Genomic DNA, 72,089 nt, shown 5'->3' on the forward strand with positions numbered 1-72,089 from the left:
GGATTAATATTAGCAGGAAAATGAAATAGCCAACCTAACATGAACCATAGAGACCAAATACAATATATACATGATGATTTAATTAATTTAAGGAATGGAACTTATTATTGCTTTTATTACTATTAGAGTTGAATAATTTAAAGGGATCATCTAGATTCTTATTTAAATTCTTATTATTTAGAACATGATCATTATTGAGTCATCAAACTAGAAGATCAGGTCACAGAAAGTGTATTTTGATAGTTTATTTATTTATTTATTTTGGTTACAAATAGAAATAAAAAACTAAGATATTTTTAAATTTTGGGTTTAGGGGTAGGCATATATAAGCTAGCTATTATGTTAAATTAAAGGGTTTAGTGTGGCATATTGTAGACATCATATTTAGTCCGAGGCCTAAATCAATTGGGTCTAGATCTGATTTAAATCCAATTGTCCAATTTTTTTATATTTTTTATGTTTATACTTTTTTACTATTATAATTTTATATTTTTACTTTTATTGTATTTATCTGTATATATATTTATCTTTTATCCTATTTAGTTAGTTATTTATATTTTTACTTTTCTTTATATGCTTTAATTTTTTTATTATGATTTATCTTTAATTTCAATTTTATTTATCTAGAAACATTTTTTTTTATCTAATTAGTTTTTTTAAAAGAAAAAGGATAGCTTTTAGAATAAAAATGTGATTGGTTGGTCGAAATTTGAGTGGGAAAGGAAGATTGGTTATGAAATTAGGTGATAAGATTTTATTTGAGTTTTAATTCTACAAGTTAAGTGTTGATTTTCTTTTGATAATACAAAATTTTCAAAAAACAAAAAAATTCTGAATAATTAAGAATTCTACCAATCTCTTCCTTTAAATAGACTTATACTAAACAAAGAAAACATAAAGCAATCGAAGGAAAAAAATAGAGAAAAAGTGAGAGCAAGAGTTTGACAATAAATAATGTATTTTGATTCTAATGGAATTTTGTTTTAGGAGTGGTTTCGGTTAATTCGATGATGATAATGTGTGAAACAGCTTCAAAGTATTGAATTCGCAAAAGAGGAAATTTTTGCAAATTTTTTGGAATTTTTTTGAAAAATTCTTAGATTTTGGTTGAATTTTTTGATTAAATTCAAGTTTTTTGACGAAATTTCAACTAAAAATCCAAAATTTGTTGAGAAAATCTAGTTTCATAAGAATATTCATGCGAAACCCCAAAAACTAGTGAATATTCTAGTGATGTTTAAGATCGGTTGAAACTTAGAAAAAAAGAAAAAGGACAGAGCATTCTGGTAGAAAGAGAAAATAAAAAGAGAAAGAGCAAAAGAATTATGAGAAAAGAGAAAACATTCAACCTTTTATAATATCCTAAAAGGGTACCATTTTGAGCATAAGTAAATTCCAAGATTTACGTGTTACCCCAAAGGCAGATCTGATCCGCATTGTTCAACTTGACTCGCAAACTGTTCCAGTAGCCAGCGCCCAAGTAAAGTTGAGTCATGATCCAAGCTGCTTTAGCCAATTTCTATTTCTGTAACTGAGCTGTATCATAGGTCGAGCTGAACCAATTCCTTTTTTGATATTTTTATTTTATATTTTTTATTTAAATTCTATTTATTTTGATTAATTTTTTTCAAATGTTTTAAAATAAATTCATAATTCCTACCAAATTATTGAAGGATTTTCATGGGTTTTAGATATTTTAATTATGAATTCTACCAAATTGTTGGAGAATTTTATAATAAAATTTTATAAAAAAAATAAATTTTAATCCTACCAAACAATTAGAGGATTTAAATCTCTGAATCAAGTATTACCAAACTATTGAAGGACTTAATGAATTTTCTTGAAAAAATATATTTTTTAATCCTACCAAACTATTAAAGGATTTAAATCTCAAGTTAAATCTTACAAACTATTGAAAGATTTAATGAGTTTTTTTTACAATTTCATGGATAAATTTTTGAATAAAAAATTCCCCCCAAACTATTGGAGATATGCATTGAAAAAAAATCCTACCAAATCGTTGAAAAATTTTATTGATCGTTTTTTAAAAATAATTAACTCAAAGAAAATATGTTAATGAATCCGATGATGGAGCCTTTTCAGAGTGGAACACTAGTCTCCATTAATAATCTTAAGGTGAGAAAATTATCTTAAATTGCTACCAACCTATTGGAGAATTTTAAAGTTAATTTTCAATAATTAAATTCTTTGGTAAGTTGAAAACATGTTTTAAGGTTTGGATAGCACGAAATCAAACTGATATCATCATTTGGATGGGCATTGTGAGGTGTTATAACCTTCACGCATAACTATACTTCTGGACCTAGTTCTAGTTTTATAGAATAGAATCTACCTTTTAAATATACCCGAGTCAACTTTAAGACTTCTTTTTAAAATGCGATAGATTCAATTAAGTGATCAATCGCACCTAAATAAAAAGAAATAAAAGATTAGTGATGACTTCTAAAATCAAGTCTAGTGATAGGTTCACGGATCTATATCTTATGATAGTTTGATAACTCTGCTTGGGACAACTGAAAGTCAAGCTAGTAAATGATTTTGTATTATTTAAGCCTAACTTAATAAAGTTATAAATTATTGTTTTGTATCTTATGTTTATTTTTAATCATGCCATATATTGTCAACCACTTACATGTGCATAACATGAGCTTTATACCCAAGCTTCGTCTTTTAAGAGAGAGTAAGGTACCCATGCTTTTGTGAGATTTCATGTTTTCGCATAGGCTAACAAAATACTCCTACTCAAATTGAACATTTTTCCATTTATAGCCTATGATGGGTGAGGTTTTGGGTGCCTTTTTAGTTTGTGATAGACAATGATGTGAGGAACAATTTGAGAATTTTTATATTTAACCCAAGCTACATATAGTCAGCCATATAAGTCTAACCTATAGGTAGAGCCATGTTTCCTTTGCCCTTTTAGAAATGACTCAAAGTTTAAGAATATTATTTGAATTCTATTTTTTTTTTTGTGCAACATGCTTATATTTTATTTCTTATATTGAGCTAACGAACTAATTTCTTCGCTTACTTTTCTTTTTTACATATTCATTAAACATGCATACAGACTATGTAACATCCTTTCCTAAAGATATTTTCAACAAAATCTTTCATGAAACCTATTGAATGTCTAGTTTGTGCCTTATCCATGTTTCTCAAGTGTAAGTCACCCGATGATTTGAAGATAGAATTAGAAAAAAGGTAACAAAAGGAAAGAAATTTTTTACCACTTGGCTATGTCTCTACCATGCCTAAAGAAGTCTATTTGCTCCTCAAACAAAATAATTTGGGAGACTTGTCCAACATATGAAAGAACATGAGTCTTTTAAGACATGTTAGAAGTTTGGCCATATTGCACATCTCTTGTCAGTGAAGGTTAAGAATTCACTCATTAAAGCAGTAGTGCAGTTTTAAGACCTTTTCTATTATTAATTTATCTTCAATGAAGTTGATATTATGCCAACTATAGAGGAGTATTCGATTATGGTAGGTATGCATCTCTAACATCCAGACTGAGTTTATATGAAAAAATAAAAGCCAGGATATTGCAAGAAATTGGTTGATATTTTGGGAGTCGACAAGGAGGTCATAGATTCATATGCTCAAGAAAAAAGAGTACATAAATGTATTCCTTGGAAATTTCTCTGTGATTTTATTGCCAAACATATGGACGATGATCAAAGGCTGAATGTGTTTGCCCTAGCAATATATGGTATGGTGATTTTTTCTAAAGTCTTGGGCCATATTAAGATAGAGGTGATAGGTTTGTTTGAGTAGATTAATAGAGGATGCAATCTTTCATTGGTAATTTTGGCAAAAACCATAAAGTTGTTGAACTATTATTGATAAAATGATAAAAGGCATTTTCTGGGCTACACACCATTATTGTACTTGTGAATGAAGAGCCATTTCGAATGCAAGAAGAGTATTTTTTTTCTAACTTTATTTTTGTAATCAAAATCTAGTTATGGAATTCTGTGAAAGCAAATGACTAGAGATAAAGTCCAAGAAAGAATGTGAGTATTTGTTGTAAAAGCTCACAAGTAGTCAAATGATATGGTTAATCCCATCGATGAGTCGAGAACCCATGCTGTTTCAATATAGAGATGAAACTAGGGTTTCATTTTTAGAATTGTGGGGGATCAACAAGCTATGCACCGTTTTTGGTGTAAAAGCAATATGAAACTAAACAGTTTATCCTCATGACATATAAACTTAATCAAGATGAATGAAGAAAGAAGCAAATAAGCCAAAAATGAAAAATGAAGTAAAAAAGCAAAGAAACAAAAAGCCAAGATGGATAAGGTCATCAAAGAATGTGACATAGCCATTAATGACTTGATAAAGCTACATAAAAAATAAGAAAAGATAACTATAGAGGTAAAAAAGTAAGAGGGTAGGGCCCAAATTATTACTAGAGAATGTGACACTACCCTTAATGAACTTATGGATTTGCATCAAAAGCGTAAGAGATTGTGTCCAAGTGAAGGCTAAAGAGATAAACATCATCAATTTGGCTTATAAGAATGAGAGATTGAAGAAAGAATATTTTTAGATGGAAGGTGAATACGTTGAAGTCCAAGAAGAGAATGAGGCACTCATAAAGTATATTTAAGTTTTGAAGCAAAAATTGATAAGCAAGGGGATCATATTGCTACACTCATAAGGAAACATATGGAGTATCATACTAAGTGCCCATTTGGATTCAAGGAGCGGGTGCAATTGAATTCACCGCACCATTAGTTGAATCCAAATGCTAACTCCAATAAGATCCATTTAGCATAAATTTTTCATTGAATTTTTTTTCAATTGCAGCTAAAGTAATTTTTTAATCACTGTTATAGTATTTTTATTACTATTTTTAATCTCACTGCAGTCAATCTCAATGTCCATCCAAATGAAACCTAAGTTTGGTTTCGTAAAAGATAAAACTTGGAAAGATAAAGGTACATAGAACATCTTATGACCTAAATAAGCAAGACAATGGTCAAGGCAGGAGAAATGGTTGAAGAAGCTGAAGCTTTAAGAATATTGATCACTTCAGCAAGAAAGCATGGATAGCATTTGTTAAACCTCATTAAGGAGGCCAAGGACCAATATATAGAAGTCAAATGTTTTTACAAATTAAGAATAATAGATTCTATGTAAATAGACTTATGTGGAATAAATAAAAATTCATTTTTGTTGGAAATTCTTTAAAAGGTAAATATCATCTCTCATGCATTGCATCCATTCATAGTTAGTTTTTATCATGTTTGTACATGAATAAGTCCACTAACTCTAAAATTATGGTATATAAGGTTCAATGATAGCTCGATCGTTCAAGAAACCCGCACAACCAACTTGCCATCAATACAACACACGAGCCCAGGCAAGACAAATGGAGCAAGAAAATGCAAACCATTTTGAAAAGATACAAAAAGCCTAAGAAAAGCTTAAATAGGAGTTAAGTAAAATTTTGAAAGCTCTAAACAAGTTGAACAAAGGGAAAGTAGTAGAAGAAGATGTCAGCCCTAAAAACCATCCATCATAGTATGTTGTTAACCTTTTATATCATTTCGGTTATGGCCCATATTAGGCTTAGTCCACATTTTTTATAAGGTATACCACCTGGGAATGCCATCTGCATCAAACCAAGGGCACTTTTAGAGCTATGTTAACCCTATTAACATAGAAAAGGTAGTTGGGTCAATCCAAGTCCCTAACTTAAACGATCCAAAAGAAAAGGAAAAGTTAAAGCTAAAAGTAGTCAAGTATATGAAAGACTCAAAATCTGATCAAAAGATGAACATGTTAGAGGAGAGGTTATGAGCTGTGGAAGGAATTGATTACTATAGCTTCATGGATGCTATTGAGCTTTGCTTAGTCTTAGATATTGTTATTGCTTCAAAGTTTAAAGTTTCAAAGTTTGAGAAGTATGATAGTATTAAAGGTTCAATCACACATGTCGTTATATACTGTTAAAAGATGACAACCTACGTTAGTAATGGAAGTTACTTATTTGTGTGTTTTAAGAAAGCCTTACTAGTTTGGCTGTAAGGTGGTATATCCAGTTGGATCGAACTTATATCCATTCATGAAAAGAGCTAGCATGTGCTTTCATTAATTAATATTGTCACATCATAAACCTGACTGTTGATCACCATTCTTTGCAGAGTATAAAGAAGTGATAAAACCATTCAAGAAATACACTCAAAGGTGAAGAGATATAGCTCCCCAAGTCTAACCACTTTTAACTGAGAAAGAAACTACGGTGCTATTTGTAAGTATCTTGAAATCATCCTATTATGAAAAGATGATAGGAAATGCAAGAAAAAATTTCACTGACATAGTGATCTTAGGTTAAGTTATAAAAAATACCATAAAAAATGGCAAGCTCAAAAGAGGAAAGACTTCTATCATAAAGAGATTGCCTAAGAAAAAAGAGAGTGAAACTCAAGTTGTAAGTTTCAAGGGGTAATAATTTAAAAGTTGTCCCCCTTATCCACCATTAGTCTACCCCACATACTACCCAATTGTTAATAATGCCTCATCCACCTTATACTAGCCCATTTTTCAACTAGTTTACCCACTTGCTTACCAACCAACATTTATACTACCAACTAACATGTATAGCTTTAACATCTTAATTGCTATAAGACCTTTATCTCACATAACTAACCCAACAAATGGTCTATAAAGGCCACAAAATAACTAAAAGAATCCTACCTTTGACACCATCCCAATAACATATACTGTGTTATTCCAAGAACTCATAAAAAATCATTTACTTCTCTCATCCACATGGAGCTTCTCAAGCCCTTTTTCTCAAGTGGTATGATTCTATTACCCATTATGATTATCATCTTAAAAATACTAGTCATTTCACCTAGAATTGCACTGCTTTAAAACATAAAGTGCAAGGACTACTTAAAATTAGGCTAATTAATTTTGACACAAGTGAAAGAATAGCATCAAATGTCAATGGCAACCTAATAACCTGTTGTCCAACCATACTGTGAATGTTTTAAATAAGGATAAAAAATGATGTGTGAAGAAAAAAGTGAAAAAAATCAAGATTCTTTTCAACCAGTTGTTTGATGCTTTATATGAGGCTAATATGATACATTTGGTGGACCCACATACTTACCATGAAAGATGTAGGCCAAATTGAGGATGCAAATACCATAGTGGGGCTTTTAGCCACTCTATTAAAACATGTGAACAATTCTATCGAAAGGTGCAGAAGCTCATAGACTCATATCAAGTTGAGTTTTATGATGAGGGAAAAACTTTGAGGAGTGTTAAGATGTCCACCACTGACATTTTGTCAAAGATAACATTAAAACTTGTGATGATCTATTGCAACGAAAAGCCAAAATCAATTATGGATAAGCTTATTCCTAAGCTAGTAACTTTTAAGGTCTTGCCCCCTTTTCGTAAAAAAAAAAAAAGTTATGCCATGAAGATATTGCTATAATGTTACAATTTATAGGCAAAAAGAGACCATGTCCAAGATAGATGATGTTAATATAACTAGTGTGGGTGGCATAACTTGAAATAAAAGATGTTACACTTTAAAAATGCCAAAAAAAGTAACAAAAGAGAAAGTAAAAGTTATGGAAGAACAAAATGAACCTGCAGTAATTTCGAAATAGGAGTGCCAAAAATCGATAAAAGAGAAAGAAGTGTATGATTTTTTTAGGTTGGTAAAATATAGTGAGTACTCTGTGGTGGAATAGCTAAATAAAATGCTAGCTTGAACTTGTTGCTGTCGCTATAGTTAAAATTTAAACCCTATCGTAATGCCTTATTAAATGTGTTAAAATTAGGCTTATATGGCACACAGCATATCCATAAAATACATGAACCATCTGGCTAAAAATTTGATGGTGCCATGCTACATAGCTTTTTAGCGATAATGAGATTCTTCCAAAAGAAAAAAAAAGCACTAAGGCACTATACAACACTGTCAAATGTAGGAGCCATACCATAGCCAAAGTCCTTAGCGACAGTGACTCTATAATTAATGTCACGCTAATATCAATCATGGCAATGTTGCTTATTAATCTATCCTACATGAAGAGTAGTTGTATGATTATACGAGCTTTTGATTTGACCAAACATAAAGTTTTGAGAGATATTGAGATTTCTTTCAAATTGGGCCTTGTATTTTCAATGTGAAGTTTCAAGTGATGGATATCTTTCCATTTTATAACTATTTGTTAGGAAGGCCATAGACCTATATGGAAAACGTTGTTCTTTTTTTCTTACATTAAAAAGTTAAGTTTAATGTAGAAGGTTAACTTTTGTTCATGTCTGAAGAAGAAGATCTGTTGTGACCCGGTCTATGAATGCCCCGTATCTAAAAACTATCGACAAGCTATTAGAATGCTCTTATAGGTCCTTTAAGCTCATCAATATCGCCTACGTAGCTGAAGGATTTGGATTATACCATTTAGATTTTACTAAGATCGTGGTCAATTAGATCATAAAAAAAGGTTGGTATCCTGGCATTAAGCTAGGAAAAAATCTTCAAGGAATAAAAAAGCCTTTGACAATAGTGGATAACAATAAGAGGTTGGGCTTGGGATATGAAGTAAAGGGATGGGAAATGAATAGAATCCAAGCAAACAAAAGGGAAAGAAGAATGGCAAGCCTTAGAGGCTATGAACCAGAAACCATGCCAATGGTTATTCCATACCTGCATGTCACTTTAGACCTAGAGGGTACATGTATCTAGGTTCAGATGAAGACTTTGAAAAGAAGCTTAAGTTGAGCATTGAATAAGCTTTTATAGAACTATCCATCTAAGCAATAGGAAAAGAAAATAAAATAGACTAAGAACAAGAACTGTTAGTTCGCCCATATCCTCTAGGCTGTAAGTTGAATAATTGAAGGGTCATTGAGATGCCTGCTATCCTTGAGACTAACTTAATATAATTGTAACCCAATTGTTTATGTCCAAAAGCATTGGGATGATATTTTATTTATAAGAAATTTATTTTTTATTATTTTAATAAAAGATTAGAAAGATGCATTTTCATTCATTTCTTCTATTACTTTCAATTTTTATTTTTTTCAAGCTAATACATCTCGTCAATATTTCTCATTTCATTCAATTTCAAGTCCTTAAATGAATATATAGATAATTATGATAATAATCAATGATTTAATTTTGAAAATTTAATTAAAGCCAATGAACTTGACAAAGAAGATGACTCTAAAAAATACACTTTATCACCTTTAGACCTAATAAGATTAATTGAACAAAAGAATAAACTTATTGAGCTTAATTAAGAAATCACTGAATTTGTAAATATAAGGGATGACAAGAGAAAAAAAGTGGTTAAGATTGGCACATCACTTCCATTGGCTAATAGACAAAGGTTAGAAAATCTATTTCAAAAATTTATGGATGTGTTTGCTTAGTTCTATCAGGATATGCCTAAGTTTAGCATGGAGATACTAAAATATAGGCTATCTTTAAAATTGAAATGTAGACCAGTCTAACAAAAATTGAGACAAATAAAGTCTGAAATGCTACTAAAGATTAAAAAAAAGGTAATAAAGCAGTTTGACAAGGGTTTCTTATAAGTAGCCAATATAGTACTTGCATTTAAGAAAGATGAGAAAGTCCAAATGTGTGTTGATTACCTTGACCTGAATAGAGCTAGCCTAAAGGACAACTTCTCCATGGGTTACATCAATATTTTGATGGATAATACGATCAGGCATTCTATGTTTTCCTTTATGGATAGGTTTTTAGGATACAACTAGATAAAGATGGCCTAAGATTATATGAAGAAAACTACTTTTGTAATCATGTGGGGCACTTTTTGTTACAAAGTTAGACCTTTTGGATTGAAAAATGCTAAGACTACTAATCAAAAGGCTATGGTGACACTCTTTCATGACATAATATATAAAGAGATCGAAATGTACATGGATAAAATGATTATAAAATTTTGTGAAGGAGAATATTATGTCTCCAACCTTAGAAAATTGTTTAAAAGGTTGAGAAAATTCCAACTCAAGCTAAATCCATCCAAATATACATTAAGGGCTAAGTCTAGAAAGTTGCTAGGCTTCATGGTTAGTGAAAAAGAGATTAAAGTTGATCCAGACAAAATATGTGCTATTCAAAACTTGTCTACCCCAAGCATGCTGAAAGAAGTTTGAGGTTTTTGGGGTAGATTGAACTACATCTCCCACTTAATTTTTTTAGCATACCTCTAAATGTGATTCTATCTTTAAGTTTTTTCATAAGAACAACCCTAGTGAGTGGAATGAGAAGTGCTAAGAGGCTTTTGATAAGGTTAAACAATACTTGTAAAATCTTATAGTATTGGAACTACCTATTTTAGGAAGATCATTAATATTATATCTAACAGCATGTGAAAAGTTAATAGGATGTGTGCAAGGGTAGTAAGACAAGTCTGATAGAAAAGAGCAAACTATCTATTTTATGAGCAAGAAATTCAAAGAATACGAGTCTAAATATTTCTCATTAGAGAAAATGTGTCGTGCTTTAGCTTGGATAGCCAAAAGACTCAAACAATATATGTTCTACCATACTACTTGGCTTATAGCAAAATTGGATCAAATCAAGTTTATCTTTGAAAAGCATTTGTTAATTGGAAAGATTGTAAGATGATTGGTGATGCTATTAGAATACAACATTGTATATGCGACCCAAAAAGTAATTAAAAAAAATGTAATAGTCAAATTCTTCATAGATCGTGCTACTGAAAGTTATGAACCGATGAAGCTTAATTTCTTCAATGAGGATTTAATGGTTGTTTCTCAATTGAAAGAAAAAATGATAGCGAGATGTCCTAGAGAATGTACTTCGATAGAGCTGTCAATGCCTTAAGATATGAAATTGGGGCAATTTTGATATCTTCTAAAGAACATTATTATCCCATTACGGCAAGGTTAAACTTCAATTGTACTAAAAATATGGCTAAATGTGAGGCTTGTGTCATGGGTTTAGAAGTTACTATAGACAAAAAGATTAAAGAATTGAAGGTATTTAATAATTCAGCTCTAGTCATTTATTTATTAAAAGGAAAATAAAAGACAAAAGATTCGAAGCTTATCCCATATCATAAATATATCTCAGAGATGATCAAGTAGTTTGAAGCCATTCAATTTAAGCATTGGTCCACCTAAAGAGAATCAAATTACTAATACTTTGGTTGTTTTGACTGTAATAATTCAAATCGATGACAACACCGAGATTCAACTCATTAAAGTAGATGTCAAGGATATGTCTGTACATTACTCCAATGTTGAATAAGAAAATGATGGGAAACCATTGTATTGTGATATCTTACAATAAATTAAGAATCAATAATACTCAAACCAAGTAACAAAGAATGATAAGAAAGTTATTAGGAGATTGGCTAGGGTTTCTTCTTAGATGATGATGTTTTCTATAAAAAAGGGCAAGATCAGGTGCTATTAAGATGTGTGAATGCAATTGAGGCAAGGAAAATTCTTGAGGAGGGCATAATGGGACATGTAGGGCATATGTGAATGGACATATGATGGCAAGGTAAATTATGATAGCTTAATACTACCAGCTGACAATGGAAGGTGATTGCATCGATTACGCTAAAAAATGTCACAAGTGCTAAATCTATATTGATAAAATCTATGCTTTGCCTACTACTTTACATGTCTTGGTGTCAACACGGCCATTCTTTATGTGAGGCATGAGTGTTATTGGTTCAATCACCCCTAAAGCTTTTAATAGGCATAGATTTATTTTTGTGATGATAAATTACTTCACGAAATAGGTAGAGGTAGCTTCATATAGAAATGTGACATGATTTGTAGTCTATAAGTTTATAAAAAGGGATAATCTACAAGTATGAACTTCTAAAGAGAATTATCTCAAATAATGTTAAAAACCTTAATGGTAAAATGATGAAAGAAGTATGTGCCTAATTTAAGATCAAGTACCATAACTCAACATCATATTGTTCAAAGATGAATAGGGCAATTAAAGCTACAATTAAGAATGTTAAGAGTATTCTAAAAAAGATGATTGAAACCTATAGGGACTGGCATGAGAAGTTATCTTTTGCTTTGTATGCTTATCGAACATCAGATACGCACTTCTATTAGGGTAGCCCCATTTTTTTTTTGTTTATGATATGGAAGTTATATGCTAGTGAAAGTAAAAATCTCATCTTTGAGGGTCCTAAGGGAAGTTGAAATAAAAGAAGTCGAGTGGATCCAAGAGCATTATAGGCAATTGAATTTTATCGAAAAAAAGGCTTATGACATTATGCCATGGTCAATTATATCAGAGAAGGATGATGAGAGCTCACCACAAAAGGGTCAGACCTTATCAGTTTTGAGAAAGAGAGTTAGTTTTGAAAAGAATTCTCTCAAGTCAGCACAATAATGAAAAAAGTGAACATCGAATTAGAAAAGTCCATATATTGTAAAAAAAGATTTCTCTAGTGGAGCACTAATCTTTATAGAAATGGATAGAGATGATTTACTTGATCTTATAAATTTTAATACTGTGAAAAAATACTTAGCCCAAAAAAAAGAAAAAAGTGGACTCAAATCGAAAACCCAAAAAAAGGTTTATCTAAGTTGAAAACTTGAAAAGATAGCTTAGATGGGGAGAGTAAAACATAATTTAGGAATTCGCCAACATGAAGGCTATCTTGTTTTGATAAGCTCAAAGGTATCAAGTGCATCATGTGATTGAGTTTTTTTAGAAAGAATTCAAGATATAGTGTCATGATTATCTAATTATTCATTTTAGGCTTTGTTGTCCCAAATATTCATCTTTGTAATTTTCCCCTTTACATTATCTAGTTGCCATAATTATTCTATCATTCCTTATTAAATAAGAGATATTTCATTTCACTCCTTATTCTTTTCTTTCTAGTGCTTATATTTCATTGTCAATCTAATATTTTCCTTTTAAATACCTTGCAATGAATAGATTAAATGTGTGATTGCATCTTGAAATTGAAATAATGATTGATAAATGAGCAATGGCATAAAAGATTCTTACATTATCTTAGGAAAGTTGAAAGTGACAAAGGCAAAGATGAAACATTCAAGGCTTGGTAAGGATACTGACTTTGGAAATGAAAAAAAGGTTCATTTTACAGAAAAATATAGATACCAACATTGAATGGGAAAGATGATCAAAGACCACTTTGATTTTGTTCTTGTTGCCCAGGACTTGAAAAGCTTGAAATCCAAAAAACAAAAGTCTTGAGAACCTATGTACCATAATTGGAAATGCATTAATTGACATTTGCATTACATGTATTGTATGCAAAAACATCTAGTGCATGCATCTAAAAAATAAAGAATTGCAAGGTTTATCATGGAGAATGTGAGCTTAAAGTTTTTCAGGGAAAGATTTCAAATTGTCTATTTAAAGGAAATCTTTGAGGTAAGATTCTAATCTTTGAAAGAGAATGACATTTTAAGAAAATCAATCATGAGTAAGAAAGATTTTTCCAAAATTTAAAGTTATGGAGCCTTTATTCTAAATGAGCATTTTTTAATGTTAAGGATGATTTCTAAAACCTTCAGTATAATCTCATGGTTTCTTCGGACGTGATCTATAAGACTTCTAAGCATGATAATCAAAACCTTTGAGTATCATCCTTACATTTAAAGTTGTGTGCCTTTGTCTTGAAAAAGCCTTTGATTTTTTTTTTTTTAAAGTTGTGTGCCTTTATATTGAAAAAGTCCTAAATTTTTTTAAAAAGTTGTCTTCATATTAAAGAAGCCATTGATTTTTGTTAGTGGTGCACTTCTTTTTTTAGAGAACTTTTTACAAACAAAAAAAAAATAAATAAAAAAACAAGAAATGTTGAATAATTTGGGTTCGAACATAATAGATGTTTATATCTTTGCGTAATTCCTATTTCATAGAAACTTTACAAAGAGAGACAACTATAAACATCATATTTAGTTCAGGGACCAAACTAATAGGACCTAAACTTGATCTAAGCTCAATTGTCCAATTTTCTATATTTTTTATGTTTATTATTTTTAATTATCATTTTATGTTTTTACTTTTATTGTATTTATCTGTATATAAATATATATTTAACTTTTATTCTATTTATTTACTTATTTACTTATTTTTATTCTTTTCTATATCTGTTTTAATTTTTTATTATGGTTTATCTTTAATTTCAATTTTATTTATCTTTAAACACTTACCTTTTTCTATTTGATTAGTTTTCTTTTTAAAAAAATGATGAATTTTAAAATAAAAAAGGGATTGATTTGCGAAAATCCAAATAGGAAAGGGGGCGTTGATGAAATTAGGTGATAATGTTTGATTTGAGTTATAATTCTGCAAGATAAGTGTTGATCTTTTGATAATACAAAATTTTGAAAAAATAAATCCTGAATAATCAAGAATTCTGCCAATCTTTTCCTATAAATAGACTTATTCTCAACACAAAAAACAAAGAGCAATTGGAGAAAAAAACATAGAAAAAGTGAGAGTAGGAGTTTGGCAACAAATCATGTGTTCTGGTTTTGGTGGAATTTTATTTTATGAGTGGTTTCGATTTAATTTGAGAAAGATAGTGTGTGAAACAACTTGAAATGATTGGATTTTGCAAAAGAGGAATTTTTTGCAAAATTTTTGGAAAATTCTAAGATTTTCGTTGAATTTTTTTTTTATCAAATTCAAGCTTTTCGATCAAGTTCTAACAAAAATCTAGATTTTGGTGAGAAAATCCAATTCTTGAAGAACATTTAGGCTAAAACCTTTGAAAACCCCAGAAACTGGTGAATATTCCCGCAACATTGAAAATTTTGGTAGCCAAAACCTGGAAAAGAGAAGAGAAGGTAAAGCATTATGGTATATAGAGAAAATAGAAAAAGTAAAAGCAAGAGAATTCTAAGGAAAGAGAAAACATTTAAACTTTTTATGCTATCCGAAAATTGTGCCATTTTGAGCATAAGTAAATCTTACGATTTGTGTGTTGTCCCAAAGGCAAATCTGACCCGCACTACTTAACTCGACATGTAACCTGTTCCAACAGCAAATGCCTAAGCCGAGCCGAGCCATGATCTAAGCCACTCTAGTCGGTTTTATTTCTGTAGTCAAATCGCATCCCAAGCCAAGCCGAGTTGATTTCCTTTTTGATATTTTATTTTATTATTTATTTATTTATTTAAATTATATTTATTTTGATTGATGTTTCTAAAAATAGAATTTTTTTTTAATTTTTTGAAAAATAAATTCATGATTCTTACTAAATTAATGGAGAATTTTCATGGGATTTAAATTTTTTAATTATGAATTTTATCAAACTATTAGAGAATTTCATAATAAAATTTAAAAAAATAATAAAATTTTAATTCTAACGAACTATTGGAGGATTTAAATATCTTAATTATGTCTTACCAAACTATTGGAGGACTTAATGAATTTTCTTGCAAAATATTTTTTTTCAATCTTACTAAACTATTGAAAGATTTAAATCTTGAATTAAATTTTGTCAAATTATTGGAAGATTTAATAACTTTTTCTAAATTTTCATGGATAAATTTTTGAATAAAAATTTTACCAAATTATTAGAGGGTATACATCGAAATAAAATCTTACCAAATTATTGAAATATTTTATTGATTTTTTTTAAAAAATAATTAACTCAAAGAAAATATGTTATTGAATCTGACGATAAAGTCTTTTCAAAGTGGGACATTAATCTCTATAAATACTCTTGAAGTGAAAAATTATTTTAAATTGTTACTAAATTATTTGAGTAATTTTAAGAATAATTTTTAATAATTAAATTATGTATTAAGTTGATAATATGTTTTAAAGTTTAGATAATATAAAATTAAACTGGTATTATCTTTTTATAAGCGTTATAATAATGTTATAACTTTTCTTTATGCATAACGGTACTCTCAGATTTAATTATTATTTTATAAACTAAAATATTCATTTTATAAATATCCGAGTCAAATTTGAAACTTTTTTTAAAAATGAAATATATTCAGTTATGTAACAAATCAAACTTAAAAAAAAAAAAAATGGTTGGTAACTCATAAAATTAGATTTAGCAATAAGTATACGAATTTATACATTATGACACATATCATTAAGGTTTTATTTTTTTTGTAAAATTCTTGTTCTTGTCCATGTAAATACAAAATCTTAATGATGCTAAACAAAAAAATAAAAATTCAAAGAAGGAAATTTAACTAACCGTCCTAATGTAATCTGGTCCTCCAATATAAATTAACTATAATAGTATCAAGTAATTCAAAATTAATTCGGGAAGAGATCTTGTTGGGACAGCGATAATCTGGGTGAAGTGAGCTGCAGCTGTTGCTACATGGGAAAAACGTTAGGCAAATTTCATTTCAAGGATCAACAAACCAATCCAAAAATACCAATTACAAACTTCTTTATTGTATTGTATATATGTGGTTGTGGGAAGCCGAGTTTACTCTTAATTTAATTTTAAAGTTTTAACCGTTAAAATTCCGCAAACGTTGGTTACCCGACTTCCAAAATAGTACACCGAACAGCCCCTCCCATTTTGGGCCTGTTTTGTTCATTGTCAACAGATCACACCCCCAACGTCATCTTCAAGTTCAAGGCTTCCGTTTTCTTTTCCAATAACATCGTTTTCGTCTTCAACGTGTGTATCCACATCAGGTTTCTTTTGCTATCATTTTCATTTCATTGCTGCTACAATTTTCTGCTTTCGGCCAGTGCCATCTTAACAAAGCCACCTGTGCTAGTATAATTAATGCATGCATCTGAATTCTGAAGGTCTGCCAGTTGAAGAAAAACAAGGTTTTCTTCAATAATATGAACGTCCATGAAACCACCAGTTAGAGGCGTGTCATGACACAACCCCACTCCATGTTGCAAAATAACCTTTACATATCTGATAATCATTTAGAGGACAATTACATCTCATGTTTATGATCGTGTCAGTTGTACATACTATATTCTATATATATATATATATATATATATATATATATGCGGCGAAGGTTGCAGAAACAGATACTTGGATTGCTTTGATGATATGTATATGTAATTAATGTGCTAAATTTCTGTAGTGGTGGCTTATTGCTTAGATCTGAATTTTTTAAAATTTTCTCATTTTTCTTTGGCATTTTGAATGAATATTTTAGCTTAGGAGTAGTGTGTATATACGTTATTGTGTTTTTTGCATATGATAAGCTGTAGCCTAGCAAATTGACAAAGATCATGGCAATCGAACTGCTCTCGTGCAGGTACACTTTTTAGGAAAATTATTAGCGAAGAGAAAATGGCGAATTTCCGCCGCGCAAACAGCGAACGCCTTCCAAAGCCCTATGGTTCACCAAGGGCAGAGGTAGGAGAGATTGATACCAGAGCACCGTTTCAATCTGTCAAAGCTGCTGTTAGTTTATTTGGGGAAGTAGCTGTTTCTAAGGAGAGGCGCACTCCCAGAAAATCAAGGCTTTCTGCAGAGGTAGGTACCCTTGTCTAACGTCCACTGATTATATATAATCATCTGATAGAGTAAATAACTAATTTAATCCTAATACTTGCATCGGCTCCAGCTATTGCAATTTTGATTTTAAAGCTTTTGATATATAATATACCGATATATATATTGCCTCTTCTGATAAATATAGTACTTGCCATTGATAAAAATGGCCAGTTAATACCTATATATAGGCTATAGCAAGCCGAAGATATCTAGTACATGCATATATGCAATTGTAATCTCCTCATTTTCCTTATGTTTGTTTTCCAGAATGTGATAGACAGGGAGACACAGCTTCTCCTGGCAGAGAAAGAATTTAATTATATTAAGCAAAAGCTTGAGAATGCCGAAACAACAAAGGCTAAAGCAGATGCCGATCTTGAAAGCGCAAAGAGAACATTGCAGGATTTGGCCAGTAAACTTAGAACAGTAACTGAGTCCAAACAATCCGCAACTGAAGCTACAGAAGCAGTGAAGGAACAAGCTAGGCAACTTGAACTCCAAAAATCAAAAAACCATCAAGAAAGCAATGCAAGGAAAATGGAAATGGACTACGCGAGAGAGCTATATATCTCTGTTGCTACTGAACTTGATGCCGCAAAGCAAGAGCTCAATAAAGTGAGGCAAGATTTTGATGCAGCCTTGGAAACTAAAATGGCTGCATTCCAACAAGCAGCAGAAGCACAGCTTTCAGCTAAAGTGCACGCTGAAAGGGTTAGTGAGCTTTCAAAAGAAATCTCAGCTATGAAGGAAGCAATTAAGCAAGTAAAGTTTGCCTCCCAACAAGTCTACCAAGAACTGGAAAACATTGCGGCAGAGAAAGATGCCCTACAAAAATCTTACAAGAGTGCTAAGGAAGAAGCCGAAAACAAATTGATATCCTCGAGGAAAGCATATGATCCTGAGCTGACGAAATATCTGGAGGAGAAGCTCATGGAAACAACAGCGGAAGTTGAAGCCTTGCAAGAAGAGATGAAAAAAGTCCATGCTTTGGAAATGGATTCTGTGAGAGTTGTAACTGCAGAGCTTAATGAAGCTACAACAAAACTGCAACTCGCAGCGGATGAAGAATGCTCACTTCGGACATTAGTGAGCTCCATTAGGCTGGAACTGGAAGAGGTGAAGAGGAAACAACAAACTCAAATGAAGGACGAAGAAGCAGAAAGGCAATCTATCGCTGAAAAAAATGAATTAAATGCCCATAATGAGCAAAATTTCAGACTCCAGCAACTTTCATCAGAAATTGAGAATGCCAGAAGTGAAGCGGAGGAGATGAAGAAAAGTAGGGAAGAGCTGAAGATAGAAGCGGAAGCCGCCGAAGCAGCGGTAAAGGAGGTAAAGCAAAAGCTAGAACTTGCTTTGGAACAGGCCGAAGAAGCAAAAGCAGCAGAGAAAAAGGCTCTTGAGGAAATGCAGGCTTTGTCTGAAAAAAAGGACATTGATAATCTGGAATCTAGTCGCAAGATAAAAATCTCCACGGAGGAATTTGAATCATTGAAAAGGAAAGTAGATGAATTTGGAAATATGTCAGAGGAGAAAATAGCTGCTGCAATGGCTGAGCTGGAAGCAATAAATGCAAGAAAAAAAGAGATAGATCAAAAGTTGGAAGCAAGCTTGCAAGCAATTGAAGAAATCAAGGCAGCAACAGAATTGGCTGAGAAGTCAGCGACGATGGCAGATGCGGCACAGAGCGTGATCGAGGGTGAACTTAGAAGACGGCGTCAACAAGAACAGATGCCTGCATCTTAAGCTGCGTCCTGGACCCTGTAACAACCGAAAAGATACCAATCAAGATTGTACAAACATTCAAGGAGGGATGAAATTATTCCTTTGAATGGAAGAAAGCAAGGCCTAACTGAGTTAACATTTGCCCATTTTTGTTTCTCATATTATATATGACAATAAGATCGATGAAGTTACATATTGGATCTTGAAAAGCATTTTTAGTAAACTAGCAACTCTCAAAATTTAGCTCGTGATCTCGTTTCATTGAACTCATGGAGACTTGTTGCCTTGATACGGCAACCATAAAGGACTACTTGCATTGCGTTAGACAATAGCTATCAATTAAAGCAATAATTCGAGGAAGGCTGAAATAGAATTCTCGTTTTTCTGTTCAAGTCATTAACTAAAAAAGGTGAAAACTCATTAATGCAATATAGCATTCCTACTCCACGTCAGCTTAGGCGAACTTCAAGCTAATTATCCATTCCAGCCAACATGTGAAATTAATCACACACTGTATTAACTTTTTTCTCAGACTCAACTAAAGATAATGTGAGCTGTGTTACTCTTTTCTTTATATCCTATAGCAGGAATGGTAGTCAAACCGTATACCCCCTCTAACAAAGCCAACACATGCTGAGTCGGAATTAAGAGTCAAGTTGTAGAAATGCATAGAGCACTACAGCATCACTCATCATCGATTTTGATGCCATTAAAAGACCGAGATAGCCCATTCCTATTCTCAATCTTGTGCAACTCAGACTCTAGAGTTTTAGCAATCTCTGTTCCTCCAGCGGCTGGATCAGGTAGATCCACATGAAAAGATCCCTGTTTGATAGGTTGAGCAGGTTCAGTAATCAAGGACTGCTGCTTTATGTAGTTGTAGAGCTGTTGATGAAAAGGATGATCCAGCGAAAAGCAGTTTTCATTTTCTGAATGGCGAGATGACCCAGACCCTTCTTTTCTACAGAAGTGTGGCAGTGATGCGAAATCCATTATCTATAAATAAAATATACAACCAACATAATTAGTATTCTTGAAGCAAAAAAATGTGGCTCTGAAATGATGTCTAACCTGATGATTTGCTATTTATTTGAAAGGATAAGAGCATATCTAAGTGAATTAGTTACATATGTTTGGACTTCTGAAGCACTTGTTACTCATGGACTGACAATGAAACAAAGATTAACTGACTTGTGAAGTAGTCAAAGAGAAGGAAAGAACAAAAAGTGGAATACATGGCTCTTCTGTATGTATGCTCTGTATTCTAGCCACAATGATGACAATAGAATACGACAATTAGAATATTGGCAACCCCTTTACTACAAACAAAAAGAATGGAACAGAGAAGAACTGCAGAAATTGTAATCCCTACTTGAACTTTCAGCTCTGTGGAAGAAAAGTGTAGTGATAATAATATAAGGCTCGGGCAGTTAACGGAAAAGGTAAAAAAATAAAATCTTCAAGCGCCAGTACTGCCTCAACCAACTTCAATAAGGTAGAGAGAGCGGGGAGACAGTCAGGAATGATGATATTTTGAGTATCTAAACATTTGAAGAGAACGATTTTAGAGAACCCATATTTTTCAATATTTGAAGGAATTATGAGAAAACACCATACCTTCAACAGCTCATCTCGCCCACAACCTGGTAACACTTGAATTTTTTTCCTTGTTCTCTCTTGCAAGAGGGGCTTGACAACCTACTAAAAATTCAAAGGTTATATCAATCCATGTCAAAACCATTTACCGGGTAAAAGATACAAATTCAAACGCTTACCTTCCAGCAAGCAGAGAAAATATATGGAGCATTTACAATGTAATACGTATTTGTCTTCTCTGGGTAGTTCAAGTCATCAATTGTCGAGATGATTGTCAACAACTGTGTTAACACAATACATTTAGTGACCATACCAATCCATGAGGTTACAATCCAATCAACCATTTAAAATTTTGGAATGTGCAAATAGCCAATTTAACATTGAGTTTTTCTTCTTTTCCCTTTGTTAAACCTTTTCAGCAGCTTATTCTCAAGATTTAATTATTAAAATCTTTCAAGATTTTTTATGAACATTTTCCTTTCACTTTTATTTATCTACATCAGAATTATCAGTGTTAGAGATTCAACATAAGATAATTACAAATGCATATAGGCTGCAAATCCTGCTATTCAAGTCCAATTGAACAAAATATAGCAGCTAAAGTTGAGGTAATACCTTTATTTGGCTCAGTGCTGAAAGCTTCAGGCCAGTCATATCTAACACTTTTATACAGGTAGTTACAGGTCGCCCATGCTTCTTAGATGCAGAAGGCTATAGCAGCATATAAAAGTCAAACAAATAACCAGAAAAGCCTAGAAATAGGAAACTTCCAAACTCTATTACTCACCAGAATTACACGATCTCGATATTCATTGATTTGAATATGTGACTGCACATAGTAGTGAACCTATAATTAAAATAAAAGAAGCAAATAAATACCAAAGATTAGTTGTCGTATGATCAACAATAGAATACATGTAACGCACATTACCATAAAACTTACAGATGCTTTGTCAAATGTGCTAAGTCCCACACCATTAGCAAAGACAGGAAGCCCCTGGAAATGGAAAAAGTAACAATTAAATAACATACCTGAGAGGATAGGCTATTCGTATCATAAATTCATTATAATCAAGTGTCTTTGTGTCCTGAATGAAGCACAACCTAGTATGATTGAAAATGTAAGCACTAAACTAGATTAAATTAGAAAAGTACAAGCACCTCTCTTGAGAAGCCAGACATTCCTATGAGCTGTGAATCACGCACTGCTCTGTAAAGTTCGGTAGGAACTATGGGTTTCTGAAGAATAGATTTACATCCAATAAAAACAGAACTACTTAGTAACTCTCATTGACTCAGTTTTATACATTAGAATTAATCACCAAACAACTTAATATAAGACCAAAGCATGCAATAGCAGAAACCACAAGATAGGGTTGATATTTTTACATGTGTGTGTGCACGTGCACATGCATGTGTATGTGTGTTTGTGTGTGTGTGTGTGTGAGAGAGAGAGAGAGAGAGAGGGAAAATAGGCGTGGTGAATTGCTGCTTACAGCGATGACAATAGAGTTATTATTTAGCAACAAATAAATATGTCATAAATCTTGCAGTCAATAACATGAACTAATGAAATCAATTTTAATGTAAACATCGTTTAAACAATCTAGCCATACATGATGATCATGAAAAACTATAATCTACCTTGAGACATATCGAAGGGACATATCATTAAATAAAAAAACTGTCTGAATTCTCCAATTTGTGCTGCTTGTTTAAACGGTAAAAAGCATAGACAAGCATCAACAAAATAGTCTACTTAGAAAAGCCATCAGTTGCAACCTAGATGCAACAACTGAGATACATAAACTTACTGCTAATATATCGTCAATGTCACTCTGCACCCTCCACTGCAAGCACTCCAACAACTGAAACATGATACCGTTATCGATTTGGTCATACAAAAATGACATCATGATCAAAATACTTCCTAAACAAAAACAACAGTTTTCTTTTTCCTGCTTTTCAAACTCAAGAAGGAACGTGGGACAGATGTCTTTTGGGTTTATCTAACTCAATTAACTAACCATTTTATGGGCTTTGACAACATTCCACTCTCTTGCTTTTAGAAAGCGCACCAATGTTTCAGCTGGATAACCTTGATGAACATTCTGCATGTCGGGAAACAATTACTACAAATCCAGATCATCCAGTGAAGCTGAAATGAAACATCCTGTTTTCCTAGAGCATTCAGACAGCTGTAATTGCATCTTTTGTAATTGCATTCATTCTTTAATCTGCCTAACTTCCTACTTTTGAGGAAGGGCTACTTATAGGATACTTGATTCAGTATCATTTGATGAGACAGTGGAATTCAGAAAAAAAGGATTGTAGATAATCAGAACCCCCAATAAGTTGTAAAACACAAGGTGGAAAGATGAAGCATCTGCTAAAAAAGTTAAGATCGGAGTGCCAATAATTAAAAAGAAAGAAAAATAAAGAAGAAAGACATGGGTAGCAAAGCTCACATTTGAAGTAAAAATAAAAATGTAAAATGCAAGAAAGCAAAGGATATAGAGCAGGGATATGGCAATTAGATTAAGCAAAAGAGCAGATCGGGTGTGGAGAATTGTAAATACTAGTAATGGTGATGAGAAAACAAAGACAGAATTGAAGCGTTTACCTGAAAAAGAAAATAATTTAGTGATAAAAGAAGACATTTGACTGGCGTTGAATAAGATTGGAGACGAGAGATGAGAGAAAAGGTATAGAAAGGGGGTGAAATCCGTACCTGAAATGTTTTGTTGAGGGGCTCATCGACTGCCATAACATCACATAAAAGTAACAAATAATCAGAAATTATGGGATGGGTTGAGTTTCCAGTTTCCAAGAAAAGAAATTAAAAAAGAAAATAAAAAAAAAAAAAACAAAGAGAAAAGACCTGGATCCATCAATGCCTGCAACTGAACGATCGCTTCCTGAGAAACGATCCCCATTTCAGAATTGCTCACTCCACCGACACGAATACGATGAGTTTTGTGTTTGCTATTATATTTGAACTCCTTTTTTTTTTTCCTTTCTTTCTTCTTTTGCTAAATTATGACCGTCCTATGTGCTAAATTCTATTCTGGGTTACTAGTAGCAGTACCAGTTAAAAAAACAAAAGCAGAAAATGGAAAGAGTTTCCTGCCCCTGGCCTAGCCTGGCCTTCTTCAGAAATACTATGGAATGGTAAATGAATCATAAATAAAGGTAAGGATTAGGAAGAAATACTGAAGGACAGATAATAGATGCAAGCAGGTTTAAAATTTAAAAAAAAAAAATAGTAGTAGAGAAGAAGAGTCAAGGTCAATAAAGAAAGGCGGACCTACCATACCACACCACCGAAGTCCAAACCACCGCCAGCCTACACCCTTTACTCTTTCTTACGACTAACACCTACAGGCCATTACTATAATTGTATGCAAAATTATCTCCATACAAATCCAAATCCAAAAGGAAAAGAAGATTGGAATGGTTTTACTTTTACATCACCCAACAAAAATAGAAAAAGAAAAAAAATGGAATGCCCTGTCAATCCCCACTTATATTTACTTTTTAAGTAGAGAAAGAGTATTGTTCTGATTCTTTCTGCTCATCCGCCACTGTCTCATTTGCGAGGGATCAGACCATTAGAATATCCAAACAATCTTAAGAAATTCTTAATACTTCAAGAGGATATGGAATTATGGATATCCTTCCTTCCTTCCTTCCTTCCATTGTCCCACCCTTCTCTCTATTCTCTTTTGTTAATTACTTTGGAGCCAATTTAAAAACAAAAATCACCACTACAATTGCAATGCTATATGGTACATAGATAATGGTACTAATTTCAAAACTCCACTCCATTGCTAGACAGAACTGGTAACGAGTAAGTTGTATGTCTTCACTCTGCCCATCCCTTTCCAAGTGTGATTTTTTTTTTACACCCTAACCTTTTTTTTTTTTGAATAATTTTAAATACATTTTTTATTTTTTAAAATTATTTTTAAATAAAATTATTTAATTATTTTTTTATACCCCTTTAATTTTAAATTTTTTAATTTAACATATTAAAACATTTTTAAAAGTTTTTAAATTTACAAATCTAAAACTTTTAAAAACTTATGAATTTACGTATCCTAAAATCTTTTAAAAAATTACATTTAAATTTGAAAAATAAAACCTAATTGAAAAAATATATCTTATAAAAAGTTTTAAACTTTTAAAAAATTCAAAAACTTTTAAAAGCTTATAAATATACAAATTAGAAACTTTTAACAATTTTCAATTTTATAAATTCAAAAGCTTAAAAAATAAAAGAGATATTAAAAAAATAATTAAATAATTTCATTCAAAATTAATTTAAAAAACAATGTGAAATGTAAATAAAATTTCTCTTCTCGGTACATCTAATTTTTTTTTATTACAAACATACGCTCAAAAAGTTAAATAATTAACAATTAACAAATTACCCTATCCTTCTATAAAAAATTTCTACCTCGATTTCTTCTATTTTTCTCTACTTTTCTTTCCTTCCATGCACCCAGAGACCAAAATTTTTTACCTTATTTTAGCTTTTGCCTCACTAGTTTCTTAGAAAATGCAATAAAGAGAATTTTGACTTATCTTTTTTTAAACTCTAGTTTTTCCTTCCTAATTTTGGTCCCTTTTGATTACTTGTTTGTGAAGTTTGTTTGTTGAGGTGGAATTAATAGTTTCATGCTTGTGATGATTTATCTCCAAATTTTGCTCATTGCTAGATGGAAATTTGTGATGAGTTAGCCCAAAAAAGACTCATGAAGTCATTGAGTCATCACTCTTATCATCATTCTGGCTATTGCCATTCATCTTTTGCTCTCTCTCTCTCTCTCTCTCTCTCTCTCTTTTATTCTTAGAATTAACGAGATTTTTAAAGTATCATTCTTGATTTCTTGTTTTAGAGCTAAATTTCTCATACTTACCTTGTATAGTTAAATGGGTTTTCTTCATTATAAACATTTCTTATCTTTTAAAATCTGGGATTTTCTTTGTACTTTCTTGAAAAAAAAGAAAACTTGTTTATAGGGTCATAAACTAAAACTCAAAATCTTCTATTAATAAAATCTAAATAAATGAAAAGACAATCGAAGTTATTGATCAACAAAGTCAACTGCTATTTTGAAGATCTGGGCATTTGAATTAGGGAAGGATTCTAAGCTTAGCTTTGACAATTTGAACTTTATGGAGGTAAATAGTGGAGCATGAGCCGTGTTCTTATGGGGTGCTATCACCACTCAAAGAGAAAATGGGTTTGAGAGGTTTTTAGGAGAAGTATGAAATGTTGTCAGGGACAATGCGTAATAAATTATTTTTATAATTTGAATTTAAGATCTAAATAGAAAATAGGAGCATAGAGAAATTAATGAGTAAAAAATTACTTTTATATTTTAAATTTGGGATCTAAATAGAAAGTAAGCGTAGAGAATAATTAATGGGTTTAAAAAAATTACTTTTATATTTTAAATTTGGCATACTCATCCACGTCAGTCCTGTTTTTTTCCTTCAACATTGCTTTTTTTACTTTTTGACACGTATTATAATTTGCATAAACATCTAACTCTTTTTTACATAACTTCATCAAATCCATAACTTTCATAATAGGTTGCTCTATAATTCTATTCTTAAACCTCTTTTAGACGATAAACAATTGATATTGCTTTTAAAACATCTATATTCAAGATGGTAAGTCTTTACCATATAATAATTCTCTTTAGAATCAAAACTAGCAAAAAATGTCTATGAACAACCTTCCAAACAACCTAACCTAGTTCTTTTTTATTCATTTTTTAAAATTTTCAATTGTATTCCTTTTGCAAAAGCATATTTCTTAACAACATATTTGAGCTGTTTATTATACACAAATTTCATACCTAGTTTTCATAATATAATTATACTATTAGGATCATACCTAGATCCACTTGATGTCTTCCTTAAAGATGGGTTAGAATCATCATCATATTGCTCACTGTTTGCACACTCTCCAGTATCTGAAGAATCTATATAAATCAATTTTTTGCCTCTCATCTTTTCTTCTATGTTACTTTCTATGTTTTCATCCATAACCTCACATTCATCAACCCTTTCAACACTAGCCACACTACCTTTTTTAGTCCTAAACCCATTTCCTCGCTCACCTTATATATCTCCTACATTAGTTACCTCAACTATAATTTCAAAACTACCCACATGTCTTACTCTACCCATGGTTTTTTTGAGATCTCTTAATTTTTGCTTAATGGCCTGTATCTCTTCATTATCATCAGTATTGTAGTGAAAATTATAAAAGTAAACATCTCTATCATTTCCATTTTTATCTTCACACTTCTTATTAAATGATGAACTACCAACCTCATCCTTATTAAATGTTGTATCCTAGACCAGAAACTCAATTTCCTCATTAATATGTTCTTTACCAACCATAATTTTGCTACTCAAGTTTGTAACACCCTTTTCATTACCCTCACCACCTAAACTGCCATCACCCTTTTATATTCTTCTCACCTCCTGTAGTATTCTCAGCCTCTACATTACCATCTAAACCCCTTATATTACTACCCTCACCCCTTTTAGTCTCCTCATTCTCTACATTAACCTTATCTAGTAAAAAAAGATTCAAAGTGAGGCTCATCAACACTGTGCTTAACATATATTTCTATAGTCCCCTATATAATAAATGATCCATCAACTGTATAACAATCCTATCATCATGTATCAATACTAACCCATCCATATTAAACTTAGTATTAAAAAGCCTATAGTAAACATAAGTTAAGTGCACATAACCTAATGATTTCACTTGCTTTATTATTTTTCAATAGGATATCCTTTCAGGATCGACCTCAAATCTAATTATATTTTTATTAATATAATCAAAATCAGGTTTAATGTCAAATTGACCACCATGCAAATATCTTAACACATAAATAACCTCAAGTTCATCATCCATTCTGCATTTTATAATAAAATAATGCATAAGTAGACAAACAATGAATATCTCAATACAAAAACTATGTAAAACAAAAAACTTTCTCATGCATAAACAAAAAACACTAAATAATGCATAAGCAGACAAACATTGAATATATTAAGTAGACACAAGAACATTTTATCATGTTTTAGGACCCATTTTAAAAAAGTATATCCCAAACCCCAATTAGACATACAAACAACCTTTTAAGGTTTGTTCATTGTTTAACCCCAATAAGATAAGCACAAATAGGACCATTGTATTGTCGTTTTTAACTTTTATAAAGTAACTTTAACTATATTAAGACTTTTCTATTAAAAGGAATCTCAAATCAAATATGGGTTAGAAAAGAATGTACCTCACAACCTTTCAAGATTTGGCTTAGTCAACTCATCACCTGAGTTGAGACAAAAAAACCAAAATTTTCAAAGATAGATAGCATTCCAGATTTGGCTTTAGGGTTTCAACAATTACACTTTCAATTTTTGAGATTTGAAAACAAAGGCTAGAGTTTAAATTTTGTTTTAGGGTTTAAATGTTTAAAGTCAATTTGGCTTAATTGATTTTAGGAAATTTTATATTCGGGAAGGGATTATGGATTTCAATAGGGTAACAAATTAGGGTTGTTTTTTAAATTGAAATATTAGGGATTTGAAAATGTGTTTCTTCAGTTTTTACAATTTCTTTGTTTTTTTTCATTTCCAAATAGTATAGATAAACCCCTAAAACCAATCATAAAATGCCATGTGTGCTTTCATCGTTGGGAAAAATCTAGCTAACAGCCACTATTTCCCCATAATGTGCCATATATTTATGAAATGCCACCTGTAATTCCACTTAACAGCTTAAACAATTTCTATCCAATTTAGAGCTTAATTGATCGAAAATAAAAATATAAAGGTTTTATTGATTGCAATAAAAAATTAGAAGCTTAATTGATTATTCAGATTTTGTTTATGGGCTACCATTTTTCATTCTCTTTTAGTTTTTACCTAAGAGGACTTTTAAATAGTAAATACTAAGTACATCACTAAAACTTTTCTTTACACCTTGATATTTTCTTTCAAAAATATCCATATATAAAATATTAATTTTATCTTTTAATAAATTATAATTTTATTTCTTTTTATAAACTTTAAAGTTTTCAAAAATAGATTTTCGAGAGTCTTTTAAAACTTTCAAAAATGGATTTCCAAGAGTCTTCATTTTTCAAAAGTTTTTAAAACTTTTGAATATCCATTTAAAGGTTTAAAGGTTTCTCAAAAATGACCTTTAAAGGTTTCTCAAAAATCTATTTTTGAGAAACTCAAATTCAAAGAAATATTATTTTAAACTCTAGACTATTTTCACATCAATTTAAATCAAATTAATCGGCAATCATGTCGAAATCTTATTTACAATCAATGAAATACTCAAACAACCTGTGATTTAGGAGTTAATTTGATGGTTTTAAAGTTGAATTTGGATTGAAAGTGAGAGAATGAAATAGAGAGTTAAAAGTTATGAAAAGAAATTTAATTTTATTAGATGGAGTGTATTTAGAAGAAACAAAAGTTTTTATTTTGAAAGTAAGGGATATTTAGTAATAAGGTGTAAAGAGAAATTTTGTGGGTGTAAATAAAATTTCCCTTACATAAAGCTAACAATACTCATTTATTAATTAACTAGTTTTTTTTACTCATGCCATGTATGAAAAATTTTTATTATATTTTTCATAATTTAAAATTTTAATTTATACTAATTATTTATATTATATATAAATATTAAAAAATAATCATAATCATCTAGAATTTGTAATTTAATATTACAAAAGCTATCAATATATAAATTATTATGTAAGAATCCAAATAAGTATTACAAAAGCTTTAAATTATGAAAGTAAAATTACATACAAATTTCAATGAGAAAATCAATTTCTTGTTCACAATTATATACACTCTTAAAAATATAAATTATTTTAGTATGAAAACTAAAATTTACACATGTAATATCATAAAGACTTTTCATGTTTGATTTTGAAACTTTATCATGCCAAACTTTTGTCATGAAAATTTGATTGTTCTCTTTCATAAAGAAGAAAATATTGATTGTAAGAAGAAATCATAAATATAATTTGATAATTATTTAAGTTTAAAAAATTTTAAATTTTTTAAATTGTAGTTTATCGAAGTTTAATTTTGAATTAAGATAAAAGAAGTTAGTATAATTTTAAATTTAGATATATGTGCAATTTTAAATTGAGATAAAAATATCTTTCTTTTTTATTTTAAATCATAAAAAATAAACATAAAAATATTGGTAAATAACAGTGATTTAACTACAAATTTTATTTATTTAAATTTATGTGAATATTGATTGTAGATACCCTATTTTGTTTTGTATTATTCTCGAATCTCGAGTTAGTTTGACTTGGGCTTTGGACCCAACTGATTTGGATTTGGATTTAGCATTTGAGTTTTAAGGCTAGATTATATTTTGGATCAGACTAGGCCATTTGTAATTGTTTTGCTTCTATTAGAATTTTGTGGGAAAATAAATAAAAAGAATGAAAAAAAGATAAATCAGACAATAAGGCTATATGTTTGAAATTTGGAGTATTGGATTAAATGTTTAAAACTCCGGTGATTTTTTTTTAACTTAAAATTCAGATTATAGTGGATAAGATGCTCAATTTTTTTGAATTAAAATCCTATCTTCATCATGTTATTTAAACTCTGGTTCAAAAGTGAAAAAGGACAAAACGAAAAACACACAGAATAAAAAATACATAGCAAAACCCAACAACTATTGGTAACTCCACCTCATTTTTGTTCTTTTCTCCACCAAATTGCCTAATCCTACCACCACTGAAATTGGCGTGAGCAATAGCCTAAACACCCACTATCAAAAATCAATCACCCAAGAAATACCTAAAACCCGGAATACCAAAAATTCAATAGACAACACACCATTAACCTAAAAGCAGTCATAATAAGTAGCAAAAAAGGCAGTGGTGGTTATAACTTACATCGACGAAGCGACAATGATCAAACAATAGGGTTTTAAGGTTTCAGGTGCAGTATTATGTTGTGACTTACTTCTACAGAACGAAGGCGATCAAAAAGTAAGGTTTCAAGTGCAAGATTCTGTTATGACTCATATTGGCAGAACGACAATGATCAAATAGTAGAGTTTCAAGTGTAGGATTCTTGATTAGAATTTGAAGGTTGAAGAAATGAAAAAGCAAAAAACAAAAAAGAGGGTGGTGGTGGCAACTTATGGCGTGACGATGTTGATGATGCAATAAAATTTGAAAAAACAAATGCATCAGTCTTCTTAAGCATTTTGGATTACCAAAAAAAAAGCCACCGAGCCTAATTTACTCTTGTAGCCAAGCCTTTTTGAGCCAAGTCGAGCTGAGACTTGTTTAGTATTTTCTTGTGTTATTTTGTTTATTTACTTAATTATTTTTTTGGTAAATATTTGTTCTAAAAAATTATAATAAAAATAAAAATAATTTCAATTTTTCAAAAAAAAGTTAAAGAATCATTTTTTTTTAAATAAAAATTTTCAAAAAAAATTTTTTTTTTAGGAAAAGTTAAAGTATCAGTTTTCTTTAAAAAGTTCAATAATAAAAAAGAGGTTTTGAGAAAAAGTTGAAAGTATCAATTTTTCTTAGAAAATAATTTTTAAAAAAATATATATATTTCACAAAAAATAATTTTAAGGAAAAGTTGAAAGTATTAATTTTCTTTGAAAATAAAAATTTTAAAAAATATTTTTTTAAGGAAAAGTTGAAAGTATTAATTTTCCTTGAAGATAAAATTTTCAAAAGATATTTTTTGATGAACAGTTGAAAGTATCAATTTTTTTTAAAATAAAAATTTCAAAAAATATTTTGACAAAAAGTTGAAAGTATCAATTTTTCTTGAATAAAGGCATTAATCTTTTTTTTTTAAATAAAATAAGAAAAAAATCTCAAGAAAAAGTTGAGGTGTTAATTTTTTTTTCTTTCTTGAAATTTTTTTAATGTTAAATAATCCAACAATGGAACCCCTATAAGAGAAAGAGTAGTTTTTTTTTGTATACTTTTAATGTGAGAGAATTTTCTTAATATTTTACCAAAAGTATTTGAGTCAATTAAGAATAATTTTTAATAATTAATTAGTTGATAAGATTTTTAAGGCTTAATAGATAACATAAAATCAAGCTAGTACCATCTTTTGATGGACATTATGGGGGTGCTATAACCTTCCTCACACGTAATCGTACTCTCGGACCTAGTTTTGATTTCATAGACATTGAATCTACCTTTTAAAAGTACATGAGTCAAACTTAAGATTTCTTTTTAAAACGGGATAGATTCAGTTAGGTGACCAATTCCACCTAAACAAAAAAAATTCATGGTAACTTTTTAAGTTAATGTCTAACGATAGGTCTATGGATCTAGACGTTATGACAGTTTGATGACTCCACTGGGGTTAAACCGAGAGTCAAGCGAGCAAATAAATTTGTATTATCTAAAAGCCTAATAAAATTGATTATTTATTTATTTATTTTGCTTATTATGTCATTCATATGCACGTGCATAACATGAACTTTATACTCGAGCTCCGTCTCTTTAGGAGGGAGTAAAGTACCTATGCTTTCATGAGGTTTTAATGCCTCCGCAGTGGCTAACGAAATCTCTCACTCAAATTGAACCCTCTTCACTAATAGCTTGTAATCGGTGAGGATTGGGGTGTCTCACTAGCCTATGATGAACAAAGATGCGAGGAACAATTTGCAAACCTTTAGATTAACCTTAAACCACATATAATGACTACAATGAACCCAACCTATAGCTAGAGATTTACCTTCCCCTTTGTAGAAAAATCCAAAGTTAAGTTACATTTTTGCAATGATTACTTTTTCTTGCATAGGAATTTTTTTTTGTACATATCATATTGGATGAACTGTCATAATGAATTGTCATGATAAAGTGCATGTTATTGAATTTTTTTCCTTTCATCTATTTTTTTTTCGTTTAAAGCAAGATAACATTAAGCTACATATATTTTTTGCATTCATTTCACATATGTTAACTTGAAATCTTGGTAGTTGCATATTAAGATTATTTTTATAATCCTTCTTTTGTGACATGAGCATGAGTAATGCAAGCATCTTAACTTGTGGTAATAAAGGTTCAAGGATAGCTCGATCATCGAAAACTCCTATCCAACCTATCTGATCGTGAACAAAACAAATGGAACAGGAGCAAAATAGCAATATAGATAAGATCAAAAAAGTTCAGGAAGAGGTAAAAAAAGAGTTAGCAAAGATGATAGAAACGTTAAAAAGATTAAATAAAAGTAAAACAGTAGAAAAGACCCCTAATTCAAATAAGAAACATGATATTATGGATTCTCTACACCCTTCTGGGTTTAGTCCAAATCAAGGCCAATCTTCTTAAAACGCACAAACCCCACAGATGCCATTTTCTAAGGCATATACTTACACATATCCTGAAATGTCATTTTATAGCTACAGTAACCCTACCTTTAGGACAAAAGTGTATGATCCAATTAAGGTTCTTGATTTTGATGACTTTAAAAAAAAAGAAAGATTGAAGATGAAAACTTCTAAGGTGATGAAGGATTCAAGCACGCAATAAATAAATTTTTTTAAAAGAGAGAGTGCGAGTTATTGAAGGAATGGATCATTTTAGCCCTATAGATGTAGTTGAACTGTGTTTAGTCTCAGATGTGATGATTCCATCAAAATTTAAAGTCTCTGAGTTTGAAAAATATGATGAGATAAAATGCCTGGTAACTCATATTACCATGTACTGTCGTAAAATGACCATCCATGCTCATGATAAAAAATAATCGATGTACGTATTTCAAGATAGTTTTACTAACTCAACCACAAGATGGTACATCCAATTAGATCGAGCTTGTATCTGTTCCTTAAATGATTTGGCAAATGCATTCGTTGCCTAATACTAACACATTATAGACTTGACTCTAAATCATCTATCTTTACAAAGTATAGAAAAGAAACCTTCCAAAAGCTTCAAAAAGTATGCACAAAGTGAAAAGATGCAGCTGCTTAAGTTCAACCACCTTTTACTAAAAAAAAATAACTATTTTATTTGTGAATACTTTGAAGCCTCTATATTATGAGAAAATGACTGAGAATGCCACCAAAAACTTTACTGACATGGTGATCTCCAGAAAAATGATAGAGAAAGCTATTAAGAGTGGCAAACTTGAAGAATGAGGACCTTAAGTACAAAAAAAAAATAGGATGTCCAAAGAAAAAGAAAGTGAAGCTCAAGTTGTGAGTTTTGAAATACAGCAGTTCAAAGTATGCCCTATACCCATAGCCAATATATCATGCCTATTATCCAACCATTAATTATGTTGCACCAGTTTCTTACCATCTTATTTCATAACAAGCTTACCGACCAACTTTTCAAACACTTATATATAGGCCCAATCCTATTACTTCACCAGCTTCAATACCTAATAACCAAGCAAATGGTTTGAGAAGACCTTGAAATAACAAAAAAAGAGCCCACATCGATCTTATTCCCATGACTTATACTAAGTTATTCCCAGAACTAGTTAAAAATAACTTAGCATCTTCAGTTAAAACTATTAAAGCCACCTTATCCCCAATGATATGATGCTAATGCCACATGTGATTACCATAATATGAATATGGCTTATTTTATAGAAACTTACCTTACTTTCAAGTACAAAGTGTAAAGTTTGATCCAAAAAGGCTTGGTGAGCTTTAACAAATAAAAAAAAATCAAATGTCAATAAAAACCCTTCATCTAATCACACAGGGCATAATTTTGGAAATGACAAGAAGTTAATACTGGTTGAAAGTTGCTTGAATTTCTTTTAAAGGAATGCTAAGATTTCTTGTATGTAATAAGATTTCATTTTTTTATCATTTTAATAAAAGACAAGTTCATGCATTTTATTACATTTTCTCTTTCATCCAAATTATCATTTTTTGTTACTTTTCATATCCATTTTATTCTCATTCTCAAATAATAATTTTGGGATTTAATTTTGAAAACTCATTCATATTGATCTATGAAGACTATTTGAGCAAAAAAAGTAATCTATGAGCAGATATCATTCGTGAAAAAATAGACATGCTTTAGAGGCATCTATTGGTCTATATTTGTTCAAAATATGGCATTAAAGAAAGCATTCACATTTGAGATGAAAAATAGTCGTTTTTCTTTTACCATTCATAAAAATAAAATTTTCTATTACTACCTCTTTTGGGTCTTTTTTAATTTTTTTATAAAAAAAAAATCTCAACCAAGGATCACTTTTCATACTAGGAGACAAATTTTAGAAAGAACCTATTTGAAAAAGGAAATAGGTAAAAGATTGCCAAAGGTCAAAGATAGAGTAAAAAAAAAAGAAGGAAAAAAAAACCCTTTACAAAAAAAAAAAAAGAAAAATGAATGCCACAAATGATTTGGGGTAAAATAATGAGGATTTTTTTGTGAAGAATAAGATGAAAAAAGAAAAGTTTGACAATGATGTGGAATGGGGCAAAGTGCTAAGTTGCATTACATGATGAAAAGTAATCTTTTGGTTTGAACCTTTTAAACATATATGTTAAGCCTATTTTATTCATTTTTTCTATGACCCCTTGTCATAGCCTCAATTACAATCCTTAAAAGTTTATTTTGATTAAATGTGAATGCTTGAGTTGAATGATTATATATTGAGTTAAAGCATGCTAGTAATGAAGCAATGAAATCATGATCTAATCTTATGTTTTAGATATTGATGTGTGGGGCATACTAATAATGGATGAAGTGAAAAAAAAATGAAAGAATGGAAAATGAGAAATGTGAAAAAAAAAAAAAAGAGAAAATGAATACTCAAATTGAAAATCTGAAAGAGTGATTTGGGTAGAAAAATATCTAAGCTAAAAATTAGATAAGTAGTCAAATAGATGGAAGACCAATGACATATGAAAATCCCTTAAAACTAAAACAAAATTTGATGAGCTCAAAATGATTTTAAAAGTAAATGGAATGAGTTTTTGAAAAAGAATCCTAGATTAATATTAAAAATTGTCTGACTATTCATTATTTGGATATTGTTATGCCATTCAAACATTTATCCTAGTGACATACTTTGAATTTGTTCCTTGATCTATTTGTTTTTGTACCAAACTCGTTCTTGTATTGATTACCTTTTCTTTCAATTCACCTTCCACTTTCTCATTTTTTCATCCCAAAATAAATCAAGGAAATATATGATTGCATTATATTTGTCATAATTGAAATGATAATGAATGAATGACAATGTCTATAAGGGATTTATGCATTCCTTTGAAAAGAAATCCATAATAATAGAGGTTAAAAGAAGAATGAAAAAAATATGAAATGAGCCTAAAAATATGATTTGAAAAGGCACATATAGTTCCCGAATGGTGAATATGATAAAGGATCAGCCAATATAATCTATGAGTTGTGATCAAATGCTAGAAATAACATGGATCAGTTGACGAAATTGGAGAATTGATTTTGAAATTGTTAGTGTTAGGAAGTCAAAAAAGAAATATGACATAATGGAGCATTAAGAACCTTATGGCCATAATCAATTAGAATCTCATAGTATCAATTTTAGTGACATTTGTATCAAATGTACATAATTCGATGAATATTTGAATCTTTATTTTGATAATTGCATTTGCATCATGGTTTGGTTATGCATTTGCAACATGTAGTAAACATTTGAATCATGGTCTAGAGTATAGCATCTGCATTATTGTGAGAATTTGGGTTGTTGCATTTGCATCTTTAAAAAAACATTTGTACCATTATCACATAAAATTTTGACTTTCGTAGAGGAAGTTCAAATTTTTGAAACCTCATATAAGGAAAATTTTTCATGATGAGATTTTTGATGAGTAAAACATTTCAAATTTTAAAGTTAAGAAACCTTTTGAATAAGCATTTTTAATATTGAGGATGATTTGAAAGACTTTCGGGCATAATCTCTAAGAATTTTCAAATGACAATCTTTATGTTTCAAATGAGAATTTTTGAGTTTTAAATGAAAATCTTAAAATTTTTTTGATGTGAATCCCTAAAGTTTTTAAATCAAAATCTTTGAAATTTTAGATGAAACCTTAAAATTTTTGAATAAGAACCTTTTAAATATTGAATGTGAAACACTTAAATTTTTTGAATGAAAATCTTTAAAAATTTGGTTGTGAATCTCTTCGAATGCAAATCTTTGAATTTTGTAAATTTTTCAATTCTTGTGAACCAAAAAATCTTGTGAATCTCTAATTTTACGAATCTAAAATTCTTGCGAATCTCCAACTTTTGCAAATCTTCAATTCTTGTGAATCCAAATCTTTTGAATCTTTTAATTTTTATGAATCTGAAATCCTTACAAATCTCCAATTTTTGCGAACATGAAATTTTTGTAAACCAAAAATTCTTGCGAATCTGAAAATCTTGCAAAACTCCAATTTTTACGAATCTTCAATTATTGTGAATCTTTAATTCTTGCGAATATAAAATTCTTACAAATCTTTAAACCTTACAAATCTTTGAATTGCAAACCTTTGAATTTCAAAATTGTGATTTTTTTAACTCAAATTGTGAATCTTTGAGTTTCAACTTGTATTGTGAATTTTTTATTATTAAATTTTTTAATGCTTCAAATCGTGAATCTTTAAAGTTTTGAAATTTTTTAATTGTTGTGAAATCAGACTCAAACATTTTGGTTGTCTACATCTTTGCGTAATTCTTGTTTCATAAAAACTATGCAAAGAGGAGCAACTGTAGACACCTTATTTTGTCTTGTGTTATCCTCGAATCTCGAGTTGATTTAACTTAAGCTTTGGACCTAACCTATTTGGATTTGGATTTGGATTTAGTATTTAAGTTTTAAGGCTATATTATATTTTGGATCAGACCAAGCCATTTGTAATTATTTTACTTCAATTAGAATTTTATAGGAAAATAAATAAAAAGAATGAAAAAACTATAAATCAGGTGATAAGGGTCTATGTTTGAAATTTGCAGTATCAGATTAAATGTTTAAAACTTCAATGTTTTTTTTTTAAAACTCAAAATTTCGATTATAGGGGACAAGATGCTAAATTTTTTTTTTGAATTAAAATCCTATCTTCATCATGTTATTTAAACTTTAGTTTAAAAGTGAAAAAAGATAAAGTGAAAAACATACAGAGTGAAAAATATAGAGCAAAACCCAACAACTACTGGCAGCTTCACCTCATTTTTATTCTTTTTTCCACCAAACGACCTAATCCTACCATCATTGAAATTGGCGTGACCAATAGCCCAAACACTCACTATCAAAAATCAATCACCCACGAAATACCCAAAACTCGGAATACCCAAAACTCAATAGACAACCCACCATCAACCTAAAATCAGTCATAAGAAGCAGCAAAAAAGGCAATGGTGGTTATGAGTTATGTTGACAGAGCGATGGTGATCAAACAATAGGGTTTCAAGGTTTCAGGTGTAGTATTCTGTTGTGACTTACGTCCATAGAATGGTGGTAATCAAAGAGTAAGGTTTTAGGTACAAGATTCTGTTGTGACTCACATTGGCAGAACGACGACGATCAAATAATAAAGTTTTAAGTGCAGTACTTTTGACTAGAATTTTGAGGATGAAGAAAAGGAAAAAGCATAAAACAAAAAAAAGGGTGGTGGCGGCAACTTATGGCATCAACAGTGTCAATGATGCATCAAAATCTAAAAAAAATGCATCAATCTTTTTAAGCATTTTGGATTACCAGAGAAAGAGCCATTGAGCCTAATTCACTCTTGTAGCCAAGCCTTTTTTAGCCAAACCGAGCTAGGACTTGTTTGGTATTTTCTTATGTTATTTTGTTTATTTACTTAATTATTTTTTTAGTAAATATTTGTTCTAAAAAATAATAATAAAAATAAAAATAATTTCAAATTTTCAAAAAAAGTTAAAGAATCAATTTTTATTAAAAATAAAAATTTTAAAAAAAATTTTGAGAAAAAGCTGAAGTATCAATTTTCCTTAAAAAAACTTCAATAGTAAAAAAGAGGTTTTAAGAAAAAGTTGAAATAATCAATTTTTCTTAGAAAATACATTTTTTTAAAATATATTTCACAAAAAACGTTTTTAAGGAAAAATTGAAAGTATCAATTTTTCTTGAAAATAAAAATTTCAAAAAAATATTTTTTTGGAAAAAATTGAAAATTTCAATTTTCTTTGAGGGAAAATTGAAAGTATCAATTTTTTTTAAAAATAAAAATTTAAAAAAATATTTTTAAGAAAAAATTAAAAGTATCAATTTTCATTGAATAAAGGCATTAATCATTTTTTTAATAAATAAAATAAGAAAAAAATATCAAGAAAAAGTTGAGGTATTAATTTTTTTTTGTTTTTTCTTGGAATTTTTTTTAATGTTAAATAATCTGATTAACGAAGCGCCTACAAGATAAAAGTAGTTTTCTTGTATACTCTTGGGGTGAAAAAATTTTTTTAATTTTTTTTCAAAAGTATTGAAGTCAATTTAGAATAATTTTCAATAATTAATTACTTGATAAGATTTTTAAGGCTTAATGGATAACACGAAATCAAGCTAGTACCATCTTTTAATGGGCGTTGTGAGCGTGCTATAATCTTCCTCATACGTAATCATACTCCTTGACCTAGTTCTGGTTTCATAGACATTGAATCTACCTTTTTAAAAGTACTTGAGTCGAACTTAGGATTTTTCTTTAAAACAGATGGATTCAGTTAGGTGGTCAATCGCACATAAACAAAAAAGATTGGTAGTGACTACCTAAATCAATGTCTAGTGATATGTCCATGGATTTAGACATTATGACATTGATTTAGATAGTATATAATTTTGGTCAAAATGTGCCATAGGTTCTTGTATTCTTCAATTTTTAAAAATTTAGTCCCTCTAATATTATTTAAAAGAATTTAGTCCTTATAGTATTATTTTTGAAAGATTTCAGTTCAATCGTTAATAATGCATAGGCACTAAACTCCTTAAAGAATAACATTATAGGGACTAAATTTCTTAAAAATAATGTTATAAGGATTAAATCCCCTTAAATAATACTATAGAGACTAAATTACTAAAAATCGAAAAGTACATGGACCTATGATACATTTTAACCTATAATTTTTTTATGATTCCTTATATTTAGGGATTTAATTTTTAAAAATTATTTGAATTTTGTATTTCATATTCATGGATAAAGTGAGGTATAAGATATGTTTTTCATATTTAAATTAGGATAAAAATTATATGTCTTTCAGATAAATGTAAATTTTGAAATGTTAAAATTTTAAAATTTTGAATAGTTAATTGAATAAAGTTATTTAGATGTATCAATAATATATGTTATCCACCTAAGCATCTACGTAAGCAAATTTTATCATATTTTTATGTATATTGTAATATAATATTATATATGATTAATTAATTAAACTGCTACTAAATACTATTTTAGCCAATCCATGGAATTATACTTTATATTTTAAAAATACTCATAATAAAGTGCTGCTGCTTGGCATTGGCGGATATCTTTTTTTCTCTTTAAATCATACTACAGTTATTTGCGCAACTTTATATTTGCCATACCCATGTTTTAAATCATATCCATTGCTTTAGGTCTAAAGGCAGAAGAAATCCCTTATTGAAGTACGTAGCAAGTGTTGAGATGAGGTTAAGATTAAGAAAAAAATCAAAAAATTAAAAATTAATTTAAAATTGTAATATTTTATTCATATTGATTTTTTTATTTAATTCAAATTAAATTTGAATATTCAATATATATATTAAATTTAAATCAAATTTCAAATTGAGAAGTAAAAATATAAAAAAATTCGAACAAAATCAAATTGTATATTTTTATTAACTTTTATATATATTTTAAATTTTTATAAAATAAAAATAATCATTTTATACCTAAATCTACTTAAATATATTAAAAATTATATAAAAATAATATATATAAAAAAAATTAAATTTAAAAAATTATTAAACCAAATTAACGAAATTCAATTTGATTCGGTTTAGATCATATGAAAGTTTGGTTCAAATTATAATCGAATTTTAAAAATTTATAATTTTATATAAGATAAATTACATAAATAATCACTTAACTATATGAGTCTTTTTAAAATGATCACTAAACTATTAAAATTTTCAATATAGTTACTAACGTTTGAATAAGTGTTTTTTTTGTCACTCAATCATTAATTTTTAACAGAATGCTAACTCGACATGTTACATCAGCTATTAAATACTACATTAGCTGATTGTGTATAAAAGTCATCTTTTAAAATTTTTTTGCACTTTTTGCTTTTTCTCTTCTTTTTTCCCCATTTTTCTTCCTTTTCTTTATTTTCTCTCTAAAATACAGCCATAATTTGAGAAAAATTTAAGAAACCCAGTTTTTTATCTACATTCATTTTGTCGACCATCGTTTGTCAACACTAGAAATGCTCCAAAAGACCTTTTTTGATTATTTTTTTCCTTTTTTTTTCACTCCTTTAATTAGTTTTTTTTTTTTAATTCCTTGAAAAGCCTTTATTTAGGATTTAGTCTTGCGATTTCAAGCCTAAAATGTACACCTTCGTCACTCTAAACTAAACAACCTCTTAATTTGTTTCACTTTAACCTTTGACCTTCTTTTCTCCTAATTTTCAAATCCTAAAATTCTCTAAAACAAGCCAAATCTAAAACCCTCTCTTTCTCTTTTGGTTTTTTTGTACTTTGATTTGCTTCCTCTTTTGGAGTATGAAGCTGATTTTTTTTTACTTTTTTTTGTTCTAATTATGGTTTTTTAAGGTAAAATATAAGATTTTTTTTTTATGATGATAAAAGGTGGTTTGGGTGGGGATAACGGTGGTTGTTTTAAGGTTTTTGTTACTTGGGTTTTTATAAGGTTTTGGTTATTTAGGTTTGGTTTTAAGATTTAAAAAACAATGGATAAAACTTGGAAAGATTGAAATTTTTTACTACATGGCTATCTAGGTTTTTGCTTTGTTTTCCTATGGATTGTTTTAATTATTTATTTTATCAATGATGAAGAATAAGAGAATGGATAGTTCCAATGGTGAAGATAATGACCGATCGATTTTCAGTTGGTATGCGAATTTTAGCTATTGATGATGCCTTTATTTGCCTAAATCTTTAGTTTACCTATTAAAAGTAAAAGGAAATAGATGATTAAAAAAGTAAGGACAATGAATGAAAAAGAAAGGAAATAAAAATTTTATTATGGAAAGAATAAAAATAAAAATAATTTATTTTATATTTTGTTTTAATTTTTATTGTTAATGACATGTCAACTTTAATTATGTTGTATTTTTAATAACATGGACATATCATGTGATAATCGACATCATATGTGACGTGTGTAGTTAAAATTCTACTAGAGATTAACATCTTACTGACAAAATAAAATATTTTTTCAACCGTTAGTGATTAAAATAAAACATTAAATATTTTGATGATCATTTTAACGATCATTATAGTTAAGTGATTATTTGTGTAATATAGAAAAATCAAACTGAATCTGACCAGTTAAGCAAAGGGAGTCCATGAAATAATCAGAAAATACATATATTTAAAATTGTTAAATAGCAGCACATTCATTTTCTACTCTTATCCATCAACATGAAAACTCTATCCTCATCACCACCAACCCCTGAGATGTTCAGAATAATTCTTCCCCCTAAAAACAAACAAATTGCATATCGTAATTAATAGCAACCATTGCTAAAAGAAATCAAACTCCAGATAATTGACTGAACCTTTCGGATCATTAGCACTTCCATTGGCAGCAGCCTTTTCACTTGTTGATGCCGGTGGAACTGGTATTCGTTCAAGCTCAACCGGCTTTGGAATCTCAGGAGGGGTAGCACAACGAATCAATGCCCAATTCACACCTTCAAAGAATGGATGTTGCTTAATCTCAGTCGCTCCTCGTTTATAAGCCAATCTATGTTGTGGTTCCTTTACAAGCAGGCCCCTTATGAGATCCCTTGCTGCAAAACTTACAACAGGTGATTCTGGAAATCGAAGAGGCTGTCCTACAACATTGAACAACGTTGCCCGGTTCCCAGATCCCTTAAAAGGAGTTTTACCAAACAAGAGTTCATAAAGGAAGATTCCAAAAGTCCACCAATCGACAGCACTTCCATGACCCTCACCCTTAATGATCTCCGGTGCCAAGTACTCATGGGTCCCAACAAATGACATTGATCGGGCATCAGTTGGCTCTGCTATTAGCTCAGGTAATGGGCTAACTTGGTTTCCAATTTCATTTTTTTGCTTGTGGTCTTTTTTGGACTTGCTAGAAAAGAGACGGGGAGAAAAGCAAGTTGTTGGACCAATGCAAGATGGTTGAATGAAGGAAGGTTCAATACAAGCAGGCTGGACACAGAAAACAGTCTTCCTTAATGGCTCTGATTCAAGAGAGATAGTCTTCACAAGAGTTGGGCTGACAGCACAACGAAGGGAAAGATCAAAGTCAGAGAGCATTATATGACCATCTTCCCTAACAAGAACATTTTCTGGCTTAAGGTCACGATAGATGACCCCAAGCATGTGAAGATACTCCAATGCTAGCAAGACCTCTGCTACATAAAATCTGCAAATTAGAATAAAAATTAGAATAAAAATCATAATTGCTAGAGAGGTCATAGAAATATGCACAATCATAATTACTATAGATGTCATAAAATGGTTACTTAATTGGAGTTAGATAAAACCATAGTAGAAGTTAAGGACTTCTTAACTACACAACTGTTTCAGAGATGAATAGTAAATCAAAGTGACTTGCCACGCCATATGGCATTAAGATGATGCTTTGACTTCTATCATGTTGTGAAGCCTAGACATAGGCAGGTTGGTCATGTTGTCCATTATCGTAACTTAAGGCAGAGGATCGAATAAAAAGAAAATGCTCCGGTAAGTGTATAAGACAAGGGCCACAGCATGCAAGAGCCCTGTCTTAAGTAAACATGATTCAATGTTCTCATATGATTAATTTACACTAATCTATGTTAAAAGAAATAGAATTCAGGCACTTAAAGGTATGGGTTTTATCTTTATTTTAAAGCATCAAGAATATCACTTCAAGAAGATGTCAACTTAACATATTGCAATTATTTCATACATACAAACCTTACCCCTCTCGTTCACATTAAGTCTGCAATTTCCCATTTCTGGAACTCAGTCTTGCATGGCCCAAAACTTTCAAACAAAATATTGCGCCATAATACCTTTCAAACAATTAGCTCCCTTTTGCACCATAGTAGATGGTAATACCCCATAACAAAAAGAAAGGTCTTGAATATGCAGAAAGAATCTTGAATATGCAGAAAGAAACCTGGACGAAGATAGGCATATGTCTCCAAAACATCACATTCCACAGCATTTTCTCAATTTTATCTAGGTAGACTCTAAGGTAGCGTTTTGTATGGGGTGATCACTCCAAAAACCATAGTGATTTACACATGGTGATTAGATTGCCGTGTTTAATAAACACCTGGTGATCGTACGTGATAGTGATCTTGAATCACCGAAAGTGATCAGATCACTATCTTGAAAGGTGATTTAATTACCATCCAAAAGAATGGGAAACTTCTATCACTAAGATGAAGTGATACATAAAAATAGTAATAGTCAATATTACACATTTAATAAATCAATTAAAAATTTGATTCCTCTTAAAATTGTAATTATTTTATATTATAAGTTTTTATATTTTCAAACTAATATTCATTATAACAAGTTCAAAAATAATTTGTTTTTTTTTTTTACTTTTTCTAATATTTTGTATATAATATAATGTCTTTGTTTTTTTATTATGATTTTAATAGATTAATTTTATTTTCTAATTCAAAATTTTTTTTACATAATTTATATTTAATAAATAAACATTCTTAATAATTTAATTATATTGATTATTAAAAAAATATACTATGTTTTATGAATTATTACCTTTAAATAACATTTAAATCATTAACTTGTGTAATTATTATAATAAGGATGGTTATTTTTGTACTTTTAAATAAAATAATATTTGATTTTTAGCAATATCAAACACAATGATCTTTTATTTGTATTGTAAGAAAACACTTATTTACAGCTGATTGTAATATTGTAATCTATATATTTATATTTATATCTTTAGAATTAAGTATTTGTATCCTTAGAATTAAGGACAAAAAATTAAAATAGACAATCTCTCAATTATAGGATTAGGTTTTTAGGAAGATTTAGTTTCCTAGTTTAACCCCTAATTAGTTGTATATAAACCTAAAGTTCTTGTATAATTCTTAATAAGTAGTTTTTCAATATACATTCAGTTTTCACATTGATTTATTTCTTAGTTTTTTCACATGGTATCAGAGCTTTAGGCTTTTCTTGGAAAGCAAAATTTTTTAGCCTTCATTGCTGACTTCTATTTTAGGCCTTCATTGCCGAATGCTTTATTGCCAAACCCTTTCAAAGAAAGATATCACTACCACCCAATTTGAGGAAATGTCAACTGAAAAAATCACTGGAATATTACAGATATCACAGAAACAATGAGAGTTCAACAAGGAAGAGATTGAAAAGCTAAGAAACTTATTGAAAATCCTTGAAAAGCCTATTGTGGTATGTTCTTTGGATAAGGTCTCTAGTTCAGATAAAGCTTTTGGTTCTCATTGATTAAATATCTCGGTTAAACCTATTACGAGTTCTTGGGTCATTAACTCAAGAGCCACAGATCATATGACACATTCCTTGCAGAAATTTAGTACATATACCCTGTGTCTTAGTAATAAAAAAATTATTGTTGCAGATGGTTCAGTTACTACAGTGACAGGATTAGGAGATGTTCAAGTTAATCCTTCGTTTGTTCTCAAAAATATTCTTCATGTTCCTAGATTGTCTACTAATCTGATATTTATACAAAAACTTACTAGAGATATGAATTGCAAAGTGACTTTTTATCCCTCTTATTGTGAATTTCAGGACCAGAGTTCGAGGAAGATGATTGGACTTGCCAAGGAGAAGGATGGACTATACTATCTTGAGACATCAAATAACACAAGTAATATCAAGAATAGTTTACCTTTGTCATTTCTTTCTGAAAAATCTTTCAATAAAGACAAAATCTGACTTTATCATTTTCGTCTTAGACATCCTTCTTTTGAAACTTTGAGAAACATATTTCCTTCTTTGTTCAAAGGATTAAATGTCGAAGATTTTCATTGTGATGTTTGCGAACTTGCAAAGCATAGACGTGTGTCTTTTCCAATTAGTAACAAAAGAAGTTCTACTCCATTTTACTTGATTCATAGTGACATTTGGGATCCCTCTATAATTTTTAATATTTCTAGTGCAAGATGATTTGTTTCATTCATAGATGATTATACCAGGGCCTCTTGGGTTTTTTTATTTAAATCCAAATCAGATGTGAATAGTATATTTTTAAGCTTTCAAAACATGATCCAAAATCAATTTGGAATGAGAATCAAGAGATTTAGGTATGATAATGCAAGAGACTACTTCAACCAGAGTCTATCCACCTATTTCCAAAAAGAGAAGATTATCCATGAGTTATCTTGTGTTAATACTCCATAGCAGAATGGAGTGACAGAGAGAAAAAACAGCCATTTACTAGACACAACCCGACCCTTTCTTTTTCAAGCAAATGTACCTAAATCTTACTGGGGGAAAGCTGTTCTTATTGCCACGCACATTATAAATAGGTTACCTTCAAAGGTTTTGGGATTTAAAACTCTTATGAAACTACTCTCATAATTTTATCCCAACCTCAATACCACAAACAATCTCACACCTAAAATATTTGGTTGTACATCATTTGTTTATGTTCACAGTCATAACAGGAAAAAGTTGGATCCAAGAGCGATTAAGTGTATTTTTGTGGGGTATTCCTCAACTCAAAAAGGATATAATTACTATCATTCTCCTATCAAAAAATTCTATGTGTCTGCAGATGTCACTTTTAAAGAAAGTAAACCATTTTTTATTCAACCTTATCTTCAGAGAGAGACATCATTCGTGGAAAATAAGGATAAAGACTTCTTTTTGCTTGATTTGTCCCCTTCTTTAACATTTACACCCATTAATTATTCTGAGTCGAAACCTGTTTCTGCTGAACCCAAGTCAAACACTGAATTTGAGTCTGAACCCATTCCAAATACAGAAGATGTGACAAAGGATAATATTGTTCTTGATTCTATAAAGGAATTACAGGTGCACTCAAGAAGGAAAGTTCCAGATCCTGAACCAGTGCCAGTCCAAGAACCTGATCCTAACTCTAGAAATGAGGTAACTACAATTTTTTACTCTGTTTCTCAAAATGAGCATGAATCTCCTAAAACTATAACTAGTGATTATGATCTGTCTATTGCCATTAGGAAAGGAACCAAAAAATGTACTAAGCATCCACTATACCCAATCTCTAATTTTGTGTCATTTGAAAAATTCTCACCATCCCACAAAAATTTTCTTGTGAACCTAAACACTATTTCTGTTCTAACTACATTATCCGAGGCATTATCTAGTGAGAAATGGAGGCAAGCCATGAAAATAGAAATGAAGGCCTTAGAGAAAAATTAGACATGGGAACTGGTAGAATTGCCTAAAGAAAAAAATCCAGTGGGGTGTAAATGGGTTTTCACTGTAAAATACAAGGCAGATGGTACTGTTGAAAGGTATAAAGCCAGGTTAGCGGCTAAGGGCGACACTCAAACCTATGGAATGGATTATTAGAAAACCTTTGCTCCAGTTGCCAAGATGAATACAGTTAGGATTTTGTTATCATTGGCTGCAAATTGCAATTGGCAGCTTTAACAATTTGATGTAAAGAATACTATTCTACATGGTGATTTGGAAGAAGAAATATATATGAAGGTTCCACCAGGATTTGGAGGTCATCTAGAAGCAAACAAAGTATGCAGGCTGAAAAAAGCTTTATATGGCCTTAAACAATCTCCTAGGGTTTGGTTCGAAAGATTTACTAAAGTGATGCTAGCAATGAGATATAAACAAAGTCAAGGAGATCACACATTGTTTATCAAGCACTCTGATTCAGGAAGAGTCACAGTTCTATTAGTATATGTTGATGATATAATTGCAACTGGAGATAATGAAGAAGAGAAAAAAATCTCTAAAACAGTGTTTGGCTAGAGAATTTGAGATAAAAGAGCTAGGGAGATTGAAGTACTTCCTAAGAATTGAAATAGCTCACTCTCGACATGGTATCTTCATCTCACAACAGAAATATGTGATGGATCTTCTGAAGGAAACTGAAAAGCTCACATGTAAACCTGTAAATACCCCTATAGATCCTAATCATAAAATTGGAGAAGCTAATGAAGATGTTGCTGTAAATAGAGAGATGTACCAAAGATTAACGGGAAGACTCATTTATCTCTCACATACTAGACCTGATATAGCATATGCTGTGAGTATGGTAAGTCAATTTATGCACAGTTCTAAAGAAGTGCACCTACAGGCTATCTACCGTATATTGCATTATTTGAAGGCTAATCTTGGGAGAGGTATCTTATTCAAAAGAAATTCGAGACTAGTTCTAGAAGCATATATAGATGCTGATTAAGCAAGTTCAGTAACTGATAGAAGATCCACCTCAGGCTACTGCACTTTCTTATGTGGTAATCTAGTGACTTGGAGGAGTAAAAAACATAATGTAATGGCAAGATCAAGTGCTAAAGCAGAGTTCAGAGCAATGGTTCAAGGAATTTGTGAACTACTATGGTTAAAGATTATCCTAGAAGACTTGAAGATCAAGTGGGATGGACCAATGAGACTCTACTATGATAATAAGTCTGCAATAAGCATTGCACATAATCCTGTGCAACATGACAAAACAAAACACATTGAAGTAGACCGGCATTTCATAAAGGAGAAACTAGACAGTGGGTTGATTTGTACACCTTATGTATCAACCAAAGGTCAACTTGCAGATGTGTTGACTAAAGGTCTCAACAGTGCAACATTTCAAGAAATTATTTTCAAGCTGGGAATGGAAACACCTATTCACCAGCTTGAGGGGGAGTGTGGGAAAACACTTATTTATAGCTGGTTGCAATTTTGTAATCTGTATATTTATATTTGTATCTCTAGAATTAAGTATTTGTATCCCTATAATTAAGGACAAAAAATTATGATAGACAATCTCTCAATTATAGGATTAGTTTTTTAGGAAGATTTAGTTTCCTAGTTTAACCCCTAGTTAGTTGTTTATAAACCTAAGGTTCTTATATAATTCTTAATGAGCAGTTTTTCAATATACATTCAGTTTCCACACTGATTTATTTCTTAGTTTTTCCACATGTTGAATTAATGATTATTAACCAAACAAAATGATTTCAAATCAAGAGTGATAAGATCATCTTGGTAATAAGATCACCTCAGTGTACATTACCATGGTGATCTTAAAAATGATACCAAGCATTACCTAGAAGACTTAAGAATTATAAAAGACAAGCACCCTAAAGCAGTTCAAACTTAGGATTGAAAGCAAGCTCATTATAGGTAATTGCAAAGGAAGAGAACAAGAAAAGGAATGCATTTCACAGTTTACTTATCATACTTTACTGCCTGCTCTGGAAAATGTTTCCCTGGCTGCCTCTGCCTAAGGGTGTGCAAATCTCCTCCAGGGCAGAACTCCATTACCAAACAGGAGAACTTCTCCGTCTCAAAGTGTGTGTAAAGCGTAGGAAGGAATGGATGGTCAAGAGATTGCAGGATCTCTCTTTCTGTTTGAGCTCGAAGCAGCTTTTTACGACTTGCTAAAGACGCTTTGTCCATAACCTTCATTGCAAAATAACACTTAGTTCCACTCAACTCTGACAGATAGACACTCCCAATGTCCCCACAACCCAACCTCTTTAGCAGTCTAAAGTGGCTTAAACCTAGAATCGCATCTCTAGCCCTGACAGCCTGGATAGCTTCCCATCTCAAGTCATTCACTTTGTGAGGCTTACTGATACTGCTATTAAAGCTGCTGCATGTGCTTTCATCACTCACATCACTGCTTGTGCTGCCTCTGCACATGCTGCTCTTGCCACTCTCAACATAATCAAGACGGTCACTAATCTTGGCACTTCCACTAGTCTTTGCAAGACTACTGGTCCCATCACTAACTTTGGCAGATACTGAGCTGTTTTTAACACTTCCATATTCTGATGTTTTCTTTTCTTGATCAACAGAAACTACAGGTGAATCTCTAGTCTCATTAATGGAGGAATCTACTTCAGTTGATGCTTGCTCAACACATGCTGAAAATGAGCTTGATTCAAACTTATTAGTTAAAGATTCAACAGAACCATTTTGATCTAAAATTGGTAACCTTTTACTTTTAGAAACCTCCGCCACAACTTGCTTAGGCACAGTTTCTACCAATTTGAGTAAGCATTCAGGAGTAACCAGCTCAGATTTGTTTGTCTTGGAAACCTTTGAGAGCAAAGGCTTTGGCTCATCAGCTTCTGCTTTTTGGACAATACCTGTCTTCCATTGCTGTTTAGGAGAAATTTTGGCACCAGATTTTGAGGCCATTAGAGTAGAGGAAGAATTTCGAATATGCATTGAATCTCACATATCCATTGTTCAGCAATTACTACAAAAAGCACCATCTCTCCATTTTAAGTTCAACATAGCTTCCCCTCTAACTCCACCAAGCGCAACAGTTAATCTATTAAAGCCAAAAAAAAAAAAAACATCAAAAGAATACCCATCAACAGTGAAAGTATAACTAGCTGATCTGCAATGGGAGAATAATAGTAGAAGCATTTTTTAAGTATAAATACTAGTCATGAAAGACACAACAGAAATGATCTAAGCCAAGCTGGAGCAATATCACTAGCAGGTATCAATTCACATAAGCCAAACAGTAGGTGTAGTGTCAAATCAAAAGGCAGCAGCGCCCATTACATGCGCAGGATATAAGTAAGCAGCTCAAACAAAGAGAGAAAAATAGGCAGTACAACACTTACATTTTTTGCGTCAAATGGAGAAATCACAATGAGCAAATAGGGGTTAAGCCCTATGCCCAATAAATAAAAAGAATCAATTAGAAAGCAATGCAAAGCTCGATTGGATGATACTTAGTACAAAAGAATGAGCATCAAGTAAAAGATTGAGATGAGATAGTTAATGCCACTCAATATGCAACCTTTATTCATAAAAAATGATAAAAAAAAAAAAAGACCATATAAAACCAAAACGATTGGAAAATGAAAAGAAAAAAAAAACGGACAAAAAAAGTCGGTATAAAGAACTGAATTAAAGGATCTCTAAAAGGTGTTTTTCGGGGGGTTCTCCTTAAAAGAAAGAGTGAGCTGAGTGAGAAATGGGGTGGGATGAAATGATGAAAAGGCGGCGCGTGGAAGATGATGAATAGTGAAAATTTCAAGTTAAACCAGATCTCCATCACAAAAACAAAGTAGAACCAAGACAGATCCAAAGCAAGAAGAGAAACCCAATAGCTAAAATCTGAAAAGCCAGAGAGAGAGAACATAATAGTATTAGGGAAAGAGAAGCAACAAAGCCATCAAAGCTAAAAGAGAGGAGAGAGAGTACCAGAGAAATCGAAGTATGAGAAGATGAAGGAATTGTGAAGGGAAAGGAGGCCGAGGAATTTGCTTAAAGGAGAAAGAAGGGTAGCAGTAGAAAGAGAGCTCAGCCAGCCTCCTACAGCAACTGCCTCACCGACCAGACGACCCAGCTGGCTATAATTTGATCTTCGGCCTCTGAGAGAAGAAAAAAAAAAAAAAAAAAAAAAGAAGCCTGAGAAATACAGAGAGAAAGAGGAATAAAATATTGAAAACCAAAATCCAAAATCCATTTCTAACTAATAAATTACCAACTATCAAGTCTATTAATTAAAAAAGTGGGGATTTACAAAAAGATATATAACGGGAATATATAAAAGGGTTAAACAAAAATTTATAAGTAAATTTTACATAGGTTTTTAAATTTTAAATATAATTCAACTCAGGGTTATTAGTTTAAAAAATAGATATTTTATTTCAAATTTTATAATTAATAGGATAATGAGATCTTTTTGTCAATTATCTTTTAATTATTACGTTAAAAAAATTATTAAAACACTATTTTACTCTTTAAAAAATTAATATCCCAAAATATTCACATAAAATAATAATTTATATAAATATTTTTTTTATTTTTTTATTTTTTCTTAAAAAATATAAAATTTATATTTAGGTATAATATATAAAAAAATTCATAATTATAAATAAGTTAATATATAAATATTTATAATAAAATGAATATATTGAGCATGTAATAATTTTTCGACATTGAACAAATTTCAATGAAAATAAACTTGTAACATATAATAAGAAAAAAATATTTGGTTGAAAAAAAAAAAAGATTTGGTTAAAATTTTTATATGCTTAATATATTCATTTTGTTATACAGATATTTACATATTAACATATTTATAATTGTAAGTTTTTTTTTTATATGTTACATTTAAAAAATCTTTTTATATTTAATATTTTTATTTATCTTGAAACAAAATAAAAATATTTTATTATTATTACTATTATAAAAGATTACATTATATGAATATCTAAGGATATTAATTTTTCAACATAAAATGGTAGTTTAGTAAGACTTTTAACGAAATAATTAATAGATAATTGATAAAAGAATCTCATTGTCCTATTAATTGAAAATTTTGGGGTGAAGTGTCAATTTTTCAAACTAATGGATTTGAATTAAATTATATTTAAAACTTAAAGACCTAAATAGAATTTACCCTGAAAATATCTTTAAATAATATATTTTTTGTCAGTTTAATATTTTACTAAATAAAACTATCAAATTAGTACATGAATTTTTATTTTGTTATCATGCTGGTATATGAGATTAACGTCGTTACTTAAGTTTGCTGACTAATACAAACATCCAATACGATATTGAAACATGTCAAAATAGTCTAATCAGTGTCATATAATCATTACCATGTTAGCATAAAAAGAAAAACTCAAAAAAATTTTAACACCGATACTTAAGTTTGCTGATGTGATACAAGCATCCAATGTGATGTTGATATGTGTCAAAATAATCTAGTTAATGTCATATCATCACTACCACGTTAGCATAAAAAAAAAAACTTAAAAAAATTTTAAACAATTCCAAAAGATTTAAAAAATTCTTAAAAATTTGTAATAAATTCTAAAAATACTCAAAAACTACTTAAAAATTCTATAAAATTTTTAAAAATTCAAAAAAAATAAAAAATACTAAAAAAATACTTGTTTTTTTCAAATTCCAAAAATATTTAAATTTTTTTAAAAATTCTAAAAATTTTAAAAAGTTTTTAAAATTTTAAAAATTATTATAAAATTTTAAAATTTTATAGAGTTTATAAAAATTTTAAAATTTCATAAAAATTCAAAACAATTCTAAAAAATTCTAAAACATTTTTAAATTTTATAAAAAATTTAAAAATATGAACTATGTTTATAAATTAAAAATTATGATATTTTAAAAATTAAAAAAACTATTAAAAATTTAACCCAAAATCTAAAAATAAAAATTTTAACAAAATTAAATTTCCTTAAAGTTTAAAAAATAAAAATAAAAACTTAAAATGAAGAAAATCTAAAATTTTTGGAAAAATTTTGAAAATATAAAAATATGTAAAATTTTTGAAAAAATCTAATCTTTTTTTCAAAATTTTTAAAATTTTTAAAATTTTTCAAAAATTAAGTAACTTTAAAACCTGAAATATTACAAAAATTTATCAAATTTCTAAAAAAATAAAAAAACTTACAATTTTAATAAAAATTAGAAAATTTCAAGAAAATTTAAAAAATTTAAAAAATATATAAAAAATTAAAATTGTAAGATTCAAAAAATATAAAAAAATTTTAGAATTTTTAAAAATTTTTTACAAACTTTTGTATTTTTTGAAAAAAATTTTATTTTTTTTATTTTAACTATTTTTAAGTTTTTGTGATTTTTTAATTTAAAAAAATTATTTTTATTAAAATATTCATTTTTTTAATTAGCAATTTTTTAAAAAAAAATTAGGTTTCCTTAATTTTTTTTAGAAAATTTAAAATTTTTTGTAATTTTTTAATATTTTTTAGATTTTTTTAATTTCAATTTTTTTGAATTTTCTAAAATTTTTATAAATTATTTTAGAGTTTTTAGAATTTTTTAGAATGCTTTTAGTTTTATAATTTTTAAAAAATTTTAAAAATTTTTTAGATTTTTTTTGAAATTTTTTTTTAAGAATGACATAGTACTAATGTTGTAGTGTTGACTAATTTTTTTTTACAAATGTTAACATTTTATAGGAAGTTCATGCCACATCAATAAAGTTGACTAACGGTGTTAGTAAAAGGTACCAAAGTAATAACGGCATGAAAGTTCATGTTTCAAAATGATAGTTTTATTTTTTTAGATATTAAATTAACAAAAAGTATGTAGTTCATAGGCCATTTTTATGTTTAATCCTTTTAAAAAAAAAGTTTAATGAAAAAATGAAATTGCTAAAGGGGAAATAATAACACTTGAAATTAATATTAAAAAAATTAAAATTATACTTATAACTCTTACTAAACCTATAAGAAAGAGTAAAGCTCAATTTTCTTCCTTTTCTGTCGAGCTTCATTCTTTTGTTTCTTCCTTTTTTGTTGAAGATATTTACCTTACATTATCTTTCTTTCTTTTCTTCTCCCTTACTTCTTGTTCCTTGAAATCCTATTGTGAAAAAAATTTCTCCATTTTCTCTCTATTATATATAAAAACCTCACTCATATGTTATTGAGATAAAATTCTTTTTCTCTTCACTTGGAGTGTCGTCTCTTTTCTATCGAATTGATTAAGCTTTTTAAAGTAAGTATATATTTTTTGACTTTTTTATCACTCCAGTTTAAGTTTCATATTGTTTAGGTTTTTATTTAAATTTGTTGTTATTTAGGATTTTTTAAATTTGTTACAATTTAAGGTTTATTGGGTTTAATTTGTTGTTATTTAGGTTTGTTTTAATTTGTTGTTATTATTCTTGTTTTTTTTTTTAATTTTAAGGTTGTTGTTAGAATAAAATTTTATGTAGGATTTAGTTGATATTTTATAGGGTGTAGAAACTAATTTGGGATATGTATTATAGTACTTATAAGATATGTATATAGTACTTTTAGGATATATACATTGTACTTATAGAATATGTACATATATATCTCATTATAAAGTCAAAATCTTAATTGATCTAGTTTTATATTTATGATTATATAAATGTTTAATTAAGAGTTTTGTAGATGAAAATTTTATTTAGGATAAAAATTTTAAATGTAAATTGAAACTTTTTAAGTTTGTAATTGATAAATAAAAACTTATGTAATATAAAGTAGGTAAGTATTGATACTTTATAAGGTTATATGAACTTATATTGGATGTGTAAATAAAGCTTATGTTATTTGTACATAATACTCATTTGATATGTACATCTTGCTTTTGAAATATGTACATAGTAGTTATAGTATATGTACATCTAGATATATAGTGCTCATTTGATATGTTCAAAGTGCTTTTGGGATATTTATATATTAGTTATAATATATGTATATCTAGATATATGTATATCTTATTATAATGTAAATACCATAATTGATCAAGTGCTGTGCATTTATTAGTTGAAACATTTTCATTAACTTAGGTTATCAACAAGGGTTTAAGGTTTAGTAAATTCTTTAATATCAAACTTATCATATAGTGCTTATATGATATATACATAGTGCTCATTTTATATGTATATAATACTTTTTATATATGTACACAGTAGTTATAAGATATGTATATTTAGATATAAGTACATATACATCTCTTCATAATGTTTATACCATAATTGATCAAGGGTTTTGTTTTTATTAGTTGAAACTTGTCATTGATTTAGGTTATCATATAAGGGTTTAAGGTTTGATTTTTTCATATCAAACTTGTTCTTAACTAAATTGATGAGTAATTTTTGTTGTGACTTTGACATCAACCTTATTTTTTGTTTATGATAATGCTTATCAAACAATAATATAAATAATAAAGCTTAGCTTATATTGTTTTGTGACATATACACACTTGTATGTTGGCATAGAAATGATGTGAGGAAGTCATTCGAGTAGGTGTTTTGGAAGCAAAAAGAAAAGCTTTTAGGTAAAATTTGTTAGTGTTAAGTAAATTTGTTATCATGTGGATTATTTATGTTTATCTTTTCTTAGCATTTTGTATATGTACATAATAAAATTACAGTGCAGGGTAGAATTAAGAAAAAAGTATAGCCCTGGCATATTTGTAAAATTTATAAATTACATTGTTATTAAAAACTTGACAAAAAAAATTTTGTGACAGAAATAAGTTTTAGTGGTTTGACAAACTTAAGATGCATAACTCTTCTCCATTATTTATATTCATGGCATATTAATAAATTTGATGCGATGAAGTTTATTTTAAAGTAGTAGGAAAAAATATTGTCAATAAAAAATTTAGATGTTGGTTTAAATATTAGATGTAACATATATTATTTTAGAGGTGAAGTTAAATAATGGTAATGATTGTGAGAAAGTTAATAGTTGAAATGAAATTTTTTGAATGTCACATCATTTAAGGATATTGAGAGTATGTCTAATAATATTGAAGACTTGATGATTGAAAAAAACTTTGTCATATTTGTAGTGGGAACTATTCTTGCTCGCGCAAGTAGACCAAAAGTGAATATTAAGCTTATGTCATCAGTCTACGATACAAAACATATTGCTTCATACAATTGAGATCTTTTTGCACTTAAACAATTAACAAAAGGAATAAAAAATTATAATGGATGACAAGATTCAACATATATTATCAATTCATTGCTCTTCTTTCAAGTATATAGAATATAGCTTTTTACCTATTATAATTAAACATATTTTGACTTATGTATGGGTTAATCTTTGCTTAACATTATTAATTTTATGCGACGATTCTTTCTATGTTAGATGTTTTATTTTGATTGAGTAATGCCTAATGAATGTAGTGTTCCATGTTCACTACCTTCACTACCCTGAATTAAGGGATGCAATAATGTGGCCATCACAAACCGACTAGAATTTGAGAAAAATTTTAAGAAATACAAATTAATAGAGATAAATTATCTTTTTTTTAATAGTTTCTTAGGTATGTAGGCTATGTAAGACTATATTCAATCGAATTAATATTGAACAAATGTTTATTGTAGTGTATGTAGGTTATAAATGGCATTGATCTCCTTATGACTAAGTTTTTTAATAAAGGTTTTACTATTGATTTAGATATAGAGGCCATGGTATATTAGAATTTCAAAGGCAGAATTCAAATGTAATGAATTTCTCATAACATAAATTTTGCATATTTTATATGTAGGTTATTTTTTAAAGAAACAAAGGACGTGCATAAAAGATAAATGATATGCACTAGTAAATCGCCCAATTCAACAAAAAAAATCTTATTGATATTATGGCATTGGCAAAAAGATCATCACAAGATTTTCCTACATTCGAGTTTGGTCCATCTGCATTGGAAAGTAGTGCAAGACAAGTCAACCCTTTATCAAATCCTAAATTGAAAATATTTTGTCCAAGCTTATCACCTGTTATTGATATTGCCCATCATGAATCCAGTCAAAATATTCAATTCAATAATGAAAAGTGGAATTTGTTATAAAAATACTTGAGCATCAAGAACAACTACCCAACATATGCCTTTTGTTCATCGTACTCCACAAATTTTATATCTAGTTAAAGCCTCTTCAAATCTTTGATCACTATATTATGAACTGACCATTTGCTTCTTGGAAAAAGTAAAAAAAGTTGTTGTAGACTATGCCTGAATGAAAATCTAGATATGATGTAAGTAATTATCTACTTCAATAGCAATTATTTTGTTTTATTGCTTTCCTAATTCAACATAACTATTTGGTCATTTTTTAAAATATATCATGTATTATAATATATTTTGGTTTTTGTCTTGTTTTTGTATATGTAGGGAAACCCTTTGTGATATGCATGGTTAGTCAACCACAAGGACAAACTCAATGACCTTGTTAAGTTTAGATTGGGTCAATAGCAAGGTACATGAAACTTGTTCAATGCATATATGATTTTAAACAAATCATAGAAATAGTTATAATTGATGATATGTTTCAAAATGGCAAGCTATTGGTATATATGTTTGTGTTATTAACGTGAGAAAAACTTAAGAATAGAGGAAATTTTCTAGAGTTTGTGCTATTTTGACTTCGTAATTTGTGGTAAATTTACTTACATTTTAAGGGAACTCTACATGTCGGGTTTGCCTCTTTAAATGTTTTTGTTTAGGGTATCACTAATAATTTTGTTTCATAAAATTTTTCTTTTAATAGAGTATATTTAAGTATGATTTTAAAAGGAAGACCCCTGATGATATTGCATCCCATTTTCATCATTTCTTATAAAGAGAACCGTATAATGTTGATATCAATGAAGCAAAGTTGATAAATAAACATCTTTTGAGTTAGAATATTTATGGATAGTAATAACAAATATTTTGATTTGTGTTATGTATCTCCCTAAATCTAATATGTTTACCCCTCTATACAAATAATCATTGAGTTGCATATTATGTTAACACTATAATTAGTGACATTCAAATTCTTGATAAGTAAAGCACATCATTTAGACGTGATCATATTTCGTTTCTCAAGCAACTTATATTTGAGTCTCTTTTAACTTTCAATTTGTAGTCTATTTAAGATAAACATTTTGGACACATCTAAGATAAACATTTCAATTGCATGTTGTAGATTAAAGTTTTCTCAATTTATTATACTCTTGGAATCATGAAGCTACAGATGATATGGCACACTATAAGGAACATCGTTTCCTATTTGTTTGGCAATCAAATGAAGAATAAAGGCTAGTTATCAATTTATATTTTTTTTATTTACTTTCACTATCTTGGAATTTATTGATAGTACTTGATTAAAGTAAAAACAACCTCATGGGTCAATAATGCAGTGCAAATAACTATGGAGTTTTCCTAATCAAGCATCTTCAAACATTCAATGGTAGCTCATTTGTGTGAGTTTGCTTCATTAAAATATCTTTAATTATGATTAAAACATAACATTATTTATTTAGAATAGTCAAATGTGCTATTCAATTAGTTCAATTTATGATGATGCAAAGAAATATCATTTAAAATTGGCTACAAACTTGATTTTAGATTCCCAAAATGTTGAATGACATAGGATTATATAGCTTGCTTCAAATTTGTTATAGGAAATTTACACTAAAGACAAATATAGCTTTTTGTAATTCATTTATCTTAGGGGTTGGGTTTAGAGTTTGAAAAGATTGTTATGTGTATGAAAACACTCAATACATTATGCAATTCATTAAACTTAGTAAATATTCCATGTTGTATGAAAAAAAGAGTTCATGAATTAACTTGCATTTTTATGAATCAGTGCTCCAATTTCTTTTAGTGCAAAGGTGGTTTTTTAAGATAAGCAAATAACTTTGGATTAAAGACTTGATAAAGCATTCCAATTTAATGTATTTTCATTCTAAAGTGCAATGGCATTTGCTTCATCTTTGCAAAGAAGATTTTGATAGAGTTCCCTTTATAAAATGCTAATTATCACCGTGCTTTTGTTTTTAAATATCAATCCAATCCAAACACATAATCAAGCAAGGGAGTTTTCAAAATTAACAATGTTAAAAGCTTAAACTTGCTCAATACAAACCATAATGATTTTAGCAAACAAAAGATACATTCAAAAGGGTTCTTCTTTCATTAGTTTTCGATCCTTCATAGATGACAATGTCAAAAGTTAAATGTAGTTTAGCCATAGGAGCTTTGCCCTTCATTGTAGACCCAAAGGTTACAACCATATTTTTTATACTTGTTTGCAGCTGACCTAAAGATTCTTGGACTTACTCAATAGCATATTTAGAATATTGTTCAAATTCCTCAAATTGCATCTCAAGTCTACCCATAATACTTCCATGTTCAATAGGCAAATTAGTAAAAAAGATGGATATTTGATCAAACTTGTCACCCAATCTACTTATTAAATCCAATAACATTGCATTTGAAAGTTGTCTTAGTTCAGATTGAGCCATTATAGGTGTTGTTTTAGTTGTGCTTTCTCTTTAACTTTTTAATCTTTTTAAATTTTATGTTGAGTTTGTTTCCATCATTTCCTTCTAAATTTACCATCAACATAGTTGTATCCATTTTCTCAAATGAACTTAAGTTATACGTCCTACTAATAGGTTGTAGAATATAAATCGGATCTAACTACTAGCCTTCTTAGCTATTAAAGACACCTAATTTTTTCTAGACATGCCTTAATCAAATTTGATACTTAAAAAATCAAAATTCGATCTTTTCTAAAAAGTTTTTAAATTCATGAATATTCCAATGCTTTTAAACAAGTTGATTTTAGCCTTGACAATAAAAAAAAACGGTGAAAGTTAAAGTAAAATCGAAAGTCAATTTAGTCAAACTTGGTTAAATATAAACTTTTAAGGCTTAAATCATTTGAAATCTTGAAATCATTTGAAATTAGGACAATTAGGCAATTTACGTGTCAAAACTTTGAAAATACTTCTAATCAAATTTTTGGGTCAAATCAAGGTCAAACATAATCAAACTCGGGCCTATTTGTCAAACTTGATTAGATGGTAGAGATTTGAAAGAAATTAATAAAGAAAACTTTGGATTTGAACAAAGTTTGGATTTTAATCAAAATATCCTTTGTCAAACCTAGGTCAACGTGGTCAAACCTAGGTCAAAACTAAAGCATTTGGAGGAAATTCAATCAAAAAACTTTAACAAATTTGGTCAATCCCAAGTCAACTCTTTGAAATTGTATTGATTGGGACTATTAAGGATTAAAATTAATAAAAATATGAATTGAAATCTTAAAAAAATCAAAGTTCAACTCTTAGAAAAGTCAAAAAATGAGCTTTAAGGGCATTCTCATAAATTTGATCAAAAAGAGGTTGGGTTTTTGCTAAAAGCGTGAATTTAAGTTTAGAAACTCCCATTATCATTTTTCAACATAATAAAGTCAAAGAAATGGCATTGGAACAAAAAAAAAATTGGATGAAAATTTTGAAAATGCCTAATTTGTTTGAAGAAAGGCAAATTAATAATTTTACACATGATGATGGGGTAGCTCCAGACATAGCTACGGGTATGTAAACCATCTGATTTTGTAACACAATCATCCAAAGTCTACATTCATAACTTTGAAAAAAATAAAAAAGTTTGATTAAGACATCATGCATATAACAATTTTGAATAAATCCAAATAAAAATTCAAAAAAAAATAAAAAATAAAAAAACCAAAGATTTGTTAGAAACCAAGAAAATAAAATAAAAAAACTTGTATGGCAAAAAAAAAAAAAACCAACAGAAAGAGTTAGGAAAAGCAAAAAAAATGCTAAAAAAGAAAATTTTGAAAAACCTTTCTTTTAACCCATTTTCCTAAAAAAAATGGTTTTTTAATTCAAATGATAATGTTTGAGTTAACAACTGATCATTTTTCATTATCTTTTTACAAATATGAAAATTAACCACTTACTACCCCTTTGAGCCTAATGAATTTTTTTTAAATGAACATTATATTAACTTTATGAAATAAAGTTATTTATAATTATTTTTAATGTTTAAATGAATGAATTTTGCTTAGTTCTTAGTAAAATGATTATCTTTTTTACTTTTGATGTGCTTAATTTGCTGTTTTATAGGAAATTTTGAAAGAAAGATTGAATCATGATGAATCTTAAAGAATTTTAAAATTTCTTGATCAATCTTGGATGATTCTTGATACATTGAAAGAAAACTTGGACTATGCTTGATGTGTTCTTGATAATTCTTGAATTTTTAAAAAATCTTAGAGCGAAAGTATGAAAATTGTGTAGGATTTGCTTAGCTGAACCTATGAGAGTTAGAATTAATCAATCTTGACAAAAAATTTAGAAATTTCATGCAAGAATCAAAGAAGGCATATTCAGCCATGATTAAGGTCGAATTTGTAATTTTGAGTTGAATGCAAGTCCATAGTAGCTTATATCGATGTGCCTACATGGGATTACTAATGGATAACATAGCAACAACTCTTTTCTCATTAGCTAAAAGAGATAATTTGGAGGCTTATATGGCATGATGACTTGGTAATTATGTTCAAATTGGCAAAGTCCAAATAGTTTTTAGTTTTCATATAATTATTTTAAAATCCTATCTCTACTTGAATTACACTTATTCTTATTTAGGATAGGATTTTCATGGATATATAAAGACTACTAAAGTCGGGAAGGCACGCACATGATATTTAAATTTAGAATTGATTTTTTCCTTTTGAAGAAAAGTCGTACTTGAAAGCAAACTCTAAAAAGTCTCTAAAAAGGAATAAATCTATTCTTACTTGAAGAACACTTTTTAGAAAACTTTCAACTTATGATTTTCAACAAGATTTAACTAAATCTACATCTTCAATTTTAGACATTTTACTCTTCAAAAACTTTTCAAGAAAAGGTCAAAGAAAGAACAAGCAGTGGAAAAATTCAAAACTTTTAGAGTTGTTCAAAGTCAAGAAAAGAGGAAATTTACCATTCAAGAAAGCATCTTATAGTCAGACTTTGAGAGCTATAAGAGAGAGTTTAAAAGAGAACAAGATTATTCTCAATAGAAGAAAGCTAGTCGTACAACACACTTGTTTGTATGTGTTAGGTCATTAAAATTATCCAAGTCAGCATCTCATATCCTAAGAATCAATCTGCATACATTAAAAAAAACCAAGACAAATTAGCACAACAAAGGATTAAGTCACAAAGACTTCTTCATTCAAGAATATAAACTTAACCTAACTAGAAAGAGATCTTATCAAAGCTATCTATTTAGGGTTTCTTGTATTCTTGACTCTGGTATGGTCGGGGTGATAGCCTATCTTATAGCTTTATAGGATTTTCTTTTATTGTTTTCTTGTTCTTTTAAATTTTTTTACTTTAAGGCTTGGGATGATAGGCTAGCTATTGTTCTTTTTAGCTTTCTTATGTAGATTTCTTAAGTTTTCAATTCAATTTAAGTTTCTTTCAAGTCAATTTAAATTTTTGCAAGTTTAATTTAAACTTTCAAGTAATTTAAATTCTGTTTTGATTTAATTTAAATTCAAGCTCTTTGATTTTATGTTCTTGCTATATACTTTAATTTGCTGTTTTATTTTAATTCAAGTTTAATTCATGTAATTTAAGGTTACTTTAGTTATGTTCTAATTTGATTTAAGGTTTATCAAGTTAAATTTAGTTATACAAGTTATTATTTCAAGTTATTAGATTAGGTTTAATGTTTATGCATGATTTAAAGTTTAATTTACTTAGATTCAATTCCGTTCACTACGATTTAAATTTATTTATATTGTTTATGGTTCAAGCATGTTAGATTCCATTTAATTTGTTGTTCTTAAAGTTTCATGAGTTAAATTAATTTTTTTAAATTTAATTTTAGTTTCAATTTTAGTTAATTCAGCATCTTTGTATGATAATTCGATTTCTTAAGTTACTAAATTAGATTTATTAATTAGTTTAAAGAAAGTAAAGTTAATCTTGTTTTTAGGTTGCAACTTAAATTCTATTTTACTAAATTCTCTTTACATTTTGAAATTTCAACTTTATTTACAATTTTAATTTACTTAAGTTGCTGTTTAAGTTTAATTTTTTATTTTTGTATATTTAAATTTCGATTTTAGGTTGTTAGCTCATTTAATTAGATTTTTATGAAAGTTAATTTTCTATTTTGATTAATAAAGTAATTTAATTTAGTTTTTAGATGTTAGCTTCAGTTTGTTTGAATATAATTAGGGTGTTATAATTTCAGTACATAGTATTAACTCTATTTACAATTTTTGTGGGAACAATCTTTACTTACTACTTGTATGATTTGTGCACTTGCAGATTCTCAGTCACATTGACAAAAGATCAGTACCTACATTTAGGGGTAAAAGAGGGACATATTTAAGAATTATGCATGGTGAAGTCCTATTCCAAACATAAAGGAGAAATCCTATATGTTGAAGGGTAAATGTCTAATAAAGTGAGTTCCTAAAAAATTTTGAACTCTATTAATCAAAAATGGATATGTGTAAAGAAAAGTGAATAGGTGAAAAGAAAAAGAAGAGGTAAGAAAACATTAAAAAAAAAACAAAAGAATAAAGAATAAAATGATAGAGTGGCAATTGTGGGAAAATGGAAAGGCAAATGCCCTAAAGGGAACCATTCATATGATATAAAATGATCATTGATTTTATCACCTTTAAACACATTTTGCATCTATCTATCCTTTTTTTCAGAACCTTGAACCTTGGCTTATGTTACGTACTTTGAAAAGTCCATTTTCATCAACCATGAATGCTTAAACTAAAGAATTTTTCCTTGTGAAATCACCATATAACTTATGAGTCTTCTATCTTATTTTATTACTCAACTGTCCATTTGAATCACAACCTATTTTAGATCAATTTTGAATTATTAAGTGCATAATGGAATAATAACAAAAATAAAAAATGTAGCTTTAAGGTGAAAACCCTACAAAAGGGCAGTTTAGAACAAACCTAAAGACTTTGAAGCGACTTTTGGTATTGCTTGACAAAGCGAAAGGGGTAAATACATAACGACCTAGACTTTTGAAAAACCCAAAAATATCAATGCCTGGAAGTTTAAAATTCATTAAAAGGATTGATTTTAAAAATTTAGGCTTTCTTTCCATACCAAAATGACCTTTCAAAATCTTAAGCCCATTATAACTAACCTTGACGTCTACTAAAGTACCACATTTGGAGATTAAAAATAAGGTCAAATATGTCTTGTTTTTAAAGAATTAATGTTTTTAAAAAAAATTTATATTCTATTTGTGAAGCTAGATGACAAAGTATACATCTGTTTTGTTTCTTTAAAGTTACAAAACCTTCTCTAATGAACCAAGGCCTTGATGTGCTAAATTGTTCAATCTATTTAAAAAGAAAATTGTCACCTATTTCATTTCTAATAGGGAATACTAATTTTCAAGAGACTCCAAAGTCGTATTTTTTTGAATATTTTATTATCTTTGATCATGGAATTTAATTTTATGGAGCAATATTTTTAGTTATTTTCAAAAATTTTGAATGACTAGTTAGACACTTTTCTAGTGAATAAAGAAGCCATTTAGACTAGTTTTGATTAAAAAATGCATTTTCCATTAAAAAATAAACATTTTTTGAATAAGAAAATTAGATTTTTTATGCACTCAAGAAGTAAAAGGAATACAATTATTTGTCTTCTTGATTCTTACATGATGCATACATTAAACTTGAAATGATCCTATGCACGTGGTATGTTGGAATTGATGATGGAAGCAAGAAAGAAAGATAAATTGAGAGTGAAAATGAAAAGGAAAGAAAAAAAATCCTATTTGAGAATAAAATAGAGTGAAAACTGGTAAAGAAACAATAAGGAAAATAAAGGAAGGAACGAGGAGAAGAACATGAGAAAATGAAAGATAGATCTTTTGAGAGAAAAAAGTTGAAAAAATCAATAAGTTGAGTAAGAGTAAGTAGAATTGAAAAGGAATGATTTTTAAACACTTGCAACATTTGGCATAAATATCATGATTTAAAAAAGCAATTACGTCAGGATAGATATCTATATTTGCATTCACATCATTAGACTAAAACTTGCATGTGTATTTTTGTAAAAGACATTTATACTGATATTTGCATTTACACTTTTATTAAAAAGACATTTGCATTGTTGGATTAGAAACTTGTATGTGCACCTTTGTAAGGGACATTTGCATCGTTGAGAAAAATACTTACATTTACATTATGAAAGAGGAATTTACATTTCCATCATTGGTAAGGATCTTTGCATGTGCATATTTATAATTGCATTTTCATCTTGAAAAAGAAATTTGCAGGAAAAGGATCTTGTATTTGCATATTCACATGGATGATTAGCATAATAAAAAAGATATTTGCATTTGCATTTTCACTTAAAACATTTTTCTTATTGGAGAAGAGCATTTGCATTATTGGCAACATGAAAAAGGCTTCCGTATTTATGCATCATATATGACCATTTACATTTATGTAAAAGGTTTCATTATAAAAAAGAGGCATTTGAATTTGTATGAATATTTATGTTAGCGTCTTTGTAAGGACATTTGCATCTTACAAGGAAAATTTTCTAATAAGAATTTTGCATTTGCATTAACATTTTGGTAAGGGCATTTGCTTTGTGGAAAAAAATCCTCATTTTCATCTTGATAAAAATTTCTACATCTTTGTAGAGGACATTTGCATCATGAAAAAGATATTTGTATCATGAAAATGATATTTACATGTACATTATTGTATGGATTTTTACATGTTAGAGATCATTTGTCCTTTCACAAAGATATTTTCGATTGCACTATTATTTTATAAATACATTTGCACAACATAGTTGTATTTTCCAATTTTACAAATGTTGTTGGAAAAAATATGTATACACTTTTTTTTAGTTCTAAAAAAAAAGAAAAGGAATCAATTAAGAAAAAACAAAAAGAGAAAAAGGGTCTATTAAGAAAGAAGAAAAAAAAAGAGTTCACAAAGAAAAAGGCAAAACAAAAAAAAAAGAAAAGAAAGAAAATGAAGTAAAAAAAGCAAAGCTGTCAAGAAAAGATGAAAAAGACATGATATATGGAGAATAAGGATAAGAAATGTTTTTCTTAAAAAGATAAGTCTTTGATGATTTATTTAAGATGATATATTTAATCTCAATCTAGCTGGCACTAAGATTTTTACGCTCAGTTAAGTTATCATTAGACAAGATTTATTTAAGATGAGAATTGTTTGGCATAGAGATTTCTCAGCCCAGTTAAGTTGGTAATATATAAGATTTTTTTACTATGAGATACTTAAGCTCAATCTAGTTGGCACTAAAATTTTTAAGCCCAATTAAGTTGGCAATAGATGAGGATTTTAAGCCAAATCTAGCTAATACCAAGATTTTAAGCCTAATTAAGTTTGCACCAAACGACATTATTTCAAGTTTTAAAATATCTTATTCAAAAGGAGTCATTTTCTTATAAAAATTTTAAGGTTTCAAAACCTATGTTTAGAAGGAGTCGTTTGCTAATGAGATTTTTAGAGTTTCAAAACCACTATTTATGACAAGCTTTTTCAAATGAGATTTTTTAAAAGTTTAAAAGTTTTTGTTTTACAGGAGCTCTTTCGGATAAGATTTTTGAGTTTCAAACCTTCTATTAAAAAGAGTTTTTTCAAATTTATTTTCAAAAAAGTCATGGAGCCTTTATTAAAAGAAACTTTTCAAATTTAATTTTTACAAAAAAAATAAAAAAATAAAAAAAGTAACAACATCAAAAACATTCTAAGTCCTTAATTGAGGACAAAATTATTGTCTTTGCCTTTGTATTATTTTTTATTTTTAGAAATATACAAATAGAGGCAGCTAAACATCTAATTTTATCTGGTAATAATCCAATCAAATCTGATACTTAAAAAATCAAGATTTGGGTCTTTTCCAAAAAGTCTTGAACCTCATAGATATTCCAAGTCTTTTGAACAAGTTGATTTTAGAATTGACAATTAGAAAAGATGGTGAAAGTTAGAGTCAAGTCAAAAGTCAACTCTAAAGTCAATTAAGTCAAACTTGATCAAATATCAACCTTTAAGGCAAAAAACCGTGGAGAAAATTTTTAAATCATTCTAAATCGAGACCATTGGTCAATTCACATGTTAAAACTTTGAAAATACCCTAGTCAAATTTTTGGGTCAAACTTAGGTCAAACATGGCCAAACTTTAGATCGTTTCATCAAACTTTGTCAAATGGTAGAGTTTTGAAAGAAATTAATCAAAAAATCCTTCAATTTGAACAAAGCTTTAATTTTGATCAAAATACCCCATAATCAAATCCAAGTCAAAGTTGATCAAACCTAAGTCAATTTGGTTAAACTCAAGTGAACTTGGTTAGACCTAGGTAAAAAATAAAGGATTTGGAGGAAATTGAATTCAACAACTTTAAATCTGATCAAAAATTAAATCTTAGATCAAAATACCCTTTAGTCAAACTTAGTTAATCCCAATCAACATTTGAAATTATATTGATTAGGACTATTAAGGCTTAGAATTAATAAAAATATTAATTAGGATCTTAAAAATTGATGTTTGACTCCAAAAACAACACAAAAGTCTAAAAACAAGATTTGATGGTATTTTTATAAATTTGATAAAAATAAGGTCGAATTTTGGGTGTGGGCTAGAATTTAGGTTTAAAGACCCTTATTATCATTTTTCGATAAAATAAAGTCAAAAGATAATGGAATGGAAATATTAAAAGAAAAATGCGAAAATACCTAAGTTGTTCGAAGAAAGGTAAATTTATAATTTTACATTACATGGTGGAATAGCTCCGTATACAGTCATCCAAAGGGCTATATTCATAACCTTACTTGTAAAATTTGGCATATAAAGATTACACTTAATTGAAAAGATGATTTTTGCCATCTTTGAATCGTTTGATCCTTTCAAGCTACCCTTTATATCTTTATCCTTAGTCACCTCTTTTGAGCCTAATATATATAAATTTTCTTTGTTTTTAACTTATATGAAATGACCATCCTTTGATTATTATCTTTATCTTTCTACCTTATCTTATTTACATTTGGATCAATTAATCAAAATATAAGAGCTATGTGACATTGGAAAAAAAAGGTAGAGTTAAAAAAAAATAGAAAAAAGGTACAAGGTATAGAAAGGCTGAAAAACAATTTCATGCAAAAAGAAAAAAAAATGCTCAAGTGATAACGCATAATGTTTGAAGAAAAGTTAGAAAAAAAAAAAAGAAAAATCCAAGTTTAAGGGTATACAATTCTCTTGGAAGCTTTTTCATCAAATAGAATTATCTTTAAGTAATGCATATGTTGGGGTTATCAACCTAAATTTTTTTTTATCCTACCTTAACTCTAGCCTAACATAACAAGCTTAATAAAAACTTATTGATCTTTGATTAAGTGCGACTACATTAGTGGAGAGAGTATGTGAAAAGTAAACTTTTGAAATTTGTAAATGGTTTGAGCTAATTTGTTAAATTTCATGTTTGCATAACTTTCATTGAATGACTTGCATTGATATGAAATAGACTATTCATGCAAACACACAAGGAAATTGCAACATAAAAATAGCTAACTCTTGAAAAAGTCTTAGTGTTTCAACTATGTCTATAAGTTTCTTTAAGTTATATTCATCATGTAATTTTTAAGGAACTTATGAAAATCTAACTATTAGAAGTTTATATGATTTCAAGCATTTGTATTTTGATATAGCAAAGTTTTATTTTGCTTAAGGACAAGCAAAAGTTCAAGTTGGGGGGTTTGATAACTCAATAAAATGGAGTTGTTTTCAATGCTTAAAATTGTTACTTTTACTTAGTTCTTGATGAAATAAGGTTCTTTCTACTCTTAATGTGCTTAATTTGCTATTTTAGAGGAAATCTTGAAAAAAAGATTGACTCTTGAAAAATCTTAAAGAATCTTGGAAATTCTTGATCAATCTTAAATAGTTATTGATACATTTGGAGGAGTCTTGAATTTTTCTTAATTGATGATTTTTGAAATTATTGAAAATTTTGAAGTTGGAGTGATGAATTTATGTAAGACTAGTGTTGCCGCACCTACTAGATCAAGAATGGATAAATCTTGTTGAAAATTTCATAAAATTTTTGCAAGAATTGTTTAAAAGATGTTCAACCATTATAAGAGTTAGAATTGCAATTTCAAGTTGAATGCAAGCCCATGGAGTTCTATGTAATGCGTAATGCATGGGATTACTAATGGATGATATGGCTACAAATCTTTTCTCATTAGCCAAGATAGATGACTTAGAGGTTTATTTCGCATGATGACTTGAAAATTCTGTTTGTACTTGGAAAAGTCAAAATAGCTCCTATTTTTCATATTTCAAGAAAGTTTTCCCACTTTGACTTGGAATTCATACCTTGATTAGGCAATTGGTTATCCTAATTAGAACTAGGTTTCTTAAGTCGACTAGAAAATGCAAGGTTGAATTGGAATTACTATAAGGGTAGGATTTACATGAAGATAGAGGACTATTAAAATTAGAGGATGGCATACTAGTAGAAGAAGACTACCTAGAGATTTATTTTCCCTAAAAAATCTTTTTAACTTTAAGAGGTTTTCAAGAAGGACCAAAATTTACTCTAAGCTGAAGATTTATTTTTAGAAGGCTACCAAGGGTTTAAAAGTGATTACAACATTTTTTTTTGCTTGAAAAGGCTTAGTCGTACACCATTCTTTAATTATAAGAAATTTAAAGTTCAGGAACAGTTCAAGAAGAACTCGTACTTAAAATTTTCAAGACTTTTAAGCTACTAAAAGATTGAACTGTACAAGACTCTTTGCCAAAAAAAAAAAAGCTACAAGCAACTCCAAGTTGGGACTTTAAAAACTATTGAAGAGAATTTAAAATAGAATCAACTTCTAATCTCCTAAAAAAGAAGTCAAACATCCCTTCTTTAACTCAAGAAAGACAAGTCATCAATATTTTATCCAAATCAACAAGATTAAAGACAAGTTAAGTCAACACAACAAAGATTCAAAATCAGAACACTTTTTCATGTGAGAATCCAAGCATTGGCCAAACCATACTACTTCAAGAGACTAAAATTATGTTACCCAAACCTCTCTATATATCTCTCGAGAATTCTTTGTAAATTTTTCTTACAAATAGCCAGCTTTAGGAAGAGAAACATTTATGGTTAGGGTGACAGCTCATCTTTTCTAGTTACTTTTATCTTTTCTTTATTGTTCTTCTACCTTTTAAAGCTCGTTTTAATTTATAGTTGTGATGACAGACCAACCTTATTTCTTTAGCGTTTCTTTTTAAGTTTTCTTTTATGTTTTCAAGTTCTTAAGTTTTCTTTATTTTGATTTCAGTTTATTCAAGTTTGGTTTTACTTTTCAACTTAGTTTATGTTTCTATTTTGTTCAATTTCAATTCAAGCTTACTTTAAATCCAGTTATTGTTTTGTTTTCACCTTAAATTGCATTTCGATTTAGGTTACCTTTGATTCATGCAATTTATGCTCTTTAAGTTTTGTAAATGCTTTAATTTTCTGTTTACATGTTTACATTAGTTAACTTAATTCAGTATGCATGCTATGAATTTTAACTTAATTTAGTTTAACTTACTGTTCTTAGGTTTAATTCCTCTTAATTTGATTACATTGTATGTTATTAGTGTTATCTCATTTATGATTGTTTATTCAAGCTTAGTTTTTTCATGTTTATTGTTTAAGTTATTTCATTAAAAATTTTTAGTAATTTCATGTTCTTAGCATTAATTGGTTTAATTCAATTTTATCTTTTACGGATTTAAGTTAAAGTTAAGTTGATTATGTTATTCCATGCTAGTTAAATTGGCTTTTGATGACTGTAAAATTTATAGCTCCTTATAAGTCATTTTAGCCTTAAAAGTTTGAAAAGTTTCATGAATTTTGTGCCTTAATGTGTTAAAATCTTGACTTTTAAGTTTGCAAGAAGAAATTAATCAACTTTGACGTAAATGAAAAAAATCATGCAAACCATGCAAAAGTGACAAGATAGAAGCCATGCATGAACCATGCTCCATGTAAAGTAGGTGGATTACATTCAGCCAAGGCATAAAGAAGTTTACCAAAGCCCATTTGGCCATACATGAAAAAGTTACAACTCATGCAAAAAGAGGAAACTTTGGCACCCCATGTTGTAGCCAAACCAAAAAGCCCAATGGATGCAAGTATCATGTTAGCCAAAGCAAGTAGATTGGTGCATGAGGCCTCTTTCAAATTTCAAAAGAGCTTTAAGCCAATTGAAAGAATCCAAGAAAATCAAAATTTTAAATTCAAAAGAGTTTAAGCTAAACTAAAAATGCCCATATTCATCCCCCTAACCTAAGCCATGTACTAGAAATAGCCTACTCTACATCATTGATTGCACTAAAATTTTAGTATTTTCATACTACTTTTAGTACAATTTTTCTTATATTTTAGCTTGTTTCTTGCAAATTATGGTGACAATACTTCTAAATGCACATTTTTCTCATGTGTTGGTAAAAATGGAGAAAAAAAGAAATTTTAGTCAATTTGGATATATTTTGGAGGATTTTTTATGCA

At 29.2% G+C, this 72,089-nt stretch overlaps 3 protein-coding genes across 10 annotated transcripts; 1 reads left to right on the forward strand and 2 right to left on the reverse strand.

The window, feature by feature from the left end:
- The first annotated feature begins 17,105 nt into the window (after positions 1-17,105).
- On the forward strand, positions 17,106-19,492 carry LOC111275291 (weak chloroplast movement under blue light protein (DUF827)). The gene is made up of 2 exons (XM_022860531.2): positions 17,106-17,495; positions 17,784-19,492. The coding sequence occupies exons 1-2, from the start codon at positions 17,310-17,312 to the stop codon at positions 19,260-19,262; spliced, it is 1,665 nt and encodes a 554-aa protein (XP_022716266.2). The 5' UTR covers positions 17,106-17,309; the 3' UTR covers positions 19,263-19,492.
- Positions 19,493-19,557: 65 nt separating this feature from the next.
- Positions 19,558-24,553, reverse strand: LOC111275292 (phosphatidylinositol/phosphatidylcholine transfer protein SFH1-like). Of its 7 annotated transcripts, none has more exons than XM_022860532.2 (11): positions 23,719-24,553; positions 23,569-23,597; positions 22,865-22,948; positions 22,652-22,705; positions 21,999-22,076; positions 21,781-21,834; positions 21,625-21,684; positions 21,453-21,548; positions 21,017-21,118; positions 20,859-20,939; positions 19,558-20,237 (listed from the first exon to the last, which is right to left on the reverse strand). In XM_022860532.2, the coding sequence occupies exons 1-11, from the start codon at positions 23,771-23,773 to the stop codon at positions 19,926-19,928; spliced, it is 1,005 nt and encodes a 334-aa protein (XP_022716267.2). In that variant the 5' UTR covers positions 23,774-24,553; the 3' UTR covers positions 19,558-19,925. The 7 variants fall into 7 exon arrangements, with proteins under 7 accessions (XP_022716267.2, XP_089611394.1, XP_089611396.1 ...); XM_089755268.1 differs by having other exon boundaries at positions 21,769-21,834; positions 23,719-24,358; XM_089755270.1 differs by lacking the exon at positions 22,865-22,948 and having other exon boundaries at positions 21,769-21,834; positions 23,719-24,359.
- Positions 24,554-42,383: 17,830 nt separating this feature from the next.
- On the reverse strand, positions 42,384-51,696 carry LOC111275294 (serine/threonine-protein kinase D6PKL1-like). Of its 2 annotated transcripts, XM_089755029.1 has the most exons (4): positions 51,429-51,692; positions 50,843-50,892; positions 49,441-50,541; positions 42,384-43,452 (listed from the first exon to the last, which is right to left on the reverse strand). In XM_089755029.1, exons 3-4 carry the CDS (start codon positions 50,433-50,435, stop codon positions 42,579-42,581), a joined length of 1,869 nt encoding a protein of 622 aa, XP_089611155.1. In that variant the 5' UTR covers positions 50,436-50,541; positions 50,843-50,892; positions 51,429-51,692; the 3' UTR covers positions 42,384-42,578. The 2 variants fall into 2 exon arrangements, with proteins under 2 accessions (XP_089611155.1, XP_022716273.2); XM_022860538.2 differs by lacking the exon at positions 50,843-50,892 and having other exon boundaries at positions 51,429-51,696.
- Positions 51,697-72,089: the final 20,393 nt, after the last annotated feature.

The sequence above is a fragment of the Durio zibethinus genome, chromosome 26 (assembly GCF_047325235.1).
Source record: "Durio zibethinus cultivar Kanyao isolate XHJ-2024 chromosome 26, ASM4732523v1, whole genome shotgun sequence".
In the NCBI taxonomy this organism is placed as follows: Eukaryota; Viridiplantae; Streptophyta; class Magnoliopsida; order Malvales; family Malvaceae; genus Durio; species Durio zibethinus.

Excerpts from the sequence above, each read along its gene's own strand:
- LOC111275291 (XM_022860531.2), top strand. The coding sequence starts at position 17,310 with ATGGCGAATTTCCGCCGCGCAAACAGCGAACGCCTTCCAAAGCCCTAT. Across the intron at positions 17,496-17,783 it reads AATCAAGGCTTTCTGCAGAG|AATGTGATAGACAGGGAGAC; the intron begins GTAGGTACCCTT and ends TTTGTTTTCCAG.
- LOC111275292 (XM_089755268.1), bottom strand. The coding sequence starts at position 23,773 with ATGGGGATCGTTTCTCAGGAAGCGATCGTTCAGTTGCAGGCATTGATG. Across the intron at positions 23,598-23,718 it reads GCAGGCATTGATGGATCCAG|TCGATGAGCCCCTCAACAAA; the intron begins GTCTTTTCTCTT and ends ATGTTATGGCAG. Across the intron at positions 22,949-23,568 it reads CCCTCAACAAAACATTTCAG|AATGTTCATCAAGGTTATCC; the intron begins GTACGGATTTCA and ends CCCGACATGCAG.
- LOC111275294 (XM_022860538.2), bottom strand. The coding sequence starts at position 50,435 with ATGCATATTCGAAATTCTTCCTCTACTCTAATGGCCTCAAAATCTGGT. Across the intron at positions 43,453-49,440 it reads TTTCCAGAGCAGGCAGTAAA|ATTTTATGTAGCAGAGGTCT; the intron begins GTATGATAAGTA and ends TCTAATTTGCAG.